Consider the following 71,342-nt stretch of genomic DNA (forward strand, 5'->3'; position numbering starts at 1 on the left):
GTTATGAACAATTGCCTGCTTATTTAAAAAAGTGCTTTGTTTATTGCTCTTTTTTCCCAAAGGACTATGAATTCCTTGGGGTTGTATTAATTTATTTTTGGATGGCACATGGACTTCTCCAATCAACAAATGAAAATGAAGTTCTAGAAGATATTGGATTGCGCTATTTTCAAGAGTTGGGATCTAGAAATTTTTTGCAAGATTTTGGGGATTTCTTTTTTGACTTTAATTGTAAAATGCACGATCTATTACATGATCTTGCATTATCATTGGCACAAAATGAATTTTCAGCAATAACCTCAACCACCACACACATCTCAAAGAGTGTCCGACATTTGTTGTTTTCCAGCCCTGCTTCATTTTCCCAAAGTCCTTCCACCCTCTTACAAGGTTTAGACCATGTGCGAACTGCTTTATTCTGGGAAAATAGCCTTAATAGCCACTCAGCCTTGGATTTATGTTTGTCAAGATTTCAATATCTGCGAATGTTGGTATTGGAAGATTCCAAATTAGAGATATCGTCAAAAAGGATTGGGTCTTTGAAGCATTTGAGGTTTTTGTTTCTACCTGAAAAATATGTAAATAAAAAGGTCTCCGATTCTATTTGCAAGTTACAGAATTTACAATTTTTATCACTTTGTACTGAGGAGTTCGGCAGTGATCTAAGGTACTTGATCAACCTTAGATTTCTATTTTTTTCCACAAAGCAGAAGTGTTTGGCAAAGAATGGACTAGGCTGCTTGACTTCTCTTAGAAGTTTGTGGATTTATGAATGTGAAAATTTAGAATACTTGTGTGAAGATATGCAAGGCCTCAAACATCTTCGAACACTATCTATTCGCTTTTGCAAAAGCCTAATCTCTTTGCCTCAAAATTTGAAATACCTCACTGCATTAGAGCGGAAGATGTGAACGTGGAAAAGGTGAAGATTGGTCCAAGATTGCTCATATCCCTAACATTATTCTTGACGGTTCTGAGATCAGTTCAACAGGCAATTAGGTACATATAAATATCCTTTCCCTTTATCTAAAATTGTTGTTAATGATAGTCTATGCTTAAACTGAAATTTTCCTCTTTTTTTCTTTTTATTTATAGGCATTTGCAAGTTCAGTAATTCAAAATTTTAGATTAAAATCAAGGATTTTTCTTGTTTTTGCATCTAATTCGAGGAAATGATGATAATTTGATTTACATTTGGGATTGCAGGTCCGTGGGAGTTTGTGAGGTACTGTCTAATTCAACTTTTGTTATACCTATGTTGAACGAAATTATTATATTCAATAACAATATCTAGTTTTGACAATAAATATTTAAATGCCTGTTGTGCATGAAATCATTTGGTTTTTCAACTTTTGTGGCAGATATCATGGGATCTCAGCTGAAAATGCCAACTGCTGAATGAAACAATATTTGTATTTGATGTAGTAAATGGCCAACAATATTTGTGTTTTAATGATTGTGAAACTTCTTATTTTATTATTTGTATCTCTAAACTCTTGTCACTTTTATTTTTATATTGTAAATAGTTCCATGTCTGAGGTTAGACACTTTGTCCCTTTATTATTGGATACCCTTTTATCTTATTTTTACTTGTGAAAGGCTTTAGCTTGGTTTTCACTACAAGTAAGGCGTACAGTTGAGGCTTCATATGTCAACTATTATGGGTGTTGCCCTACAAGATTTTCCATAGCTTCTTCAAGGATCTGCCACTTTATGGTATGCTACGTGGGTGCTAATGAACTAGAACAAATCCAGAAGTAGAAATTTTCATTTATTTTAGATTTTTTCATTTTCATTTATCAATTGCTTTGGCAGTTTTGCAGAGTTACTAATGAACTAATCTTGGATAATTACATCTGACATGCTGATACAAGAAAAACAGCAACAATAGTAAAACGCAGCGTAGGGATTAAGTGGTGGGCAAAAGAAATAACAGAACAGTTGAGATTGTTAAGTCGATTTGTTGTATCTGGACACGTGGCAAGTATAGCGAAGATCCGCGGATGATCAGCGAGCCTCATGGAAGAATCGAGAATTAGTTAGATAAATAAGATGTAATTGGTGAGATGTACTCATTCGATTCTAATGAAAAGTGTGATTCTTCTTCTTTTCTCTGCTCTTAATCTCGATCTCTTTCTTGATAAAATTCTTCTATCGGTGGTATCGAGCTCATCGTTCCTTGGCTATGGCGGAGGAACCCGTTCGGGAATTAGAGAGAAGAGTGATGGCTTTAATGCAAGAGTTTGAAGCAAGGCAGAAAATTTAAGAAAAGAGGTGAGCAACGCAATCAAAAGGCAATGGATGATATTAAGGCCTTGCTGGCTGGTCTTAGTTTGCAGAATATGGAGTTGGCAAGTGGAAAAGGATCAGATGGAAGCGCTAGCAGTCAAAATGTGTCTAGCCATAAGATTAGACAATCTTGGGGAAATTCTACTAAATTGGAGTTTCCTCGGTTCAGTGGCGAAGGACTGGAGGGATGGCTACTAAGGGTGGATTATTTCTTTGAGGTTGCAAATGTTGCCGCAGATGATAGGGTTAAGATGGCTGCTCTGCATTTAGAAGGTAAAGCCCTTCAATGGCATCAAGGGTTCATTAAGGTGAGAGGATCTATAGCTTACCTTGATTGGAGTGCCTATGTGGGAGCTATAACTGCCAGATTTGGTAGTAATGCATTTGAGGATCCATTAGCAGATTTGAGGAACCTTAAACAGGTTAGTTCTCTACAAGATTATCTTGATGCTTTTGATGAGATATATCCTAAAGCTGGCATCCGGGAAGACCAAGCGTTGAGTTTTTTTCTTTCGGGCCTGGTAGATGAACTACAAATGCCAGTAAGAATGTTTAAACCTTCTACTTTGGCTGAGGCCTATTCATTAGCAAGATTGCAAGAGATCACAGTAGCTGCCATTCAAAATAAACCTAAACCTTCAGTTAAACCTGCCAGCTACAATTACCTACCTCTTTCTCGTATTACCACCCAAATCCAAACCCATAAACCCACAATAACAACAACTTCTAGTTCTAGAGAACAATCAGGACTGTTACCACTACCTTCCTTACCTAAACCACCTGCTGTACCTGCCAAAAACTCAAAAATTACTGATAAAGACATGGATGAAAGAAGGGCAAAGGGGTTGTGCTTTTGGTGTGAGGAAAAATATACACCTGCTCATAAATGTAAGAAAAAACAAGCATATGTGATGCAATTAATTACAGAAGAGAATGAAGAAGTTTAGGAAAATTAGGAAAAGGGAGTTGAGGGTGAAATGGCATCAGATATGCAATTATCTCTCAATGCCATGTGGGGAACACAGGGAACTCAGATTATGAGAATAAAAGGGGAGTGTGGGAAAAGAATGTTGCATGTTCTAGTGGATACAGGAAGTACTCATAACTTTTTGAGTACGAAAATGGCTTCTAAGCTTAAGTGTGAATTGCAAAAAGCTGCTGGAATATCAGTTGAAGTAGCTAATGGGCAACAACTTCAATGTGAGGGCTTCTGTAAGAATTTTACATGGAGCATGCAGGGTTTAGAATTTCATGCAGAAGTATATGTTCTTGCTTTGGATAACTATGACCTAATCTTGGGGGCTCAGTGGCTTTCCACTTTAGGGAGATATTATGGAATTTTAGGACTATGATGATGACTTTTAAAGGGAATCTATGCTTTGTGTGTTGCAGGGAGAAACTAAAAAGAAACTTTCAAAAGAGCTTAATAGCTTGATGACTTGCCTTAATGATGATGGATTATTTCACGTGGACGGACGTGAAGCTACTGCTTATCTGTATTCAGTAGCAAGTCAGCAGGAGCAAGTCGAGTTAGAGCAGCAACAGAAATCTTGGCCTGATTTAAATAATCTCTTATTGACTTATAATGATTTGTTTCAGGAGCCAAAGACCTTGCCCCCAAAACGTGTTCATGATCACAGAATTGTTCTCAAAGCAGGATCTTCACCAATTAACATCAGACCATATAAATATGCAGCTGAACAGAAAGATGCAATTGAAGACATGATTGCAGAGATGTTAAAAGCTGGGGTGATAAGGAACAGTACTAGCCCTTATGCAAGTCCAGTTGTGCTTGTAAAGAAAAAAAACAACACCTGGAGATTATGTGTTGATTATAGAGCACTTAACCATGCTACTGTGAAAGACAAATTTCCTATACCTGTGATAGAAGAGTTGCTTGATGAACTGGGGCATGCCACTATATTTTCTAAAATCGACTTGCGTTCTGGATATTGGCAAATCAGGATGCATGAGGAAGATATTCCTAAGACAGCTTTCAAGACGCACGAGGGACATTATGAATTCCTAGTTATGCCTTTTGGCTTAACTAATGCCCCTGCAACCTTCCAAAGTCTCATGAATTCAGTTTTTAAGCGATTTTTGAGGAAATTTGTTTTAGTTTTTTTTGATGATATTCTAATATATAGTGAGAACAAAGAGCAGCACCTCCTTCATTTGCAACAAATCCTGCAAGCTATGAGGGATCACCAATTCTTAGCCAGAAGAAGTAAGTGTTTTTTTGGCTTTCTATCAGTGGAGTATTTGGGACATGTTATCTCAGCAAAAGGGGTTCAAACTGATCCATCTAAAATTGAAGTGGTGAGACAATGGCCTAGACCTACCACTCCAAAGCAATTAAGGAGCTTTCTAGGGCTCACAGGGTATTACAGACGTTTTGTCAAAGGCTATGGAGTTCTTGCTAGGCCTTTAACTGAATTACTCAAGACGAATGGGTTCCATTGGTCAAACGAAGCTCAACAGGCCTTTGAATCTCTTAAATTAGCTGTAACTTCTGCTCCTGTTCTCACATTACCAGATTTCTCTCAAGAGTTTGTCATTGAAACAGATGCTTCAAATATTGGTATTGGGGCCGTATTAATGCAATCTGGACATCCGGTAGCTTTTATCAGTAAGGCTTTATCCCTCAAGCATCAATCTCTTTCTACATATGAGAGAGAACTACTTGCAATCTTATTTCTTTGTCAAAAAATGGAATCATTACTTGCAAACAAAGCATTTTACTATCTTAACTGACCATCACAGCCTAAAATACCTTTTGGATCAGAAACTTACAACCCCCATTCAGCAAGCTTGGATGGCGAAGCTTATGCATTTTGATTATGATATCAAATATAAGAAGGGTTCTGACAATGCAGTAGCTGATGCTCTGTCAAGATCACCACTACTAGAATTGAATGTATTATCTTCTACACTGCTTCCTTCATCATTATATGGGCAGATTGCAGAAACTTGGGGTAGTGATTCTAATTGCCAACATCTTATAAATGATAAGAAACTTGATTCTACTTCTCATCCATCTTTTCAGTGGCATAATCAACAATTGAGGAGAAAAGGGAAATTAGTGGTGGGTCATAATCCTGAATTAAAGCAACAACTATTGGCTGTGTTCCATGCTTCTGCTACTGGAGGGCACTCGGGTGTAACTGCTACTTTAAAAAAAATATCTTCTCTTGTTTATTGGCCTGGGTTACATCGAGATGTGAGACAATATGTTAGGGATTGTTTTGTCTGTCAGAGATACAAACCAGAGTTGACTGCGACACCAGGTTTACTACAGCCCTTGCCTGTTCCTACCACATTATTCTCTGACGTAACCATGGATTTTATTGAATGCCTTCCTCTATCTCGTGGTATGACAGTCATTATGGTTGTCGTAGACAGATTATCCAAATTTGCCCACTTTATTGGCCTCCATCACCCTTTTACTGCTAAAACAGTAGCTATGGCTTTCCTAGATTCTGTATTCAAGATGCACGGGCTGCCTCAAACAATTGTGAGTGATAGGGATTCAATTTTTTTGAGTGCATTTTGGAAGGAATTATTTGCTCTTCAAGGGGTTCAATTAAAACTATCCACTGCATATCACCCACAAACGGATGGGCAGTCTGAAGTGGTAAATAGATGCCTTCAGAGTTACCTCAGGTGTATGACAGGAGATTTGCCGCACTCGTGGGCTCAGTGGTTACCCTTGGCTCAATTTTGGTACAATACTTCACATCACTCCACTATTCGTATGTCTCCATTTGAGGCCCTTTATGGAATTCCACCTCCTATACACCTACCTTATTTTCCAGGTGATTCAAAAATTGCTGCAGTAGACATTTTTTTAAGGGATCGAGAAAGTGCTTTATCTATTCTAAAGTTTCACTTGGATAAAGCTAGGCATCTAATGAAAACTCAAGCTGATAAGGGTCGAGTAAATAGAGAATTTGCAGTGGGAGATTGGGTATTTCTTAAATTGCAGCCTTATAGACAACTTTCTATTCGGAAGAGACATCATAAGTTCCAACCAAAGTATTTTGGGCCATTCCAGATCACTGATCGCATTGGTGCAGTTGCCTACCGTCTCAATCTTCCTTCTGATGCCCAGATCCACAATGTCTTCCATGTTTCTCAACTTAAACGTGCATCGGCACCTGTGACTGCTAGTCCTACCTTACCACCTGTGTCTCACATCCAAGATGCTTATCCACAAGCTATTTTGGATCGTCGCATGGTGAAGAGGCATAATGCAGCTGCCACTCAACTCTTAATCCATTGGCGAGGTCTTTCCCCTGCTGATGCTTCGTGGGAATATGCTGATGAGTTACAGGCAAGGTTTCCTACATTCCTTGAGGACAAGGAATCTGATGGGAGGGGTAGTTGATACAAGAAAAACAGCAACAATAGTAAAACGCAGCGTAGGGATTTAGTGGTGGGAAAAAGAAATAACGAGCAGTTGAGATTGTTAAGGTGGCTGTTGTATCTGACACGTGGCAAGTATAGCGAAGATCCGGCGGATGATCAGGCGAGCCTCATGGAAGAATCTGAGAATTAGTTAGATAAATAAGATGTAATTGGTGAGATGTACTCATTCTGATTCTAATGAAAAGTGTGATTCTTCTTCTTTTTCTCTGCTCTTAATCTGTCGATCTCTTTCTTCAGTAAAATTCTTCTATCACATGCTCATCTAACCAACCGTAAAGTGGAACCATGCAACTGAAGTCACTCAAATCAGAATATGGATTCAGCTAGATTCATATTTCAAATCATCAAAAGCTGTGTGTTATCCACTTCTTCTTTCCTTTCAAATTTCTTTTTCATTTCCCCTGGTTACATATAGGGTAAATGATTATTATTGAGGTGTTCAACTGAGGCTTTAATTAATGTCTTAAAGGCACTGCTGCTTTTTGTTCGTGGAATTGCCTGAATGACTTCACAAATACTCATTTCAGAAACTAAAAGTTTGTAACTTGCCTATATTCTTGTCTTTACTGCAGAGAACAAATATTGATATTGTTCTAAGCAGAGTGAAGGATTTGTATCCACAACAGACAGAGATTGCCTGCTCAAGCTTACTCTTCAAACTGTAGGTAAGCCAAAACCTATTTACTTGATATGAACATTTTCTGAACCCACTGTTTACTCTTGTGTTGAGCAGCCAATATAAGATGTATATGCACGACTGATGTGACTCATTTACTCAAATGAATGACTTATATTGACAATATCGGGCATGTTGATTTGTTAAAAACCTAGTAGTTCTCACTGTTTTCAAACCAATATCAAAGGCTAAACTTCTCATTAAAATTTCAAGTCCACCAAAATTCCCTGTTTGCCATTAAGTTTAAGTCAAAGGTAGATTATTTTTGCTATCCTATTTCCAGTAAACTTCAATTAACGAACAGAAGTAGAATTCAATCATTTATTTACTATTTGATGGTTATATTTTGATGCACTTCAGGTGGAAATAATAGAGGAAACGCAGAGTTTTAACTTTCCTTGAAAGTACAATTATCTTCATGTTAAAGTTTGATTTACTCAAATTCCTTTTTTTTTTTTCACTCTTTTATGTTTTTATTTTCCTAAAATTACCTTGGATGTTCTGCGAGAATTTATTTTCTTTTTGGACCTTTTCTTCTTTCATCATATGGGCTTTTATTTCTTTGCTTTGGTTTTTGCCAGATTTGCTAATTAACTTCTTTTCTCTAGTTTCAGCCTTGGACTTGGAACATAATTTAATAACATGTTTATTTGTAAGCCTACACAGGATTCAGGTGGAGGATCATCTTATTCCTTTTATAATATGATCTTTTCTCTTTCTTTTTAAGTAAATATTTTTAAGCTACTTTATCATTTGTTTCTGAGCACTTTCTGCAGAATAAGATGACTGGCCAAAAATCATAAATCTGAGCTGCGTGAAGAATAACATAAGATAACAAATCTCAAGGCAACAGATGTTTTCGAAGCAACTTTCCCTTCTGAAAGTTTGAGTCGCTCCCACTTTTTTTCATCTCCTGGTGCTAATCGTCTATATAAACGAGCTTGGCGGGACACTTGCAATATTTCAGCCAGGAAGTGTTCCGCCCAACAACCCCTTGCTTCAATTTCCGCTGCTGTTGGTATGGGAATAATATTCATTTTCGCGCCTTCAAACTTGAAAGCAGCATGCAAAAGCCACAGCTTCAGCTTGTTTTGTTCCAGGCGAGTGTGCTCTTTTCGAAGAGGTAAACAAATCTCAAGGCTACAGACGTGCGTTATGGCAGTGTTTTTTTTTTTTCTTTTTTTTTCTTTTTTTTTTTTTTGATACAATTGGCTCTTACAGAGGCTTGAATTCAATACCTCACAGCCCTGAAGATGACTTTAGTAACAATGAGCTAAAGTTCATTGGTGATGTTATGGGAGTATTTTAATTTGTTTCATTGTGAACTCTATTGATATATTCATGATCAGACATCTTAATTCTTGTTGCTAAAGCCCCACCATATCCTATGTACACATTCAAGACAGTAGCAACTCAGAATATAAAGTTCTTTCAACTCCGTGAAATCCCTGCAGCTGCTTGAAGCAGTGTTCATCTGCTGAAAATTTAGAATATTTGTTTGAAGATATGCAAGACCTCAAACATCTTCGAACACTATTTATTGTCAATCATAAAAGCTTAATCAGAGGCTCCTGCTATTGACATTTGTCAAAACCTCAATTTGATGATGGAGGAAGGGAAAGATGATCAAGGCTCAGTTAGATTCAGGCTTCAGCCTTCAAAAGCTGCTACTTGGAGGATTGCCAAAATTGGTGGAGTTTCCAGAATGGCTTCTTCAAGCATCCACCAACGCCCTGCAATGCTTAAAAATAGGAAGTTGTCAAAAGCTTAAAGAATTGCCTGCGTGCCTACAAAGCATAGCGTCTCTTCAACAACTTGTTATTCAAGATTGTTATGAATTGAGCAGAAGATGTGAACATGGAAAAGGTGAATATTGGTCCAAGATTGCTCACATCCCTCAAATTGTTCTTTACTGTTCTGACATCAATTCAACGCACTACAAACAGTTAGGTACTTATCAATTATCTTTTTCCTTCATCTAAAATTGTTGTTTAAAATGAAATTTTCCTCTTTTTTTTTTCATTTTGATTTATAAGCGTTTTGAAAGTTCAGGAATTAAGCATTTTAGATTGAAATCAAGGATTTTTCTTTTATGTGCATCTAGTTCAAGGAAAAGATGATAATTTGATTTACATTTGGGATTGCAGGTCCATGGGAGTTTGTGAGGTACTGTCTAATTCAACTTTTGTTATGCCTATACATTGAATGAAATTATTTATGATAATAAATTATTTAAATGCCAGTTGTGCATGAGAACCTTCGTCTACTCATTTGGTTTTTAACTTTTGTGAACCTTCTTATTATATTATTAGTATTTCTAAACTCGTCACTTTTATTTTGATATAGTTCTATATCTGATATTAGAACCTCTGTCCTTCTATCACTCAATACTCTCGTCTTATTTTTACTTGTGAAAAGCTTTAGCTTGGTTTTCAATACAAGTAAGGCTTCCAGTTGAGGCTTCAGATATCGATCACTATAGGAGTTGTACTACTGGATTCTCCACAATGTCTTCAAGGATCTGCCACTTTATGGTATGCTACATGGGTACTAATGAACTAGAACAAACCTAGAATTAGAAATTTTCATTTTTATAGATTTTTTCATTTTCATTTTCATTTTTCAATTGTTTTAGCAACTTCTCTTTACAATTTTGCAGAGTTACCAATGAACTAGTCTTGGATAAATACATCTGACATGCTTATCTAACCAACAGTAAAGTGGAACCATTCGGCTGAAATCACTCAAATCAGAGTATAGATTCAGCCACATTCATCTTTCAAATCATCAAAAGCTTTATGTTATCCACTTCTTTTTTTCCTTCCTAATTTCATTTTTTCCCTTGGGTACATATAGTGGTAAATGATCATTATTGAGGCGTTCATTATAGGCAATACTGGTTCACAGGCTTTGATTAATGTCTTCAACGCTCTGCTGCTTTTTTTAATGGAATTTCCTGAGTGACTTCACAAATACGTTCAACCTCATTTCAGATTCTTGTTTTACTGCAGAGAACAAATGTTGAATATTGTTCTAAACAAAATGAAAGATGCATATAGGAAACAGACAAAGATTGCCTGCTAAAGTTTACTTTTCAAACTAAAGGTAAGCCAAATGTATTTACTTGACATGAACATTTTCTGATTCCACTATTTACTCTTGTGCTTGAGCAGCCAAATAAGATCGATATGCACCACTCATTTTGTGACTCATTTACTCAGATGAACGACATATATTTAGAAATTGACAATTTCAGGCCTGTTGTATGTTGATTTGTTAAAGCTCTAGTCAGTTCTATCACTGTTTTCAACCAATATCAAAGGCTAGACTTGTCATATAATTTTCAAGTCCACTAAAATTCTCTGTTTGCCATTAAGTTATAAGTCAAAAGTTAGTCCACTTATATAGATTCTTTTTGTTATCATAATAATTTGATGCATCTCACTAGGGCTTCAGGCGGAAGTAATAGAGGAAATACAGAATTTAACTTCTTTTAGGAGTACAGTTATCTTCATGTTATAGTTTGCTCTAGATCAAATGCCTTTTTTCCCCCTATTTCATGTTTTTATTTTCCTAAAATTTCCTTTTATTTTTGGACCTTCTCTTCTTTTATCTTAGGGTTTTAGTTCTTTGCACTCACAAATTTTCTTTGGTTTTTGCCAGATTTGCTAATTAACTTCAATTCTCTAGTTTCCGGCTTGGATTTTAATAACATGTTTATTTCCATGCCTACACAGAATTCAGGTAGGGGATCATCTTATTCCCTTTTATATTCTTGATCTTTTCTCTTTCCTTTTAAGTAAAATTTGTAATGCTTCTTTATCTTTTGTTTCTGACCACTTTCTGCAGAATATGATGACTGGCCCAAAATCTTAAATCTGAGCTGCATGAAATATGGAATTATTGAGAAACAGCAAGGCAGCTGATGTTTTGGGAGTTTTTTTTTTTTTTTTTTTGGGAGGGTTTAATTGGCTCTGACTGGAGCTTGAATTCAAGACCTCACAGAGTTAAAGCTCATTAGTCATGTTATGGGAGTATTTTAATTCGTATCATTGTGAACTTTGTTGATATATTCATGATCAGACATCTTAATTCTTGTTTCTAAAACCCACCTGATGCTGTGAACATATTCAAGCATATTTATTTTATTTTTATTGGAAGAAGTCAATAGCAATTCAGAATATATGGTTCTTTCAACTCCATGAAAAACCAGCAGCAGCTTGAATCAGTGTTCATCAGCAGAAAATTATAGTATCTAGCTCAAAATTTTCTAGATTTGTCACTCTTCAGTACTGACACTAGTTCAGAGAGCTCAAATTTTAAAATCAAATGGAAAATGCTACACGCGATTTCCAGTTTCAAACAAACAAAGAACTGGAATGCAAAAATCAAGTCATATCTTAGAGGAGGATTGTGAAGTAAGCAAGAAATGAATCAATAACTATCTCTCATGATTTATTTTCTTCATATGAGCAAAATAAATCACTTGTGTATATATATATATACATATATTCTTCTAATTTTAACACATGAGTCTTGCTTACTGCCAGAGATAACAGAATTTCATCTACTTGCAATGTCATCTTAGCAAAGTGAAGAACTAAACATCCCAATTACCGAAGGGGTAAAAGTGTAAAGATATTAATAGAAGAGTTGGCAAGATTTTAAAGAGTATGATGGAAATTCATTCAAAGAGAAGCTGTAGTTGATTGTTGACATATGTTTCCAACAGAAATTTCAAAGTTCGAAACCTCAGTATTGCAGACCTAATATGCAACAGAACCTCATAGAGAGATATTTCTAATTGAGCAACATCTTTCATTAACCCTCCATCTATTCTGCCTCGAACTCAAAGAGTTTATAATCTGCCATTGCTCATAAACACTTTAGACATGGCAAGCAGACAGATTAAATCCTGAACCAACATTTACAGACTCCCCTCTTTCACCTCTGGGCAGCAATATTTAGAAAAGGTTTCCATAAGATGAGTCATTTACCAGAATCATGATCAATAGTTTCAGTATGCAGGTAACTGAGATGACAAACTTCCATCAAGTTTTCTTTATTTCTTGAAGCATTTCAACTACCTTCTTCATTTTTGGCCGCTTCGCTGGTGTGCTGTCTGTGCAGAGTAATGCCACCTTCAGAGCTGCCAGCATTTCTCTCCTCCAACCAAAGGAAACGGTGCTGAGCTTTGCATCAAGTATCTGCTCTGGAGTCTCTCCTCTTGCTGGAGCTCCATGCACCCACTTAACCAAATCTACCCCTTCACCAAAGTCCTCATCAACTGGTAGTCGAGTTGTTAGGATCTCTAGCAATACTACCCCATAGCTATAGACATTTCCTGGTGCAGTAACTTGCATTGTATATGCATATTCTGGATGAACAAAAACAGAATAAACATGAGAGACAAAAAGGATTTCATTTAACATGTTAGCACTTAATACTGTGCATCAGAATGAATGGGTGACTTGATCCAGCTAACCAAATATGAGAGGTAGTAATAACTTAGAATTTTGGCAAGAAAAACTGCATAGGCTGGTTGTGAAACACTTCAAACTGTTGCAGGCCTTAGCTAATAATTTATCTATCATAAGTCATAACCTGCTAAGTTTTGTTCATATCATGTTGTTCACTATGAATTCTTACACGCAGGGAAGATGAATTGAAGCTGTTATTGGTAAATGGAATAATATACAGGCAAAAACAAAGGAAAATGAATAGACATTGATGAAACTACTAGGTCACAATATAATTAAAGTTTCAAACATACAGAAAATAAATAAATAAGAATAGACACTCATGAAGCTACTAGTTTGTGCATGATCGAGTTCCAAAATATAGAATCAAAACAACATACCTGGGGGAATATAGCCAAAGGAGCCTGCAACTGCACTGATACTTGCAGTGCCTTTGGATGGATCTAAGAGCTTTGATATCTCAATCTCCCCAACCAAGGGCCTGAAGTCAGCATCTAAAAGAACATTTCCTGAAGAAATGTCAAGATGGATGATTGCCACATGATGAAGAAAAGCCAATCCTTCTGCTACTCCAATGGCAATGGATAGTCTTGTAGGCCAGTCAGGTTCATACTCAGATTGCTTGCTACACTCATGAACAAGCTGAGCCAATGTCCCATTTGGTAAATAATGATGCAGCAAAAGAGCAACATCTTCATAAATTACATATCCAATAGGTCGCACTAAATTCTCATGACAGAGCTTGCTCAGTCTTTCAAGCTCCCTAATCATCCTGTTCTGGTGATGAATAATGGTTCTGTCCATCGATTTCAGCCTCCTTACTGATAATATCATCCCAGAAGGCATGACTGCTTTGTAAACTGTGCTGAAAGTTCCATTCATGAGCTTATTTGAATCCTTTAGAGTTGCTTTAACAAGGGCATCCAAATCTATTGCTTGTCTGAGATTTTCAACAAAGACATGGCCTGCTATTATTGTTGGCTGGTCATTGGCTACATCATCAACAACCCCTGCAGTTTTGGCAGCTTTTTCTTGTCTCTCCCTCATCATAAACAGAAGGACAACTACAGTTACTGAGACAAATACTGCCAAACCAGAACCAATAACAGCTAGTATGATTCTGTAAGAAACCTTGTGATGGTAATTCTCATGGCCAGAAGCATAAGAATTTCCGCATGATAAGCTCAATGGTTCTCCACAGAGCCCTTTGTTCCCCAAAAAACTTGAATTTGGACTCTTTTGAAATAGTACAAAAGTGGGCATTGGGCCACTTAGCAGATTATTTGAGAAATTAACCTCTATCAAGCTCAACATGCCTTTGAATGATTGCGGAATAGTACCACAAAGCTGATTATTAGATACATCCAAAGAAACCAACTTGTCAAGTTTCCCTAATTCAGGAGGCAGTGATCCATGGAGATGATTATAGCTCAAATTCAAGGCTATCTGTAAGTTCCGGATGCGACCGATCTCTGAAGGGATACTTCCAGTCAAATAGTTACTGCCCATTTGCAATTCCAGCAGTTTCATGCAATTTCCAATCTCATGGGGTATCTCACCCTTTATTGAATTCTGACCCAACAGCAAGTACTGCAGTCTTGACATGTTGCAAATTTCACTCGGTATGGTGCCATTTAATCTATTGTTGCTAAGATCTAGCTTGGTAAGACTCCTGCACCCAAGAATTGGTTTTGGGATATCTCCAAACAAACTGTTACCTGAAAGAATCAATTCCTGCAAATTTACAAGCTGTCCAAGGTCAGGAGGAATAACTCCACTAAATCCATTTGACGCCAGATTTAGAAGTGTGAGATTAGAGCACTGAGCAAACTCTGAGATAATATCACCAGATAGATGATTGTCGTCTGCTTCGAAATATGTAAGGCTACTAACATTCCCAATTGCCTTAGGAATAACTCCTTCAAGATAATTGTTCCCAATACGGATATTAGAAAGGCTTTTGCAGTTTCCGACTAGCTCAGGAAGTCCTCCACTCAATCTATTCTGGGTAAGAACTAAAACTTCCAACTTTCCCATAGCAAAAATGTTACTAGGTATTTGCCCTTTAAGCTGGTTGGAATGAAGGTTCAACAACTTCAACTCAGAGACCGAACCTAGATTATCAGGAATTTCACCACCCAATTCATTCTCATAGGCAGTGAAAACTCTCAGGCTTGTCAAATTACCCACCCAAGAAGGAATGGAACCATTGAAGCTATTACTAGAAATTTGAAATTCTGCTAACCTTTCTAGACCCTGAAGCTCATGAGGTATCTCTCCTAAAAGCAAGTTATTGGAAAGGTTCAGCGACTTAAGGCTTCTAAGACTACCCAACTCCCCGGGAATCAAACCTTCAAACTTATTCAAAGACAAATCAAGAAACTCAAGCTGAGATAAATTGCCAAAAGCCGAAGGAATTGGACCATGAAAGTTATTGCCAGAAAGATCAAGCTGCTTCAAAGCTTTGAGCTCAGAGATCAAAGACACATTACCTCGAAGGTCAAGCCTTGAAAGAGCAAGCCTTTCAACCAATGAATGATTCAAATTGCAACCAATGCCACGCCAGTTGCAGAAATCTGTGCCGTTGTCACCCCACCCAGGAACCTCAAGCTCTTTACCAATGGCTAACAATGTAGTTTGAACATTGACCTGCGCAACCACTATCTGGGACTTCGATAGAAACCCAACTAGCAACAGATAAAACAAACATAAAAATGCCATAGCGTGCTTCAACTCAAGAACTCAAAAGTTCTTCACACCCCAGCTAAGGAACATTACTATGTACAAAAATCCCACTTCTCCACAATAATATATTTTTTCTTTAGATCAAAGAATCACAGTTTTAAAATACCCCCCACTTCAGTGAAGACTCGGGAACTTAAGCGAAAAGCAACTGAGAATGTTTCGGTTTCACCAAGAACAAGCCCAAAAATGCGAACCCCAAATCAGTTTTCAACATTTTAAGGGAAAACCATTTGAGATTTAGTGGAATCAAAGCAATGTAAAGCAAACAAATCCCTCAAATTTAGGGGCTGAGGGAAATGCGGAAATCAAAGAAATGTGATAAAAAAAACCGGAGACCCACATATAAAAGAAAGCCAAAACAAGGAGAAGAAAACAAAAAGAAGCAGAACAAGAGGCCTACATTATACAACATGGGCTGTGAATGCACCCCCCTAATTTATCAGAGCCAAACAAAACAAGAAGAAAAAGACTCTGGAGGCAGACCCTATGCGAGTGGAAAGAAAGTGTATATTAAAGAATCAAGAAAAGAGAGTAGATGGTACTAAGTATTTCTTGTTACAGGTGGTGTGAGAGAGAGAGAGAGGAGGAATTGTTCTTCTCTCTCACGTAAGGCTATATTTTCACGAGAAAAGAGAGTGATGAGTGAATGAAGGCTGCATAAAATCTCTCCTCTACTGGAGACTGCAACTGTCATGGGGTTTTTGATACTTCCAAGGACAGACAGACGCTACGCTATGTTGCTTTGCTTAGTATATTTCTCAATGGTGTACCCCCATGTTTTTTGGACGGTGATGATAATGCCTATGCTCTGCTTGCAATATGTTTCTTTTTAACTTCTCCACATCAATAGTTCCAAGTTTTTTTTTTTTTAAATATTAATTAGTATATAATATATTAATTTACTTTAATTCAAATTAAAAAAAAATAAAACAAAAATAAACATAAAATAGTTATTCTTCTAACAATATAAACTAAAATCTTTCTCTTGAAAATGAAATGAAGTTGAATAGATACATGTTTGTCTTTTGCTTCACTACTTACTTTTTTTTAACTGAAAATGTATCTTTAATTTATAAGTTAATTTAGAAATATGTAATTAATTATTTAGTAGAATTATTTAAAATTTTTTAAATAATTTATTAAAATATTTTAAAAAATATCATTACGAGTTATGATTGTTAATATTATAATAGTATTCATATATTTAAAATTATTAGCTAATATAGCCTTTTACTTAATCAAGTGCAGTTTAAAAATAATAAGTAAAGTTTTTTTTATGAATCTTCATTACTTTTAATTTATTTTAAATAATTTTTTTAACTTATAAGTTAAACTAAACGCTAATATACTTAATATTTTTTACTTATAAATATGTTTGATTGATTTAAAAGTCGAATTAAATACTCTTTGTATCTCTTATCATCAAAATTAATATTTTATCGTTACATAAAAATAAGTTTTTTTTTACCTGTCTTAAATTATAGGTATTTTTTATTTTAAAATATTGATTTATTTATTTATTCACTAATATACTCTATTTAATATGCATTAAAAAAATAAAATTTATTAAATTTAAAACTAATTTAATAATATGAATTGTTTAACTTTTAATAAAACAATATAAACGGAGGGTGTATTAAAAAAGAGTAAATAAAATTTATTTTGTTAATTATATTAATTAAATTTTCTTAAATTATGTGAAAATAAAAATAAATTTATCCTTGGAGCACGGAGAGATTTTTTGTTTTTTAGTGTTAAGGTTTGAATATTAATTATGAAATTTGATAGTCATTGATTCAGTATTAGCATAAGTTTATTTTATTTAATGGAAATAATGAATTTTATAATAGAATGTAAAAATGCTAAAATAAAACAATGGAACGTTTTATTTAGAGTTTTGCAATTTTAAGTTGAAATTGGACATGAGATGCATTTGATTATTATCAATTAATTGTAATTAAATAATATTAAATTCTAATTTTAATTAAATTTAAATAAATAAAATATTAACTATTCAAAAGTAATATGAAAATGGTATTATATGAGTTCAACTTGTAGAAATGTTGTTCAACTGAATTTATTAATTAATTAGTTGATATATTTAAATTGTTTGAAATGAATGAATAATGAGAAGAGGTAAGAAGTAGATAAGAAGGAATATTTTTAATTAGGTATCTGCAACACAAATACATCTTGTTAATATTTTTTATTTAAAAAAAATGTCAAAAAGAAAATTAAAGAAAAAAAGTTCAAGTCTCTCTCTCTATATATATATATATATATATCTTCAAATTATTTGACAAGGAAACAAATTTGTCTATTCACAGCATAAAACTAGGATTCCCCTCCACCAATGTGGGGCGCTATGAGATGTGCATGAGGTGTATCATTGTATACATGCACATTCCAATCCTTCAATAATAATAATAATAATAATAATAATAATAATAAATTTATTAAAATATTCTTTTATATCTATTTTATTATTTATAAAAGATTAATTTTTTTTAAGATTTTATGATGTTAGAATTTATGGGTGACCCTTTTAATAATGACTTCTCAAAAATTGAGCTTGAATTCTTTCTTAAAATTATAGTGAACTTTTATTACTATATTGATGCGTTATTAAATCTAAATTAAATCGATTAATTAGCTTTTAAATTAATAAAGAAGTGATTCAATTGATATGGTAATTGATCTGATAAATTGATATAATCTGATTGATTCAGCCGATTCAATTATTTAATAAAATTTTCTTCTTTTTTAATATTGGAATAGAGAAAAAAATTCATTACCCCATAAAGAGTTTTTAAAATTAAAATTAATTAACCTATGTTTTTACATTTCAATATATTTATCTTTTCATATATACTTAATATTTCATAAATATTAAAAAAAAATTATTCATTTATAGAAATTTAATGTATTACGTTACTTAATATTTTTATATAAAATTTAAAAATATTATTAAGATTTATTAAATATAACTTAATAAATATTAAAATTTTATTTTAAATAATTAAAATTTAATAAATTTTATTTATTTATATTAATAAGTATTTTATTTAATTAATTTTTAATTAATTTATATATATTAAATTAATTTTTAATGACTCACTAATTCAACTATTAATTCATTTTATTTAGCTCCTTTTTCTGTTTAACATCTAAACTGAATTTAATAATATTGACTGCATCAAACACTTATTATTATTATTATTATTATTATTATTATTATACGTAAAAAAAAATTAACATTTGTAACTTTCCATCCAAGCCCAACAAAATCTCAATAAGGTTGTTAAAATGCGAAAGTTATTGAGGCATTTGTCCCATTAGAATTTACAAGGATGCCCTACACCAATTAAGTGGTCTAAATAACAAAATAACCAAATTGATTAGATACAATTAATTGCTTGCAATTGGGGGCAAATTGCTATTTGTTGGTCTAAATCAGTCACCTTCGCTTCCATATCATCTTCTCATTATGCCATGTAAAGAAGGAAAATATATTTTCAAAGTGCAATTTTAGTTGTTTAGTTATATCATGATTCTGTTTGTTTCACGAAAAATAATTTATATATAAAAATTTTTTTATGAAAATATTTTATTTTTTAGTTATTATGTTAAATTAATAGTATATATTTATTTCATATATGTATAAGTGTTTTCTAGATTTTAATAAGATTATCAAAGTTTTAAAAATGAAAAAAAATTTTCTTTCTAGAAAAGGGAAGTCATTTTTCTTAAAAATAATTTAATTTTTCATCTAATAAAAAAAATTTATTATTGACTAATTTTTTAGAGCGTTTTAAATACTAAAAAAATATAAAAAAAAATATTTTTCATGGAACCAATGGAGTCTTCATATTGATTTTTTTTTTCCATAACAAGGATTGCTTAACACGATAATTTGGTTAATATTTCTTGTCATCATGGTCTTTTTCACATATTTAATAAAATCAGAAGAAAAAAAAAATATTTTACAAAATTATATTAGTTTTAACTTAGGTCTGACCATCAAGCTTAATCTAGTAGTTATTGAAATTATATACAAAATTAATCAATAGTTCCATAAAATCAATTTGGTCCAAAATTAAGGTGGAGTGACATGGCTTTATTGCTCTTTTTACGAATTTAATCTGTAATTAGGTTGAAAATGATGGTCTAATTTGATTAATAATTGAAATTCTTTAAAAAAAATATTTCGTACAAATAATTTTTATTATCGAATCTAAAAATAAATTGAATTTTTTTTTCCGTTAATATTACGGTCATGTTTTGTAACAACTTTTAAAATAGTGTTTAATATTTTAATCATAGTTAAAATTTATTTATCTTATTCGGTGGCATAATATTTATACTAGTGTTTAAAGGTGAAGGGAGTGATTCATAAAATGTTATTCCTTCTAACTTTTAGAAGTTGAGAAATTATTTTGACTAAAATTAATAATATAATACTACTACTTTTACATTTAACAGTTAATTCAATAATTATTTTTATAGAATATTTTTACTTTAAATTACTATATAAATAACTAATCATTGATAGTTAATATTTAACAGCACCGAGTAAAATAACTAATAGCAATTAAAACAACTAATATTACCGAACAGAGAGTACATGAGCTTTACTTACATATTTCAATTGCACTTTAATTAAAAAAAATTACCAATATTATAAGATTAGACTAAAACTGACAAAATTAGAATATTTGATAAAGATTGAAATTTTCATAAGTAGTTAATTTCATTAAAAAATTAAACTCAAAGTTACTTTTTAAGAAAAATATTAAATCAGGTGAGTAGATAACTCAAATATCTCATATCAATCAGAGATAAGGTAAGAAATTTAAATATAAAATTTTAAGTAATTCTCTTTTTAAATTGGTCTGTGGGGTTGAATTGAATTTTTTTATTTTTTTTATATATGGTATTAGAGTTAATATTTATCTTAAATCACCCCTAAATATTTATATATATAAATTTTTATTTTAATATTAATTCACTCATTTATATTAAATATTAATATTTAAATATAAGAGAGTATATTGGCCCGCATCAATTTAAGGTAAAGCCAACAGGCTAGATCTATTGTTTGGTCGGTTAATTTTTCCCCACACAAGATTCCAAGCACATCTTGGGAAAGGCAATCCCTTGGATGAAGGCGAGATGAAAAATCTAACCATACATCGCTTCTTTAGCGTCACTGTAGTATTTGGAAAGACAATCACAGGGTGACAGCACTACTAAAATGAAAATGTGACAACCCATTAGGATTTAAACAAGTAGTACCTTGGTAAAGCCCCATGATCTTGATGTGGTATGATTGTGGCATCTCTTATCACTGTCTGTCACTCTTATAAAATACTGAATTTTAAATTTTTTCAAATTTCTCATCGGAAAGTACAATTTGTCCTCTAGTTGTTCCTCTGTGTTACCATTCTTCAATTAATTAATGGCAACATTGATTTGTACGTTGATTTATAATAATAGTATAATTAAGAGATAGTCTCACTAATGGTTATGATGGTGGGAGAAAATTAATAAGGTTGAACTAATTAATTTTTTCGCATTATTTAAAAAGACGTGAGAATTACAATAAAATTTTAAGCTCATTTATTTTATTTAAAATATTTTATTTATTATACTTAGAGCATTTAAAAAAAATAATCAATAAAAAATATTTTTTAATAAAAAAAATTAATTATCTTATAATTTTTAAATTTTAATAATTTTATTGAAATATAAAATACTTATATATTCATATACAAGTACATACTAATTAGTTTAATATTATAATTAAATAATAAAAAATATTTTCATATGTTTTTTATGAAAAATATTTTTCATAAATAAGTTATTTTTTGTGAGACAGCATTAAATTTTAAATTTATTTGTTTGTTAATATAATAAAATGTAGGCTAAATGATTAAAAAAAATTAAAACCTGTATAAGGTTTTTATATTTTAGCCAAATATTTTAATTTTACCAATTTAATCTCAAATTTTGACATTAATTTCAATTTTAGTAAATAACCTAATTAGATTACTTAAGTGACAAAAATAATTCAAATATTTACATTTATTACTAATATTAGCCAATCCTTTTATTTTCATATCAATTTTAGCAGTTATTGTTAAATTAATAAAAATATTATTTTAATTAATTTCTCCATCATTTTAAAAATTATAATTACATTTATTTTGATTTTATTTATTTGTTCATATTTTATTTTTAAATATTTGATTATTTTATTTTTAAATATTTATTTTTTTCTTAAATTTGAAATAAAATGACAGAAAAAATGTGAATTAAAAATATAAGTAGAAAGAAAGAAAAAAATTTAAAATTCAAATAATAATATTAAATATATTATCCATTTATTATTTTTTATCAACATGAAAGTTATTAAAAATAATAAAAATACTAAAATTATTGAATATATTAATAAAATTAAAATGAGTAGCTAAAATTGATAATAAACAAAAAAAAAATTGAATTATTTTTACCAGTTCAATTATTTTTAATTAAATTTATTGTTAAAATTAAAGACATTAAGAAAGGTTATGATTAAATTGATATAATTAAAAGTTTTTACTAAAATTAATAATTTACATAAGGGTTTGTTTTTTTTTTTGTCGTTTAACTTAAAAATTATAAAAAAATAAAAATGATATTTTTCTTATATGCATACAAAAATAAACTTATTTTTCTTTCTCATTTGTTTCAAATTAAAGGTTATTTTTTATTTCAAAATAGTAATTTATTTACTAATTTACCAATATACCCCAATTTAATATGTATTAAAAAATAAAATTCATCAGTTTTAAGAATAATTTAGTAATATAAGTTATTTTATTTTTAATAAAGTAATATGAGTGTATGGTATATTAAGAAAAATTAAACAAAATTTATTACTTTAACTATATTAATTATATTTTCTTAAATTATATGAAAATAGAAGTAAACATTTTTTTATGAGATGGATAGAGTAACTCATACTTAATTATGTTCAATTTAATTTTGTATAAAAAATTGTTGAAAAACCCTATAGGTATGTTTGGATTTAGTGTATGGACTTTTTTAAAATAAGGTAAACTAAGTTAAGTGAAGATAAGATATCAAAACCTCCTCATTTCATTAATTTTGTGACTTAAAAAATGTAGAACCTTTAAAGGTTTTAAAACTTTCAAAGACTTTATATTTTTTAAAATAACTCAACGCTTTAAAATTCATACTTTAAAAACTTCCTCCAAACATAATGTTAATCGTTGATGGCATTCTAACCTAATATTTTTTTCATCCACTTTTATATATTATTTTATACATAATTATATGTCATTTTGAGAATATCAATAAGTATTTTTTTTGTCAATTTTACCCTTATCTCTACTAAACACAATAACTATTTATATAATTTTATAAAATCTATCTTAACACCTCTCTCTCTCTTTCTCTCTCTCTCTCTTAGACGGTTTTTAGTTTGGTTATTTACTTTAACTTTTAACTTAAAATTTATTTTTTAACTTAGAAATTAATTTAAAAATAAGTAGTTAACTGTTTGATAAAATTATTTAATTTTAAGTAGTTTAAGTGTTTAATTACAATATACTTAAAAATAATTTAATTAGTCAAAATAACGAAAAAGGATATTTAATTAAGTGATGTAGTTATTAAAATGAGAATAGCGTTGATATTTCTAAAAGTTATTAGGGTAACATATTTTTTTACTTGATTAAAGAATAATTTTAAAATAAGTAGATAAGTCATAAATATGAGATACTTATGACTTTTTACTTATTCTAAGTATTTTTTTAACTTATAATTCAAACCAAATAATAATCTATTTCTACTAAAAAAATACTAATCTACTTATATTTTTCTACTTATAAGTAAATTTGATTGACTTATAAGCTAAATTAAATGCTCTCTTAATTAGGTGAGATGAAAGAGTAATTTAGTTATATTAAAAAAATTGTTATAATTTAGGTAATTTAATTATTTCCTTAATCATTGTAAAAAATTATAAAAGTTAAATAAAAGTGGATGGAAGGAATAGTTAAAGAATGAAGTGTGATTTTTGACATACTTTAGAGACTAACTTATAATTTATCTAATTTAAAAATGATTTGCCTAGAGTTTGATCCCACTGGAATTTAGTGTTTGATATAGCACATTGGTGAATCTAGAAATTTACGTATTTTTTAGTCTTACAAACAAGATTAGGGAGATATTAGAGGCCATTGCTTCTGTTAGTCTACCTATGCATGGTGAATCAATCTCATTCTAAAATTTTGGTTGGGTGACAGTTTCCACCCTTAAGCTGAGTCAAGCTTAGTACGGATGGAAGTGTAGTTTGTTTTTTGAGCAAACTTCTGCTACAATCTACAGATGCGATCAACGATGCAAATGGGTGTCTGTTGGGTGGTTTCGTGTGTAACTTGAGGGGCTTGTGATGTGTTTAGGAATGAGTTATGGGAGTGTTGCACAATCTAAAGCTTGCCTGGGATCTTAATTCATGGTTCTATCATTTTAGATATTCGTTTCTTGTTGCCTAGAAAAATTTTAAAAGAAAAACTTTTAAATATATATGTTGGTGGAATTATAATGTATTAAAATATAATTAAAATATTAAAATTAAATTAACGAGATTAATCAAATTGAAGCATAAATATTTCGATCTCTTTAAAGATATTCAAGCCCTCTATGGTAGATAATATACCTATAAATTAATGCAGCAGATCTCACACGTTGACTTGTTCCCTTTATAATACAACAGTTAAACAATTTTATCGTGTGATTTAAACTAATTTTGTACCAGTGATTTAATTTAAAGCTCCACCAAATGTAGTTTTTTTTTTTTTACTTTTAAACTTTCTTTAATTTTTTTCTTAGTGTGTTTATGTTGTTATATTGTAAATAAAAGAAGAGAGCATATATCTATCTATAGGAAAACTTAGTTCATAACTTAAATTTAATTTATAACTCAAGTTACTTCAATTAATGGTTAACTAAATAATCTTAAGTTGTTCTAATTAATAAGTTTAACAATTTATTTTATTTAATATTAAAATGTTATAACAATATATATATATATATATATATATATATATATATATATATATAAAAGAAATTAAAAGAGAGACTTGAACCTAATTTTGTTAAATGAATAATATATCTTTAATTATTGGATAAATTAAATTAGATATAAAAAAATACTGACTCAACAATGATATCCTACCAAAAAAGTTACTATTAAATTATCAATTGTTAGGATTATAAACATAACAAATGAATTTATGACAAATTATAGCATAAATATATATAATTTATCTCACACTCATAAATCGTTAATATATAATATATTAAAGATGCATTAGGAAAATCTCATAATTTGTCTCCAAAAAAAAAAATATAATTAAAAGATTTTCAAGCAAAAAAAAAAAATATCAATCCCACTTAACAACTCTAATTAACTAAAGGAAGTACCCTCAATTCTCATATACCCTTTTTTATTTTCATTTCTCAAAACATCAAATCAAGTCTGAGCCCTCTAACCAAACATATCAATAATTTACAATAGAAAAATCATTATTTCAAAAAAAAAAAAAACAATAGAAAAATCATTTACTCTCTCTCTGACTCAAAATACTCACCTCTCTCTCTAAAAAAAGTTTCTGCTCTGGTGTTTCTGTTTAGGTTATTTTTTTTAAAAAGTATTTTCTTGGCTGGTGCTTTAGTTTCTTAGCCACCTTTTACTCTCCATAAATGGAGTTTTAGTTTCCCTCTCTATAGATGGGAATTTTGCTTGATGTTTTAGGGGTTTAAATGAGGCTACTTGCATATTGCAATAGGCCTCTCTTACAGATTATGTAGAAGTTTCAAGAAACAGATTAGCTAGCAGTTGGAGGAGTAGTTCAGAAATGAGTCACTTATCTTCCAGGGCAAATATGAATGGCTTGTTTGTCAAGTCCTGTTCTTAGTTGGCCCGACAAGTTATCGTTCTTTTGCTGCAATTTCTTCTTCGTTTTCATGCAACTTTGTTGGCGTTGAGCAAGAGAGATCTTATTTTTAGTGGGTGCTGCCTGTAATGATAATGTTGTTGTTCTTCTTTACTTGTTGATATTAATCAGCAGTGTCCTCTTAGTGGCCAGTAGAAGTAGATGGTGATGAAGAGTGATCGACTGCTAATAAAAATGCATTCAGATGACCTAAATGTATCCCTAGAGTTTCTAACTTTTAGGGCTTGAATTTTAGAGAAATCTTACAATAAATTTTTATAAACTTCTCCTTTATATCTTTCATTTCATTTAATGAAATTATTGTTACAAAAACACACATCAATAATTGATCAAAATATTGGTTTCAAATTCAAGCCTTGTTGTTGTACTTTGTGAATTATTGAAGAACTCATGTCTCCTCCAGCCTCTTTGAAAGTACTACAATCCCATATCCTAAAAAATAAATTAAAATAAAAAAAAATGAATGAAATATTACATATGGTTTTGTGGGATCCTAATTAAATGGTTAAGGGTTGTGGCATCTCCCAGACAAATTAGGGACAAGATGTGTCTGTGACAGTACCTCTAGACCATGCTGACCACCACCACCACCTCCTCCTCCTCCTATAACTATATAGTATTGTTATATAGCAAAGATAAAGAATAAGAATGTTGCCATTTTAAAATTCTTACTATATTGACATTCCCTCTTTAAAATTAATTAAAATCTTACTTCTATATACACTTTTAGCTGAGAAAAAAAAAAAGAAAAAGAAAAAGCATAGACAACATCATAAATGCTTGCAACTTTTTGGTCATGAGTCATGAGTCTGCTAATGCATAGAACAATGAGACTCTTTATGAAACTTTATCATTTGGATTAAATATTTAAGAGAGACCATAGTTTAAGGCAGAAATTTTTGCAGGAATTTAGGTTTTTTTTTTTAACGTACAAATGAAATACAACTATATTATGTGTATTAATTGCCATGTTAGCACTTTTACCTCAATTAAGAAGTATAATTATTACAAGAAATTTTTACTTATACTCGATTTATGATAGATTTAAAATATAAATATATGAGATTGATATATTTAATTGATAGATCCCATTATACACCTTTGGATCCACAATAAACTGAATCTAAATGAAAAAAACATCATTTTCTATCACACTAGTTACTTCCAGATCCCTTAATACTTTATCCATTCTTGCATGTGTTGAGCAACAATTTGGTGGGTATCCAAAATTTCCCTCATGCATCCAACCTGTTTTATTTTTTTTTTAATTTAATGAAATTACAATAAACTGAATAATAATTGATAAATTATACGGCGATAGATGATCTTCTCCAATTTTTTGTCATAAAGATGAATAATTTTATAATAAGTTCATTGTTTTTACAGTTTCTAGTTGTGCTTGTCAGCTCTGATTTCCTGTTTATTTCAGGTCTTGAACTTCTTGCTTTATAATTTTGTTCTAGGTTTTCTTGATTTCTTAATCTTAATAATATTTTATTTATAAAAAAATAACATTTTCTTATTTCTTATGCCTTAAAAGTAGAGGGAAGTTAATTAAATTATTTTCTTATTCTTATTGGCCCCTCATGAATTCTTCAATTTTAAAAAAATAAAAAATTATATATATATATATATATACACATATACATGTAAAGCTATCTCATTATGTAATTCATCTAATAAAAAAAATCGGATAGATGATTTATGTGACGTAGAGATATGATATTAACATATGATTTTGTAAACCATTAGGCAAAGATGGCATCTAATGTCAAAGGAAAATCAATAGCTTTCATGATAGCATCATTAGTGGCATCAAAACATTGATTCCAGGGAAAAAGAAAAGGGGTTATGAGAATGCCTACTTGTAAAGCTAAACCCTCCAACTATTAATATGATAAAACTATATATAAAGGAGGCCTAAAATGCTAGACCCATCCATTCTTCTAACAATAATAATGTTTTTGGCACTAACATATAAAGATAATTTTCTTTGTTCTTACTTCGTTGGCTTTTGTTTTTAGTCAAATATTACGGTTAAATATAGTATTTTCCCCTACTTTTCTAAAATTTTATTTTGAAAAAGGAAAAAAAAAAAAAAGCTTTGGATACTTTTGCATTTTGCAATACTATGATGGTTTCTTGACCTAATGAAAAGAAAATATAATTTTTATTTTTTTTAAACAATATAAATCAATACTTATTATGTAAAAAAATGAATTTTTTTTAATAGGTATTAGAGGAGTGAAAACTCAAATCCGATTCTATTAAATAGGTAATACGACTTTAACGATTACACCAAATTAAATAATAAAAAAAAATATTAATAATATTCATCACTCAAAAAAATTTTATGATTCTGGGAACTCATTATATACACTACCAAAAAAATAGGCATATGGATTTATCAATAATTTATTGCTAATCCATTGCTGATGATATATATTAACGATGGGTCCGTCGTTAAAGTATATTAGCGATGAAATTTTCAATGACAATGTTAGGTCCCAATCAGAAGCCAAGAAATTTGATAAAGAAATAGGAAGTTTGTATTTTCATTCATGTCATGTTCTTAAATAAGAAAATAGAATAATTCTTCACAATGACTAAATTCTTCCATCGAACTAGAATTCATTTATAAGCCAAATTTCCAATTTATAAGGTTGTAGCTTAAGATAAACAAATGGCTCATGAAAATAGGATCGTGGTCACTAATAATCGAATCAAACAATCGTAATATGTTACTAATCTATCAATGGCATGTGCATGGGTGATGGTGTGAGGGAGCTACTTTTGTTGATTATCATGACCATAAATTAAAAAAAAAATAATTAAAAAATAGGAAAAAGCAAATGAAATTTCACTGTAGAATCTATATTGATTGTGATTGGGCTCTCCCTTTACCAGACATGCATCATGAACTTTGTATCATGGACTGTCTCTCCTGCTTTGGGCATCAAGGGTCCCCTCTCCTTCTCTCACAATATCCTTCTTATCAATTTTTTTTTTTCTAAATCCTATATTAACATCACTATATAGCCAATCAACTATCATTTAATCCATTAAATCATTATTGAATTAAAAAAATTTAAAAAATTAATTAATTTGAATTTATATTTGATATGAGTAATATATATATATATATATATATATATATATATGAGAAAGAATATTAAGATTTAGGATTGAAAAAAATTTGTGCTCCTTGAAAATTTGACAAAATTATTATAATTTTGTTAAAAGGTTTATGTTGTCCCTATCATTTTTGTGTATTCTCTTAAAAAGAAAAACAAAAAATGTTAAACTTGTGCATGGTGTGGTGCTGTGATCAGTGATGAAGGCACTTTGAACCCTTGAAATTTTGAAAATTTCAAAGGTCTAATGATAATTTCCTAAAAAAATTAATAAATTTTTATATTTATATTAAATTTTAATGAGTACGAGACTTTAACGGTTTTAAAATTTTTTAAGGGTTTATTAGTAATTTTTTTAAAAAATTTTGAATTATTTATTAAAAAAATTGTACTAACAATGAAATATAAATATTCTTACTTAAAAAAAATTCTAATCGTTATTGCCTCTTAGCCTCGTGTTCTCCATTAATTTTATTTTACTGTTTTTCTCATCTAATAAATCTATAAACACCAATTTTTGTTCTTTAAAATTTAAATTATTAAATAATATCATTAAAGGAAAGTCTAATATAATTCTTTCATTATTTTTTATCAATTTAAAAAATTAAAAGTTTTCTTCTTGCAATATAATTGCTATTTTGAAATTTTTTTCTTGCTAAATTTTTTTTTTCATAATATTAGAAGTTAAATCATGTCATTCATTTTATTTAATTTATAATTTTAATTGATTTTTTTTTATTTTTTTTTAAAATAGATTTAAAATAAATTGGACAAACTTTTTAATATTAGGCCATCAATATATTTTAAGTTTAGTAATTCAAAAAATTAATCATTTATTATATTTTAGCAATTTCATTCAATTTTTAACAAATCAATTTTTTTAAAAAAATTAAAGTATTTATTTTTGTCACTGTATTCATTAATTTTTTTTATTTTATAATTATAAAATAGTTCTATCAATTAACTATTATAAAATTATCATTATTAGCCAATCAATATATTTAATTAACACTTAAACAAGTAATTTATTAAGAAATTATATATTTAGACTAAGCCCCATAATCTAAATCTCTGCCTCTATCACTAACTGTAATACTACTTTTTAATATTTTAATATGTAGAGTCTGACCTTTAAAATATCACATTATTTATGAAAAAAGTATGTATATAAATATATAATTTAACTTGATATAATTAGGGGTATGTACTATTCTTGTTATGTGTGTTCTCTAAAAACAATAAAATTGATAAATATAAGTATGGCAACAACTAAGAAAAAGGTGACTCATTATCTTTGTATTCCTTTCTTGTTCATATGACAAATATGCATTTTAACATTTTTTTATTTAACTTTTATCAATTTTGATATTTAATCAAAGAAATCCTAAATTAAAATAGCGTAAATTATTTTGAGTGTTCTAATTGAAAATCTCATTAAAATTTTAATATTTATTCTTGAATATTAGTAAAAGAGAATTGCACTAATTGGTTTGGTGATATTCAAACTCTGAGATTCATTCCCAAGTGGCTTCACATTTGCGTCCACTAGATTAAGATATCAGTTAAATAAGTTGAGGTGGCCCATGGGCTAGCCTGGACCATTTTATGAAGATTGTGAGTCAGGCCAGTCAAGTCTAGCTCAGGGGCAATGCTTGAACTTGAGCCTGTTGGATTTTGCAATTGCATTGGTGGGGAAACACAGAATACAAGGAAAAGTATGCAAACATTTAAAATTTGTTTTAAAAAAATCATTTTTTTAAATATACAAGAGTATAAAAAAATAATTTAAAATTAAATTTAATAAATTTTAATAATAAAAATATTAAATTAATAAAATAAATTTTTTAAATTATTTTTTAATAATATTTAAAATAACACTTTTATTTAAAAAAATAATTTTAATCCTACAACTCAACTTTAATGTTAAGCACGCACTTATAAATTTGCTTTATTATTTAACCTTTAGATACTCTCTTGTTAAAAGCCTGCAGTAGGGGATTATAGGCATACGGGTTTTCATGAATATTTAATTTAATGGTTTCTTTAGAAAAAAAATTATTTATAAAAAAAAAATTTAAAAAATTTTAAAATATACAAAATTTGTATAAAAAATTTCAAAAATCTCAAGTTTATTTTATATATATATATTTTTTTGAAAAATTATTAAAAAAAAAAAGAGACAAAAAAAAGGAGAGAATGTTTACAAAGGAGAGGGAGGGAGAATGTTGTTGCAGAAGGACATCCTATGAATCTGGAGTTGGAGAGACAGGGGCGGAACTACATTGATAGTTGAAGGGGTCATGACCCTCCATACTTTGCAAAATTTATATTTATACCCTTATATTTTATATAAATTTTGTTAAAAATATATCTTTGCCCCAACCTTGCAAAATTTCTATTTATACCCATATAATTTCTATCATTTTTAGAAATATATACTTAGCTTCCTTAAATTTTGAAAATGTTGTTGTCACCATTGAAATCTTTCAAATTTTTTAATCATTATATTTACTTGTAATCCTTTCAAATTTGAAAATTTTCAATTGACTCTTGAAATTTTTATATATAAACCATCCAACAATTTGCCCTATTTATTTTTTGTGATTTAATATTGCCTAATTTCAAATATAAAAGAAAAATGAATTAAAACAATTAAAAAAAAGAGTGTATTTCATAAATTCATACCAATAATGGAACAAGGAGTACGATAATGGGAACACTAGCAGAGTAGAGTAGAAGCCTAGATCAATTTTGGGCCTTCTTGGGCCTGGGCTTCATGGGCTTCAAGAACTGAGCCTGCAACCTAACCATCTCTCTCAATACCACAATCAATCTTTCTTCAATCTCCGGCCCATTCTCCTCCATCGCCCCCAACCACCTTGCCACCGCCTCCAAAGTGCTCACGCAACCACCGCACGGCTCCTTCCGCAATACCAACTCCGAGTCATATATGCTCCCTCCTTCCCTACCCTCATCAAATCCATCCAAACACACTCTCGTAGAGAATTTGCTTAAATATCCTTCGCTTGCGCTCACCATCTCCTTCGCATGCTTCCATGTCGCATCAAACACGATTAAAACCACAGGAACATTGTTGGTATTTCGGAATTCGTTAACGGATTTTTTGAGGTCCGATAAGGTTATGGCCGGCGAAGAATGGGTAGGAGGGAAGAGGTAAAATGTAGCCGGAGAGGGGTGGTTGTCGGTGAGGAGAGGGTGGAGGTTAGGGGTTAGGCGGCGGGATATGAGAGAGGTGGCGTTGAGTAGGGATTTGGTGAGTACAGGTGTAGTATTGAGCTTGTGGCGGGATTCGTGTGGGTGTTGAATTATTATGATTTGTGTCGCAGTTGGAATTGGTGAGGTGGGGATTACGTGGCAGAGACAGACTGGGAGTGGCCGATTGCAGTTACTGCAGCTTGAACGACGGCGATGCGACGGCGCAGACGTCTCTGGTTGTGGTTCCAATTCCATTTTTGGCGGCTGTGGCGGTGATATTTGCTTGTATTAATTGTAAAAATGGTTAGAGAAACATTAAACGGGGCGTCGTTCATGCGACCTTTTCGCAAATAAATGGCATATAGCTTACCGTTTACATATTAAAACGACGTCGTTTTTACTGAGTTTTGGAGGTATATAAGGAAATGATGGTGAGTTGGTAGGAGAAAAAAGCTTGACGGGAAAGAGAAGGAAGATGACGAGTGCAAACTTGGAAGTAAGAGTAAGCGAAGTGAACGTTTCTCAATTCGATCATACTCCATTTTACTGGTATTTGTTTCGATAAATCAGAACTAAAATTTACGCAATTTCATACCTTGATTATGAGCGTTCGACCAGCACCATGTGTTTTTTTTTTTTTTTTTTTTTTTTGATTCCTATGCCTATCGATTTAGGTTTGAGTTAAAATCTATCAAGGTTTAAAATTTAGGGTTTTTGGTACGCAATCGATTCTTGCTAGTGACTTTTAGAAACTTAGCCAACAAATGGTTTCAGATGTGCTTCATAGATTTAGAATTTTCTTTCTATATTTGCCAGAATTTTTTTTTGAAATGTGTTTGTGGCTATGGTTTTACACTATAAGTGATGAGAATTAGTGTTTTATGGATCTTTATTAGGACTATAAGATCTTCCTTTTATGTGTGCTCTATACTGTGTTTGGAGGGAAGTTTTTGAAGGTAAACTATGGGTTTTAAAATGATAAGTTTGCTTTTGAGCAAGGTTTATTAAGGAAAGTAAGGCAAAACCATCACTTTTTCAATCCACCAACCAAATTCGTGGGTTGGGCAGGTTTTAATTAATTACATTTCATCACCTTATATTACTTTAAAAAACCTCCTTACGCCTCATCCAAATTTCTGTGAAAGAAAGTTTCCCTGTTTTTTCAATTTTTTTTGCTTTGTTTTAAGAGTTGAAGCTGTATGAGTTTATGATTAACAGGCTCAAAAATAGTGAGACCGAAAAATTCGTGATAGCCTTTTTATTTTTGCATTGGTGTCTGCCCCATGCCTTGCAGCATTTATTTGAATTTTCCTGAATGTTTGGAAAACTTGGTACTCTATTTTTTCAATCAGGAGGAGGAAGGTATTCTTTGTAATTTGTGCTTGTTTGCTGGTTTTGTTCTCATGTTCTTATGTTTATTGCAGTGAGGAGAATGTATACTTCCTTTGCAAGAAACTGTGCCAGAAAGGAATAGCAGATGCTGAGGGATCTGATCTCTTTGTTGCTTTCATTTCCAATGAAAATAAACAGGCATGCATATTATGGTTTTCCTTATGAATGTACACTATATTGTTCCTTTAACTATACTGGAGTTCCACAAATTCTTCTGAAATGACTAACATTCGATACTGTTGGCATTGATTGGATCTTTGGAGTTTACTTTGTTTAACATTTTCTTATAGCCTGCTTGCTATGCAACCTGAGGTTTTGGTTTTACACCCTATAATGAATTTATTTTGTTGAAGTGTTAGTGAACTGTGCACATTGTCATATTCCTTAAATGCATAAGAATGTGTGTGTGGAGCTGAGCTTCTTTTTGGTGAATTGAGTATTGTTTTTTGTTTTTTCTTCTTTAATTGGTAGTTGTAGTGCTACTTGCTGGGGTTAATGTGTCATTTCCCATAACTTAGTGCTGATTTTCAAATGAAAATTGTTGTAGGTTCCTCTGTGGCATCAAAAGGCCAGTAAGAGAGCAGATGGGATTGTCCTTTGGGATTATCATGTCATTTGCATTCAGGTAATAGATAACTCTTCAATATAAAATTACTGGGTAGTTTGGTAAATTATATCTTCGTGGAGTAATGGGGTGATTGAGTATGTTTGTTTTTGGTCATTAATGGCTATTTTCTTTAACAACTGCTTCCCTAAAACAAAATGTATTGACTATGCAGAGAAAAGGGGATGGTGACTCTCCTTATGTAGTGTGGGATTTAGACTCGAGTCTTCCCTTTCCCTCTCCATTGGCTGTGTACATTTCTGAGACTATCCGGCCATCATTTCAGCTCTTTTCTGACTACCAGAGGTAATATTAATTACTTGGTGTGAAATTGGACTTCTTTGATCATCATTGGTATATAATCACAAGTATTTTTTTCCAAAAATTTCTCTTGGAGATTGCATAAACCCAAATGGCCAAGTTGTTACATCAAAGCGGACCTCTTATAGGAAATTAGTTAAATAGGACACGTTTCTGGGTCAGATATGTTGCCATGAATTCTTGGCCTTCTTTTGCTTGAGATTGAGAAAAAAGGTTAGAGAGAGAGAGAGAGAGAGAGAGAGAATGGGGGGGAGAGGTGTTCCATTTATCAATAGTATGTTAAGAAATGAAACTTAAGCATACAATCATACATTTTTTTTTTCTTTGGGATGTCAGGTTCTTTAGGATTGTGCATGCTCCATTATTCCTCCGCAACTTTGCATCTGATAGAAGACACATGAAAGAATCTGCTGGGAACTGGATTGCTCAGCCTCCTGCTTATGAACCAATAGTAGCTGAAGGTAAGTTATCTGTAAACAACCAAGACAAAAACTTGTGCCCATTCAATTTGAACATAACAAGTCTGTTTCAGTGTTTAACAAGTCTGTTTCAGTGTTTGTGAGATCCGACACAAAGTTGCTTAAAGCTCCTTAAATATTGTATTCTTTGTTTTGATCTTATAGATATGATGGTTAACGTATCGATTGATTTTCATTTCCAATTTTTCTGATTCTTATCATGGTAATTATATACTTAGACTGAAGAAGTATATTGTACCACTACCAAGCTAATCTTTCGTAGGTAGTTATGCCCAAAGGAGATAATTTGATTCTTAAGCCTATACTCTGATGGTAGTATTTTCAATTAGTCTGAGAGAAAATTTTCCTTAGTTTTCTTGTGTTAAGTCCAACCCCAACTAGTTTGGATGAAGGCTTAGTTGGCTGTATCTTCTGTCATTAAGGGGGAAAAAGATGTCCTATGCTATCGTTCTATAAGATGCATAGGTGGCTGAATTAAGCTGACTCCCATCAGAGTTTTAAATGCAACTAAACTGAAACCTGGTAGAATTTAATATTTAAATTGATTCGGAAGATATTCTCCATATGCAGAAAGAAAGGTGACAGTGGAATGCACATTTGCTAGTTACCTGCATCTGTATGACATATAAGAGAGATTTAATGGTATTAGTTATAGTTTTGAGATTGCATTTAGCTTTTTAGTAAGAACAACTAAATTCCTTCTAAAGATCATTGATTTGAAATACAGAATTTGGAGGTCCATTGCTCCATGGTTTTACATTAATTTTTTTTTCCTGAATGCAAATTTGCAGATGGGACTGTGAACAACTTGAATGAATACATGGAGATCCATGCATCTAATGAGTTGACAAATGTGGGGGCTGAATCTATCAATTTAGTTTTCAACCAAAAACATGGTGTGGTGATAAGTGAAAGTCGGCTAGAGGAATTCTTTTCCCTAATCTCTTGATTCGCCCGAATGGTATTGCTTCAAATTTTGCAAGAGAATTGAGATTTTATTCCAACACATTGTATAGAGTAAATGTTTCTGCTTAGGTTCTATATTTGGCAGAAATATAAGTTAGAAATTTTGAAATTATAATTGTATGAATTTTATCTAAAGAATGACCATGCTCCTTTTCTTTTTTTCACATTGTGACTCTCTGGTTGGCTCGTGTTTATTCCTGAATGATATATGGAGCAGCACCACACTTCCCCTTTCCATGTTTCTTCTAATATACTCGTTTGCATACAGATATTTCAGAATTATTTATCTGAGTTTACTGAGACGTGAGACCCAAATCTTTTGTCGCATCTTGGTGCAGGACATGGTTAAAATTCAGGTGAAAGCAGTCTCCTTTAGTCCCTTTAACCAACCAAGCCTATCTTCCCGACTCATAGGCCTTGTTCAAATGAACAACTTCTTGAAAATTCTACTTCTTGAGAGCTAAATTACTTAGTTTAGAGTGGCAAAAAAAAATGGTCAAAGTGAACGGCTATTCTCAAAGAAAAGTAAGGAAGTGGGTAATTCAGGGTACAAACTGTGGTTTACCAGAAATGAGAGAAACAAGAACGGAGTGGATATAATCATAGACATGACATTGAAAGATGTTGTAATAGCTATGAAAAGAGTAGGAGATAGAATTATATTAGTAAAGTTAGTACTAGAAGGAGAAACAATAAATGTAGTTAGTGTTTATGCCTCACAAATAGGACTAGATAGTGAGAGTAAACAAAGGTTTTGGGAAGATATGGATGATCTAATGCAAAGCATACCGAATGAAGAGAATGTTTTCATCGATGGAGATTTGAATGGACATGTAGGAAGTGATAGGCAAGGTTATGAGAATGTTTATGGAGGTTTTGGTTTTGGCAGTCGAAATGAGGAGGGAAAAAACATCCTAGATTTTGCTATGCCATACGATCTAATACTAGCAAATACATACTTTATAAAAAGATAGTCATATTTAATGACTTTCAAAAGTGGGCAACATAGAAGCCAAATTGACTTTATCTTAACCAGGAAGACAAATAAAACTCTATGTAAGAATTACAAAGTCATTCCGGGAAAGGCTTTAACAAGTCAACATCGGTTAGTGGTCTTGGATGTCAAATTTAGGAACAAGTTAAGTAAGGTTAAAAGAAATGGTGTAGCTTGAACAAAGTGGTGGGAGTTAAAAGGAGTAAAGCAAGTGAAGTTAAAAAATGAGCTTTTCGAGTCTGAAGCACGGAAGCTAGATATTGAGGCCAATGGTATATGGATACAGATGACATCAAAGATTAGAGAAGTAGCTAGAAAAGTACTTGGAGAGTCTAAAAGACATAAGCCACTCTCAAAAGAGAGATGGTGGTGGAATGAAAAAGTATAAAAGGCAGTGAAGAGAAAGAGGAAATGGTATAAGAAATTACCTAAATGTGATAATAATGAAGCATATGAACAGTACAAGATAGCAAAAAATGGGCAAAAAAGGCAGTTGGTCAAGCAAGAGCGTAGGCATTTGAAAAGTTATATGAGAAACTTAGAATTAAAGAAGGGGATAAAGATATTTATAGATTAGCAAAGAGGAAAGAAAAAAAATGTCAAGATCTCAATCAAGTTAGGTGCATTGAGGATAAATAAGGAAAAATGTTGGTGAAAGATGAGGATATTAAAGAAAGATGGAGAAATTATTTTAATGATCTCTTTAATAATATTCAAAATGGTAATAGCGTGAATATAGACTACAGAGCAATAGAAAAGAATGTGAATTATATTAGAATGATTGGATCTTTAAAAATAAATGAAACACTTAAGAGAATGAAAGTAGGTAAAGCCTGTGGACCCAATGGAATACTAATTGAAGTATGAAAGTGTTTGGGAGATATGGGAGGCATGGTTAACTAAATTATTTAATAAGATTCTAAATTCAAAGAAAATGCCTGATGACTGGAGAAGGAGTATTTTAGTACCTCTTTTTAAAACTAAGGGAGATATACAGAATTGCTTAAATTATAGGGGAATTAAACTCATGAGCCATACTATGAAGTTATGGGAGAGAGTTGTAGAACATCGACTACGTCATGATACTTCTATCTCTCCCAATCAATTTGGCTTCATGCCCAGTCGTTCAACTATGGAAGCGATCTTTCTTATTAGAAGCTTGATGGAGAAATATAAAGATGTGAAGAAAGATCTACACATAGTTTTTATCGATTTGGAGAAGACTTATGATAGTGTTCCAAGAGATGTCTTATGGAGAGTGTTAGAACAAAAGAGGGTATCTATTAGGTACATACAAGTATTGAAAGATATGTATAAAGGAGCAACTACTATTGTGCGCACAGTGGGAGGGGACACAAGAGATTTTCCTATCTCAGTCGGATTACATCAAGGTTCAGTTGTAAGCCCTTGCCTTTTTATATTAGTGTTAGATGAATTGACGAAACATTTACAAGAGAGTATCCCTTGGTACATGATGTTTGCGGACGATATAGTTCATAGATGAGACGTGAGAATGAGTCAATAGAAAGTTAGAGCTTTGGAGAAGTACTATAGAGTCAAAAGGCTTTAAGTTAAGTAGAACGAATATAAAATACATGCATTGCAAGTTCAGTGAAAGCCGAACTGGTGATAGGGAAGGAGTTAGTTTGGATAGAGTGGTACTGTCCCAAAGTAATCACTTTAAATATCTTGACTCAATCCTTCAAGTAGATGGGAGATGTAAGGAGCATGTTAGTCATAGGATTAAAGCCGGATGGTTGAAATAGAGACGTGTCACAGGAGTTTTATGTGATCACAAGATTCTCAATAAGTTGAAAGGAAAATTTTACCGTATAGTCATATGACCAGCCATGTTATATGACAGTGAGTGTTGGGCATTGAAGGAGTCGTATGTGTCTAAGATAAGAGTTACGGAGATGAAAATGTTAAGGCGGATGAGTGGTCATACTAGACTAGATAAAGTCCGTAATGAGAGTATTATAGAAAAGGTAGGAGCGGTACCAATTGAGGATAAGTTGAGAGAAGGGAGATTAAGGTGATTTGATTATGTGAAGTGTAGACATACGAAGGCTCCAGTTAGACAAGTAGAACACATTAGGTTAAATGATAAAAAGAAAAGAAATGATAGACCTAAACTAACTTAGAGATGAGTAGTACAATATGATCTAGAAGCATTACACATTTTTGAGAATTTAACCCAAAATTGTTTAAAGTAGAGAAAAAAAATCCATATAACCGATCTTAAATTTTTTGGGATAAAAACTTAGTTGAGTTGAGTTATATTGTTTCACATAACACATTCACCTCTCCTACAATTGAGTTCCGTCCCACTTACCGATGCTGTAGGGGTCCCCTCACCCGTTGCCCTAGTCCTTCAATTCTGCGCCATGGTCCTTCTTCTTCTTCTTCTTCTTCCTTTGGGGTTCTTTTTATTTTTTTATTTTTCCCTCTACTGGAGTTATTTTTTTATTTTTCCCTCTACTTGAGGGAAAAGAAAAGGGTGCAAAACCCCGTTATATCTATTAATTAAATCAATCTTAAATAGAAAATATGTAAAGCCTTTTACATCAATTCTTGAAATAAATAGTAGAAAATTCTGAATCGCAAGTGCTCTATGGTGAAGTAAGCAACTGAAATCAACAATTTCAGGTAGCCAGAGCTGTCGTCTTCAGACCCACCGTACCCAATATCAAATAATGTGTGATGTCAAAGTAAAAATGAAAATCATTCAAGTTTCATCTTCACTGTCTGAAAGTAGGCAATCTTGAATTTGCTGCCTGCAAGAAGAAAATTCGGTTTATAAATATAAGTGTTAAAAGTTTCAAAGAGGCATAAAACATTAGTTGCCAGAGCAGAAAAATAAACAGAATTAAGCCAAAAATAAATTGCATATGAGCCTAGAGACTCCAGAATTGCAGCAGGCCAAAGCATTGTAGCCTTGAACTGAGTGTATCCAACATAGAAGTAACTTGTTATCCAAGTTATCCCCATATGAAACATATAAAGTAATAATTAGAGCAAAGATAAACAAAAGAATTTTCACCTTAGCATACTGGAATTGTCACAGCTGCCATGCTTCACCCGGGCAACCATTTGTTGGGGTAAAGACAAATAGAAATGTTCCATTGATGAGGAATCCTTGGGGAGTATCTGAAAACGGCAACTTGAACAACAGGCACCACCAAATCTTGAACTTTGGCAACTTTCGGGTTTGTTCGAACTCGATAAATCAGAATTACTGAGAGGACTATTGCAAAGAGGACAGAATGACTCCGAGGACATAGATTCCATGGGCTTGAGATTGTATCTCTTCTGACGCCTTCGAGTAGCCAAAGGAACAGTACAATCACTGATTTCAGGAATTCTATTAAAATGGAATGGAGTAAGCTTTCCAGCTGTTCGTACAATCGTACACTCTCGAGAAGGATTTTCTTCCTGCAACCCAAAAGATTTAACATTGATAACTAACATTCTCTTACAATAAAGAGCTAGCACTGCACTCATACTAAAAGGCCACAAAAGAGACTTGTCAAGAAAGAACACATAATTTCAAGTTATCTAAACTGATCATAGACTTGTTTTCCTTTTTGAAAGAAGACTAATCTTCACGCAGATGAAAGCAACCTTAACAACAAAACCCCTTTTTTTCTCCTTGTCAAAGGAAGTGGGCGGCGGGTGATCAAAAAAACAATGACACTAGTTCTCATCAACTAAAATGCTTATTGAACTCTACTACTCACTAGCAATTAGTACTCCCAAATGGCCCTAAGGCACTCTAAGAAATATTGAAGTTATGAGAAGAAAACTTCATACCTGCAAAAGAGTTACAAATGAAGACACCAAACCATTGATTCCAGCGGGAGGGCTATTAGGTAACTGCAAGGTCTTTAGACTGCCCTGCCAAGATGAGAACAGAACCTTCATTTAGCAGTAGACTAGATTTATTCAAATTCGTTAAAAATGAATACAGAATGCTATACCACAAAAGATAATTTCGTATGGAGAAAACTGAAAAAAGCATGAGGCACAAACCCATCAATGCGGCATAGCAAGTTCAACTCCTGTGCTGTACAGTCACGAAGCGGAAGAACTACTGGTATATCCCATCTGGCATCAACATACTGAATATCAGCTGACAAAGAATATCCTTGGCCCTGTTAGAAGAAAAAACAACAAAGACGGCTAAAGAGACCTTATTTGCATCAAAAGTAATCTTAATGGCTGTAACCAATAATCTATGATATTAAAAAAATAATGAAAAATTTGAACTGAATGAGAAGTTAGAAAACCTGGCATATTTATGGTTTTTGTGACAGACCAGCAATGCCAGAATAAACTTATTCTTTATTTCTGCTGTGATTATAATGAGAAAAGCAGAATGCCACATATCTTTTATAAAGTAAGATATGTGGCCCTACATTAATTCTACTCAACTCAACTCAACTCAACCTTTATCCCAAAAATTTGGAGTCGGCTATATGGATTTGCTTTCTACACTCTAAACGATTTTGGGTTAAATCCTCATAAATGTGTAATGCTTCTAGGTCATGTTGTACTACTCTCCTCCAAGTCAATTTAGGTCTATCCCTTTTTTTCTTTCTATCCTCTAACCTAATGTGCTCTACTTGTCTAACTGGAGCCTCCGTATGTCTACGCTTCATATGATCAAACCACCTTAATCTCCCTTCTCTCAACTTATTCTCAATGGGCACCACTCCTACCTTTTCTCTAATACTCTCATTACGGACTTTATCTAGTTTAATATGGCCACTCATCCATCTTAACATTCTCATCTCTGCAACTCTTATCTTAGACGCATACGACTCCTTCAGTGCCCAACAATCACTACCATATAACATGGTCGGTCGTATGGCTGTACGGTAAAATTTTTTTTTTAACTTATTGGGAATCTTGCGATCACATAAAACTCCCGTGGCACGTCTCCACTTCAACCATCCAGCTTTAATCTTATGACTAACATCCTCCTCACATCCCCCATCTACTTGAAGGACTGAACCGAGATATTTAAAGTAATTACTTTGGGACAGTACCACTCCATCCAAACTAACTCCTTCCCTATCACCAGTTTGGCCTTCACTGAACTTGCAATGCATGTATTCTGTCTTCATTCTACTTAACTTAAAGCCCTTTGACTCTAGAGTACTTCTCCAAAGCTCTAACTTTCTACTGACTCCTTCTCACGTCTCATCTATCAGAACAATATCATCCGCAAACATCATGCACCAAGGAATACTTTCTTGTATATGTTTCGTCAATTCATCTAAAACTAATGTAAAAAGGTAAGAGCTTATAGCTGATCCTTAGTGTAATCCAACTGAGATCGAAAAATCTCTTGTATCCCCTCCCACTGTGCGCACAATAGTAGTTGCTCCTTCATACATATCTTTCAACACTTGTATGTACCTAATAGATACCCTCTTTTGTTCTAACACTTTTCATAAGACATCTCTTGGAACACTATCATAAGCCTTCTCCAAATCAATAAAAATCATGTGTAGATCTTTCTTCACATCTCTATATTTCTCCATCAAGCTTCTAATGAGAAAGATCGCTTCCATAGTTGAATGATAGGGCATGAAGCCAAATTAATTGAGAGAGATAGAAGTATCATGACGTAGTCGATGCTCCACAACTCTCTTCCACAACTTCATAGTGTGGCTCATGAGTTTAATTCCCCTATAATTTGAGCAACTCTGTATGTCTCCCTTATTTTTAAAAATAGGTACTAAAATACTATTCTATTCATCAGGCATTTTCTTTGAGTTTCGAATCTTATTAAATAATTTAGTTAACCATGCCACTCCCATATCTCCCAAACACTTCCACACTTCAATTGGTATTCCATCGGGTCCACAGGCTTTATGATGAAGACATCAGGGAGGACTTACTTGATGCACTTATGTTCAAGGGGGCTATCACAAGATCACGGGCCAAGGCATTGCAAGCACTAGTGAAGGAACATCATTTGGCCAAGGACTCGCCAAGCCCTAAAGGATGCGCCACTTGCCTAATTACATTGAACATACGAGAAGAAGGAACAAGCATGGCCAAATGCTTGGGAGACCCATTGGAGCATGGCTTAGGTGGCATGCCATGTGGCGAATGATCTGGCAACCAAGAAGGATGTGGCAGCTTGTGTGGAAGGTGACGTGGCATGTGGGACCTCTTCTTCTACAAGTCTACCAACCATTAGAAGATACAGCTTTGCCCAATATGCAAGAGCTATTGTTGTTGGTTATTGTCCACCTCTTTTACACTTTTGGTAAAAGCTAATTAACTAAATCAGACTACAAGACGAACATTTTTTGGAGATTGTGATCTGATTTGGGAGGCTTCTTTTGCAATTTTGGTAAAAGCTAATTAACCAAATCAGACTACAAGACAAAGAACATTTTTAGGAGATTGTGATCTGATTTGGGAGGGCTTCTTTTTATGGTATTGTAATTTAAACATTTATAGAAAGGCTAAGGAAATTATCCAAGCCAAGCATGGTTCATTGGGTAGTAGCCATGCTTGGCAGAAACTCACCTCTAAAAGGGGAGTCTCTCTCATTTTGCTGGAGATTTTTGAGATTGTATTTTCTTCCTCCATTGTAGAGAAGCTTCAAGCTCTCAAACTGAAACTCTTGTGAGGTTATGTTCTTTGCTAAGTTTCACCTAGAACTTAGACTTATTACAAGTTGTCACTTGTAATATCTTAGGCTTATACTTGAGAAACTCTAGCACAGGTTGCTATTGTGTTTCAAGTGCCATTGACATCTTGTATTTTCTGTTTTTTTTTTCAAGGTTAATGAAAGTCCTCTTTGTTCTAAAGTACTGTCTATCTTGTTAGAAGTTGAGTTGTTTGTGTATGTGCTGGAGTGTTTGTGCTTGGGTGAAGGACGGTCCATCTTCCATGGCTGAATGAGTGGTGCTCTCCTTTACAACATTCAGCCAAGGCCTGCATCACTTTACCCACTTTCATTCTCTTAAGTGCTTCCTTTACTTCTAAAGATCTAATCCTTCTAGTATAATTCACATTCTTTTCTATTGTTCTATAGTCTATATTCACGTTATTACCATTTTGACTATTATTAAAAAGATCATTAAAATAATTTCTCCATCTTTCTTTAATATCCTCATCTTTCACCAACACTTTTCCTTCTTTATCCTTAATGCACCTAACTTGATTGAGATCTTGACATTTCCTTTCTCTCCTCCTTGCTAATCTATAAATATCTTTCTCCCCTTCTTCAGTTCCAAGTTTCTCATATAACTTTTCAAAGGCAGGTGCTCTCGTTTGACTAACTGTCTTTTTCGCCCCTTTCTTTGCTATCTTGTACTGTTCATATGCCTCATTATTATCACATTTAGGTAATTTCTTATACCATTCCCTTTTTCTCTTCACTGCCTTTTGTACTTCCTCATTCCACCACCATCTCTCTTTTAAGGGTGGTCCATGTCCTTTAGACTCTCCAAGTATTTTTCTAGCTACTTCTCTAATCTTTGATGCCATCTGTATCCACATATCATTAGCCTCCATATCCAGCTTCCATGCTTCGGACTCGAGAATCTCATTTTTGAACTTCACTTGCTTTACTCCTTTGAACTCCCACCACTTTATTCGAGCTACACTATTTCTTCTGACCTTACTTGAATCGTTCCTAAACTTAACATTCAAAACTACTAACCAATGTTGACTTATTAAAGCCTCTCCTAGAATGACCTTGCAATCCTTGCATAGAGCTCTATTTGTCTTCCTGGTTAAGAGGAAGTCGATTTGGCTTCTATGTTGTCCACTTTTGAAAGTCACTAAATGTGACTCTTTTTATAAAATAGGTATTTGTTAGTATTAGGTCGTATGCCATAGCAAAATCCAGAATGCTTTTTCTCTCCTCATTTCGACTGTCAAAACCAAAACCTCCATGAACATTCTCATATCCTTGCCTATCACTTCCTACATGTCCATTCAAATCTCCATCAATGAAAACATTATCTTCATTCGGTATACTTTGCATTAAATCATCCATATCTTCCCAAAATCTTTGTTTACTCTCACTATCTAGTCCTATTTGTGGGGCATAAGCACTAACTACATTTATTGTTTCTCCTTCTAGTACTAGCTTTATTAGTATAATTCTATCTTCTACTCTTTTCACTGCTATTACAGCGTCTTTCAATGTCCTGTCTATGATTATGCCCACTCCGTTCTTGTTTCTCTCCTTTCCGGCAAACCACAATTTGTACCCTGAATTACCCACTTCCTTGCGTTTCTCTCCTACCCATTTAGTCTCCTGAATGCAAGCAATATTCACCCTTCTCCTTTCCAAGGTATCCACAAGTTTCATTAATTTTCCTGTAAGTGATTCAACATTCCAAGTACTAACTCTGATCCTCCTCCTATCCTATTCTTTCCTAATTGGTCTCCTTCTATGATATCTTCTATTATTTTCTATATCTATCTTGTGTTCTGTTCCACTATCTGTTCTACCATCTGGCCCTACATTAATTCTATTTGAAAATATTTCTCACAGTACAGCTGGAATGTGTTTGTTGAAATAAATTTCTTTCCAGCTTATTTTTATTCTTCAAAGTTGTATAGTTTGATGAAAATAAAATTCAAAGTTATGTTTACAAGTGATTGCAGGGCAGTGAAAATGGGACTTCAGAAAAATGATATTATTCAACTATAATAGAAGCTTTTACTTGGTTATCACAATAGCAAGTTCCACTAGTTATGTCCCTGTTACTTTTATGGGTCTCCTCTCTTCTGCAACATATGTTTTGTCTGGGTGATAAAATCACATAAAGGGAAGCTTGAGAAGAAAGCTTATTTAAATTTGTTTCAGGAACACCTCTATCTCACCCCCAAAGTTAAACATCTGAGAAGTATAGCATCATACATAACCCAATAATGCAAAAACATAACTACTGTCAAGTGAACCAAAAATCTTTCTTCAAAGAGGCTATAGCACTGCCTTTTATCCATCTTTCCATCTTCAAGTTATGGTTTGCTTTCCAGTTTATAAAGAAAGATTGGCATTAGTTATGTCACTATTACTCTATTGTTCATGTAAACGACAAGTTTTGCTCTAAACTCATGTCACCTCAAAAGAACTAGGTCAAGAGTGCCTCTCTTCATAGCATTTATAGTTATACGATTTTTTTTCTATAAGTGCATCTCTCAATCATATACTGCAAACATAAAATAAATTTTGTTTTATATAGCTTACTATGTTACCACTGGAATATATATATATATATATATATATATATATATATATATATACACACACACACTTCAACAAAGAGGCTTCAACTTGAAGGCTTTGAAAGACAAACCTTCACTGTTGCTGCAAGGACATGGCAAGCAATCCTTGATGTGCAAGATCCTAAAATAAGCCTGTTGTATCCATTTTCAGAAGCAACCTACAAAAAGGGGGGAAATTTTCCTTGATGAATGGATTCTTATTCTCCTCATTCTATGCTTGCAATTGAAATATAGACATCTAGGCAAAACCTTTTGCAAGGCCAACATCCGCAGGTGTAGCAGAAGGTCTTCTTTCCCTGTCGCATCATTCACAGCATCTAGTAATTTTGTCAATCTGTCCTTCCCTTCAATTGAATCTGAAGTATATATATTTTCAATTGGAAACACATGCAATTGCTTCATAGGTGGGGTTAGCTTTGAGACAACCAATTTCATCTCTCTAATTGCATCATCCACTTTCTCAGAAGCATCTGGGTAGACAGCACTTTCATCAATAAATGCTACTCCAACACCAAACACCGGTAATGATCTGTCCTTACTCGCATCAAAATTTTTCTGCGCTCTATGCTGCATTTCATGTACAAACTGTAGGGCCACGCTGAAACACAACTAGAAGTGCTCAGAAAATAAAATTGAACATTACAAACAAGGCAAAATAAAAGGAGCATCCCACGGTGAATTTCCAAATAAAACAGCTTTAATAATTTTGTTTATAAAGAAATAATCTTTGGATCATCATATATATATATATATATATATATATATATATATATATATATTCCAATACAATGATAGAGGATCAAGCTATATATGCAACCATAAACTCATTTCTTCAATCGAATTGTTATTAATGGCAAAAATATAATTAAGCATTTAAAAAAACGTGTTCTTGTGAATATTATTCTAAAGTTGCTTCAAATTAACAAAAAAATATTGCAAATTCCTGAATCATCCGCAGTAAATTTTGTATGCAGAGAACACAATACATCTCTTACACAAAAGCAAAACATAATCATCAGCTAGAAATAAAATCAAACACAAAGACACAAAACGCTAAGAAGAGAAACCTGGAGGCAGGGCCGCCAGAGAAAGCGACAAGGACATTATCAGAAGGGGTAATCATAGAATAAGAAGTAACAGAAAGTCTAAACTTCCCATAAAGATTGCGCCGAAAACAACCGTAACAGAAGTGCGCATCATCAGCACCAGCACCAGCACCAGCAGAGGCACTAGAAATGGGCTGGTTGGCCTTGCACTTGACACACAGATTCTGCTGTCCATTAGTACTAGTACTTAACTTCCGATCAGTTAAAGACGGCGAGTCTTCTGCATACTCCTCGTCGTTCTTGTAGCAATTAGACTGGCAGCTTGAAGAATTGCAAGCCATGGCTGATAAGTATTGGGAGCTGGTTCTGTGAAATCACACAATTGGCCGTTTCATTCTCGGATTTAGGTATTGCATCGTTCGGCTCAGCGCAGCAGACAAGCACAGGGTATTAGCAAAGGTTTGGGCAAATCACGCCAAATCTTTATTTTATGGGCTGAGATGGGCTGCTCTCACTGCTTGCATATAAAAACCCAAGTATGTCTAGGTAAGTATATTGTGTTGCCCAGCCCATGTCCAGCATGTTAAGTATTTACATATGTTTCTTTTTTTTTTTTTTTTTCCCTTAAACGAGAAGTTATAATATATTCTCAAGGTAGTACACTTCATATTTATAAAATTTTAATTATTTCTCAAAACAAAAAAAAGTAAACGCTTGGCTTTGTTTAGTCCAGTGATTAAAGACATGTTATTTACATTGTAGAGCCAGATTCGAGTTCTTACTCTCTTAATTCTCCTACTACAGGCATGCAGTTTCAATTCTAATTCAGATTCTGTTAGAAACTGAAACTGTATTGAAATTTCGATAAAATTCCAGTTTGAATCTTTATTATTTTGATTATAATTCAGTTTGATTCGATTTTCGATTGTTTAGTTTCAGTTCAGTTTGGTACGATTCTAATTCAGTTCTTGATTTTTGAAATAATTTTATGTAATTATTTCTATAAAAAGTCATACTTGAATTAACATTTAAATTTTGAAATATGTCATTAATACAAATATATCATGTGATATATCATTTAATTATTTTTAAATTATATAATCTTTAACTATAAACTATATATATAATTTAAAATTAAGCATATTATATAATATAGTAAATATACCTTTTATTAACTATGTGATAATATTTAAGTATAACATATAAATATAATTATAAATTATGAATTAAGTATATAGATAATACAATAATTCATTTATAATTAAGAATTATAAGGCGATTTAATGCATTTATAAGTGAAATTATTAAGAAAAGATGGAGAAATGAAAGATAATATTAAGTTTGTATATAGTCCATAATTATATGTATGCATATAATATTAATTGCATGTAAATATATAATTATATTAAAAGTATATAATATATCTAAAAAAATCATAATATATATATATATATATATAATTAATTCTCGATTTAATTTTAATTTGGTACGATTCTTAATAAAAATAAAAATCAAATCAAAACATCAAAGTAAGTTCGGTTCGATTTAATTCTAAATAATTTGATACTATTTGGTTTGAAGAATGAAGGAACTTCAAAAGATTTTAGATGATGGCGATTCTGGTATGAAGATAGGCTATGTTTGATTATTATGTGCTTGAGAGGATGTCCAATTTATTTGTGGGTATCTTGTTCCTATGGTCAACCTAGTGATCCTAAGAGAGATTCTCAAATGCAGGAGTAGGTAGTGAACTTTGGTTGCATTTGTGAAAAGGCTTTTTTTGTTGTATTTTGTTCCATCTTTATGAGAATTTATTATTTTATGTTGCATGAATTTTGAATATGTCTACTTGAATTGTGATCCAATCAGAAAGTTTCATATTACTAATGAGGACAATGTTCCCTACCATTATAAATATTGCATTGTTTGCCATTGCGGTAGATTTATGAGATATTTGATAAATAAACCGGGATTAAGATTTAAGAGTTTTGAGTGACTATATCTCACTCTTTTTCATTACAATGAAATTCTTTCTCTCGTCTTACTCGTAAATATAAATCTTACCATCAAATCATGTTAATCTTACCGTCAAACCACGTAAATCTTATGTAATTATGTGCAATGAAAAATTTTGTCAATAGTGAATATATGGGAGTTTCCCTACAGGTCCACTTTGCCAATGCAATAAATCTACTAGCAAAGGCTCTTATATCTCTTTTTTGGTTTGGAGCTTCACTTGATATCTTCAACATGTTAAATTCACATCATTTACTATGACTTCATTACTTATTTATTTCCTCAACAACACTTGCCTGATATGATTATTTATGTTATGGTAGGTGTCCACAACACAACCTGTGCCACATCAGATTTTTTTTTTCTTTTACCAAAATACTAGTTTCATTCCAGAATAATAAATTAAAGCATGTTCAAAACTCCAAACAAATATATTTTTAGCACAATTAATACACTTAATGTCTACTTAATTTAAAGAAAAGAGACCAGATCTGCAATCAGTGGGCCACCTAAAATAAGCTGAATGGAAATGCAGATTAGACAATACCACTAGAAAGCCAGAAGGGTGGTGTGTTGTTCACTATGTTGTCATTTTGCCCTTCCCTTTAAAAAAAAAAAATCACTTTAGGTAAATTATATAGAAAGTTCGCCGATTTAAGATAACATAATAATAAGATATCTAAATTTTAATTTATAGTACAAAATCATTCATTTTTAATTTAAGTAACATAAAACTTTCTTATGAATTTTAATAGTTGATTTTTAAAATATTTATATTGATGTGACATTTATTAAATTAAAAAATTATATTTCATATATTAATAGTTTGAAGTAAATAAGTTTTAGGTTATTAAAATGTCAATATATACAATTTTAATTGTCATAATTTTAAGTAGATAGAAAACATAATTAAATTTTTTTCTGATAAGTATTAAATTAACAGAGAGAAAATATAATTTTTAATATAACAAATGTATCATCAATAAAAATGACTTAAAATTTGGCTACTAAATATCGTAGGAGGGCTTTCTATTACTTAAATTAAAGACTAAGGAGTTTTGTATTACAAATTAAAATTTATATATCTTATTGTTTCATATCACTATACTGAGGTTATGCAATTTACGCCTTCACTTTTAGTGTATTTTCTGTGGAGCTTTCTTCCTGTTATTAGAGATTGGTGCTCTTGAAATGTTAGTAGAGCAGGTAGGCCTTGCAGAGACTTGAAGACAATGTGTCTTGTGATACTTCATATTATTTATTATGTATTGGGCTATCAGGTTTTGTTTCAATTCCATGATGAGCCATGCAAATTTTACTTTGATGAAATATTTTATTGCCATGTATAATAATTATGATATTTTCTGAAAAAAAAAAAAAAGAAAAGAGATGGGTGCTTGCTATGTTGCACAGAATTAGAAACGCGCATATGGAGAAAGTGAAAATGGACACAAGGAAATAGCATTTTAAAATATATAGGAAAAAAAATTTGCAAATTAAACTCAAATTCAAAACCATTAACCTAATATAAAAACTGTGCAAAAGCGATATTGTGAATCAAGGGAATGCTCTACCTCGCATGGAATGGGAAATTGGGAACTTCGGAAAGCAGGAAGGTAAAAGGAGGCAGATTCACTCACCTATGGTCCTGTTGCTCTCGTTGCCAGTAGCAGGTAAGTGCTCCACTGCTCCTCCTCCTCCTCTTCTTTTTCTCTGATGCAGCACGCAATAGATAGTTAACCTATTTCTTTTGTTAAAATTAAAGACACGTTTCCAGAGAGGAAAAGCATTTTTGATTCTCCATATTTGCGAAAACGGCTCGAAAACACCTCATCTGCGTATCCTCGCATTTCTACCTCGAAACGTTTCGAACACAGAGAAACTCCACCCCATGCTCTTTCTGTGCATCATAGGGCGTTTGACGCTGGCAATATTAGAAATGGATATATGAGTGTGGGAACAAATGTACTTATTGATTCTTGAAAAGCACATGTGACATATTCATGAAATCATCAGAATATTGAAATTTGGAGCACTGAAGTATTTAATACCCAAAAATTACTGTATATTTTTTTTCTTTGTGAACTCTTCAAATTCCGAAGCAAACCAAGCTAACGATCCATTCTTGAATTGTCGTCCTCTTGGCATGCGAATGTGCAGGTTCTTCTGTCCATCCAGAAACCTGAAGCAAAGCAAAATGCTAGAAGCGAGTTTTCTTTCTCCATTTCTTAAAAGGGTAAATTTCTAAATTTTAATCACTATTATGATTTAGTTTATATAATTTAAAAATTAAATTATTTAGTTTTTTATGTTTTTGTTAAAATTAGACATCTTTTTGCCCGATACTGCTATTAGTGTAAATAAAAAGACAAATTTACCATTTAAATTTATTATTTGATCCCTTTGCTTCCATCAATATTATAATTTAGTCCTATATTTTTAAAATTGAACAATTTAATTATTGAATTTGATAATTGTTGAAATTATTAGAATTTTTTTTTATTAATTTTATTTTTATTAAAATTATTTCTTGAATTCTTTTTATAGAATAGAAAGAATTAATATATTTAATAATAATTAATTTTAATTAGAGGAAAATATAAATAGGAGATTAAATTATTCAATTTTTAAAATATAAAAATTAAATTGTAATATTAGTTAAATCCTAATGATCAAATAATAAATTTTTTTAATTAAATAAAGAGTATATATTTATTTTTTTATTTAAATTAATAATAATATTAGATGAAAAAACTTTTAATTTTAATAAAAATATAATTAAAAAATTAAATTATTTATTTTTTAAAATATAAAAATTAAATTATAATATCTATCAAAATATAAGAATCAAAATGGTAAATTTCCCCTCTCAAAATATTCATCTCCCATTCGGCTTAAGAAAATTGGTAACAGAAGGAAAAAGCATACGTACATAATTGACAGCCTCGTATGAAAGGTGCAAGATTCTAGCTGGAACAGAAAAACCAAGCTTGTTTGCTGCCTTTTCTATACCGTGGGCTTGCTTTCTAGTTATGATTTCATTTTCTTTGTAATGGGCATCAATCACAAGCAAAAGGAGATTACAAGGACAGCAGTTCACTTGGCATTGACAAATAAGATTCATGGTCCCATTTGAGTCAGAAGCAAAAACAAAATATCGAATTCCTTGTCAATGGAGAGAGAAACTTAAACTTCAGAATCTATTCGAAGGCAAAATGGGCACCAAGAACAAGAGAAATCTAGTCATTCTCCCAGTTCTCTCTATCATCATCCGTATTACTCTTCAGTTCGATGTGGTAACTTCAACCAATCAGAATTTAAGAAAATCCATCCTAAAACCTCAAGGGATAGAGAAGTGCACATACTTCAGTTTCTCTCTCCCAAAACCTGAAAACAAAACCCAACCTCAGAAAAAAAATTCCAATCATAGTTTCCTTGATTACCCATTTTGCTACGTGTACTTCCCTGTCTCCACTAACCATAATAATCAACTGTTTCAGTTCTCAATGTGCCTCTTCACCTACTATTCACAAACAAAAATATAAGCGCACAGCCTTCCGCTTCTTAAAAAAAGAAGAGTCAGAAGAAGAAGAAGAAACTCTTCTGCACAAACAAAAACCTGCACAGAATCAGAAGTAAATTATACCCTTTTGCCTCTAATTTCTGTTTTCTCATCCTCTCTAATTCAGAAACTGAGAGGAGAAACAGAGGACGCTGTATCTTTGAGTTGCTTGCTGTGAGATTTTACCAACAATGGCTTCTGTAGTATCTTCACCATTTACCTTACCATCTTCAAAAACTGACCAGCTATCTTCTCTATGTCAAAAGCACTATTTTCTCCACTCATTTCTTCCCAAGAAAACCATACAGGACAACTTCAAATCCGCCTTGAAAGTAAAATGTGCTGCAATTGGCAATGGCCTTTTCACACAAACCACCCCAGAAGTTCGCCGAGTAGTGTCCGAAAATAACCAGAACCTCCCAACAGTGAAAATTGTCTACTCAGTCCTTGAAGCCCAGCACCAATCTTCACTGAGTTCACTCACTGCTGCAGTTCAATCTCTAAACAAGAACTCCAATTTTGCCTCTTATGAGGTGGTTGGTTACTTGGTGGAGGAGCTTCGCGATGAATCCACATACATAACTTTCTGCAGGGACCTTGAAGATGCAAACATTTTTATTGGGTCTTTGATTTTTGTTGAGGAACTAGTATTGAAGGTTAAGACTGCTGTGGAGAAAGAGAGGGATAGGCTTGATGCAGTTTTGGTGTTCCCTTCAATGCCTGAAGTAATGAGGCTTAACAAATTGGGTTCTTTTAGTATGTCACAGCTTGGCCAATCAAAGAGTCCATTACATATATTTTATTCAAAAAGCTTTTCATCTTAGCATATTATATGGTGCATTACAGTAAAATATATGCCATGTCAACAATATTGGGAGTTCTTACTTCTTACATGGGCCCTTTCAAGTTTAGCTGCAATTGATAATTAAAAGATTACTAAATTACAGAAAAATTTTGAACTTTTTTGTTACTAACCCTTAATTTAGTTATAAATAACTTGCCTCCTTTTACCTTTGCCTTTGATTGCTCCTCCTACTCTGCTTTGTGAAACTGTTTAATGAAACTAAAGATATGCCTGATGTGATGATAGTTTTTGGAGCTTACGAATACTAGGTGATTTAATGACCATGTTATGACAAGTTTATACATTAATGCAGGCTGAGAAGAAGTTAGCACTCACTGTATTCAGTTTTCCCCCAGACAAGGGGATTGTTGGGACAGCAGCCTGCCTTAATGTCTTCTCCTCCATCTTCTCAGTTCTAAAGGACCTCCAAAGAGATGGTTACAACGTTGAGGGCCTTCCAGAAACTTCAGAAGCCTTAATTGAAGACGTAATTCATGATAAAGAGGCTCAATTCAGCAGTCCGAACCTCAACATTGCTTACAAAATGGGTGTTCGGGAATACCAAAACCTTACTCCCTATGCCACTGCATTGGAAGAAAACTGGGGAAAACCTCCTGGCAATTTGAATTCTGATGGAGAGAATCTCTTGGTGATGGAAAACAGTATGGTAATGTCTTCATTGGAGTCCAACCCACTTTTGGTTATGAGGGTGATCCTATGCGGCTGCTATTCTCCAAATCTGCTAGCCCACATCATAGTTTTGCAGCTTATTACTCTTTTGTAGAGAAAATTTTCAAAGCTGATGCAGTACTTCATTTTGGAACTCATGGTTCACTTGAATTCATGCCAGGAAAGCAGGTGGGAATGAGTGATGTCTGTTATCCTGACAGTCTTATTGGGAATATCCCCAATGTCTACTATTATGCAGCTAATAACCCATCTGAAGCCACAATAGCAAAACGTCGAAGCTATGCAAACACTATTAGCTATTTGACACCTTCAGCCGAGAATGCTGGGCTTTACAAGGGCCTCAAGCATTTGAGTGAGCTCATCTCTTCATGCCAGTCCCTTAAAGACACAGGGCGTGGACAACAAATTGTGAGCTCCATTATTAGTACTGCGAAGCAATGTAATCTTGACAAGGATGTTGAACTTCCTGATGATGCGGAGGAGATCCCTGCAAAGGAGCGAGATCTTGTGGTTGGAAAGGTATACTGCAAGATAATGGAGATTGAGTCCCGGCTTTTGCCATGTGGGCTTCATATCATTGGGGACCCTCCATCTGCCATGGAAGCAGTTGCAACTCTAGTCAATATTGCTGCACTGGATCGTCCTGAAGATGGGATTTCCTCACTCCCAACTATTTTAGCTGAAACTGTTGGACGAGACATAGAGGAAGTTTATAGAGGGAGTGACAAAGGAATCTTGATAGATGTAGAGCTTCTTCGGCAAATAACTGAGGCATCATGTGGTGCCATCTCTGCCTTTGTAGAGCAAACAACAAATAAGAAAGGTCAAGTTGTAGATGTTGCTGATAGACTTAGCTCAATCCTTGGGTTTTGCGTCAATGAACCATGGATTCAATACTTGTCAAACACCAAATTTTATCGAGCAGATAGAGAGAAGCTGAGAACATTGTTCCAGTTTCTAGGAAAGTGTTTGAAACTGGTGGTTGCTGATAATGAGTTGGGAAGTCTGAAACAAGCTTTGGAGGGCAAATATGTGGAGCCAGGTCCTGGTGGTGACCCAATCAGAAACCCAAAGGTGTTACCAACAGGGAAGAATATCCATGCACTGGACCCACAGGCCATTCCTACAACAGCAGCGATGCTGAGTGCAAAAGTTGTGGTGGATACACTAATTGAGAGGCAGAAGGCTGACAATGGTGGAAAGTATCCTGAGACAATTGCACTTGTATTGTGGGGAACTGATAACATCAAGGCATATGGTGAGTCCCTGGCTCAGGTCTTGTGGATGATTGGTGTAAGGCCAGTTGCTGATACCTTCGGTAGGGTTAACCGGGTGGAACCAGTAAGTCTTGAAGAGCTTGGAAGGCCTAGGATTGATGTTGTTGTCAATTGCTCAGGAGTTTCAGAGATCTTTTCATCAACCAGGTATAAAATCTTCCCATGTTCTGTTTATGTTTCTAAGAGAAGCTGGAATCAGTTGACAATCTTGTGCCTAGAGTTGAATTATCAATTAATCATGCTATCTTCTTGTTGATGGCTTTTGCCTCAAAATTACACTGATACACGTTACGTTTCCAATGTTCTACTTCGCCACAGATGAATCTCCTGGATCGTGCAGTGAAAATGGTGGCTGAACTTGATGAGCCAGCTGACCAAAACTATGTCAGGAAGCATGCTTTAGAACAAGCTGAAGCCCTTGGTATTGATATTTGAGAAGCTGCAACGCGAGTATTCTCTAATGCCTCTGGATCCTACTCCTCAAACATAAACCTTGCAGTGGAGAATTCTTCTTGGAATGATGAAAATCAACTTCAAGACATGTACTTGAGCAGGAAGTCCTTCGCCTTTGATTGTGATGCTCCAGGTGCAGGCATGATGGAGAAAAGAAAAGCGTTTGAGATGGCTCTGAGCACAGCAGATGCCACATTCCAAAACCTTGATTCCTCAGAAATTTCCCTCACTGATGTGAGCCACTACTTTGACTCAGACCCAACAAACCTAGTGCAGAACTTGAGGGAGGATAAAAAGAAGCCTAGTGCTTACATAGCAGATACAACAACAGCTAATGCACAGGTTAGCAATTGTGCAATGCCTAGGATATTAGATCAAGATCACCTTTGTTGGTGCTAACCAATTTCAAATTTATCTCCACCAGGTTCGCACACCTGCTGAGACCGTACGGCTTGATGCACGAACCAAATTGCTAAACCCCAAGTGGTATGAAGGAATGATGTCTAGTGGATATGAGGGTGTTCGCGAAATTGAGAAGAGACTTACAAATACAGTTGGATGGAGTGCAACTTCAGGCCAAGTCGACCACTGGGTGCATGAAGAAGCTAACTCGACTTTCATTCGAGATGAGGAGATGTTGAACAGACTCATGAGCACTAATCCAAATTCATTTAGGAAGTTAGTGCAGACATTCTTAGAGGCCAATGGCCGTGGGTATTGGGAAACTTCACGAGAAAATATTGAGAAGTTGAGGCAGCTCTACTCAGAAGTTGAGGACAAGATTGAAGGCATTGATAGGTAAGTAGGAAGCTGGCTGTTTGATAATAGAGTGCAAATATTGATTCCCCGTTGTTGATTTAGCTGATGAACCGGAGCTGCTCTGTTGAGATGTAATTTCCTGGAACACTTGAGATGTAAAATCTGTTCACAAAAATCAGGCGGTAATTCAATCTCCCTTTCTAGGGATTTGCCTTGTGTTAAAAGGAAAATCGTTTTACTCGGTTCCTGAAAATGGCACAAACTGATGACAAGGATGCCAATCCAAATCAACCATATGAAATATTACCTAGCTTAAGTCTTTTCATCTAAGTCTCCACTACGCTTTTCATCCCCACCATTCTTGAAACAGAAACAAGAAAAGGAAATATCTCCTCAAAAGAATCCTTACTAAGAACATGCACGACACAATCAGGAGACTAAATTATTATATTATATATTACTAAAATACACAATATTATTACTGTTCTTAAAGAATAGTAAAATTATAATTTTACCCTTTTTTATAACTTTACTACATATTGAAAGAATGCATACTTTTACTATACTTAAGAATAGTAAAAAGACTAACTTGCCCCTCTTGATTTCTGCCATTAGCTTTTCCATCATATTTTTTGCTGATCATCGATGACTTGGCGATGATTTCACCCACATATTAGGCAATTATTCTACTCGCATATGGCACGTGTCCATAATAACAGAAGCTTCGAAGTTTGCAGCAAACATTCAACAAGTTTTATAATAGCATCATCCATATAATATTTATTCTTTTAATAATAAAATACATAATAAGATATAAATCTTTATGCCATTCTATTAGCTAAAATAATGTAATAAATAATAGTCATAAAAATATTTTTATATGCTTAGTTTGAAGAAAAAATTTGTTATTTTTAAAGCATATATTATTTATTTATTATTATAGGAAATATAATGTAAATTTTATAAAAATATGATATCTTATTATACCAAAAGAATATAATATCTTAAATTAAGTAAAATAAAAAAAAATTCATTTAGATTCGTTTACAATTAAAATATATTTGAAATGATTATTTGCTATTTCTTTGATTAAATATGGGAAACAAGGTCTTCAATGAATTTTTTTTTTAAATATTTAGTTGTTATTTATTTTTTTCTATTGATAGGAAATAAAAATAAATCTTATAAAAATATGATGTAACACCCCCGTTTGCATAGCCTGGTATATTTCACTGTTCCAGTGATCGGTGTCAGTCCGGACAATTATTGGGATTAGAGCCACACCTAAGACAATTTGAGAAGCCATAAATACAAATAATTAGTAATGTTTAATTAGTTAACTATAAATAAGAAAAACAGAACATAAGAGGTTAAACGAGCCGAGAGTCACAGCGATGAGTGACCTCCTAACGATCAGCTAAGTCATTTTAAACTCAAATTTCAACCGTAAAGTGACTGCGGTCCTTAGGACCCTTATAAACACAATGGAAAAGAAAACCACGAAAAGAATCTAAGCCAAAAATTAGGTCAGGGAGCCGGAAGAAATATTGGATTATTTGCAAATCGGGATGAACCGGCGAGGGGTAATTTGGTCAATTGACCCCGAGAGCTGACTCCTGACCTAACTGTCAAATAAAATCGGAGAAAAGAAAATTTCGGAATCGAGAATAAAATTAAAGAACTAATAGAAAAATAAATAGAAAAAAAAAAAAGGAAAGAGGTTGGAAAAGTCAAAGTTGATGACATCACTAATGATGTCATAAACAAATTTGTTAAATATTTATTAAATTTGATATTTATGGTCTTCCAAAGCAAAAACGTGTAAAGGAAAAACAAAGAAAAAAATTTAGGATTTTCTTCTTCCCCTCTCTCTTGGCCACCCACTTGTTTCCTTAAATCCCCCATGGAAGCTTTCTCTTTAAGCTTACATTAAGCTCAAATTTTCCTTACCCAACCATAATAACTCTCATAAGGACTTCTTTAAAGCTTGTTATTACTACTTAAGAAGGAGATTTCAAGAAGAAAGAAGAGCAAAGGTTAGGGTTTTGAAGCTTTAAGTGAGGTTAGTATATCAAACTCTTTATTTTTCCATTTAAATGCATGTTTAGGTAATTAAGTGAGCTTAGAACTTGATTTAAATGAAACAAATATGGGAGAGGGACCAAACTGAAATTTGGGCAGCTTGATAGGAGTATGAATTACATGAAATTGATGCATTAGAAGGAGTTTAAAAGCTTTGATTAGTTGAATGGTTAAGGTTAAGTGCACTAGTTATGGTTAAATGCAAGAGTTAGTGAGTTTAGGGTTTCAATGCAAGGGTTTATGAACCAAAAATTGGAGAAATGCATAAATGGCATATTTGACCTATTGTGAAATGAAATAATGATCAATTAGGACCAAATAAATTGTATGGGAATGGTGGAAAATTTAGCTAAATTCGTAGGTCAATGGTCATGCTGGCAGCATGACCAAACCCACTTTGAAGGACCAAAACTCAAATTTTACAAGTCCAATTGATATGCCACCAATTGGAGATGAAAATAGACATAAAAGAGCACAATTTTCATTAAGGAACCATGACCAAAAACTGACCAAAACTTGGTGAAACAATTGACCAAAGTGAATTGATTGCAGGCTGCCCTGCACCAAAACTGACCAAATGAACAGTAACTGTTCATTTGGTCATAACTCGAGCTAGGTAGGTCAAATTGACCTGAAATTTTACCAGCAATTAGATATGATATAGACCTAAAACTTTCATAAAAAACACCAACCCAAATTAGGCCATTAACTCATTCAAATCATTGAGCAAAGTTAAATTTACTGTACTGAGATTCTGCAGAATTTTCATTGAGCAGCAATGTTTGGATGGCTATAACTCTCTCTAGAAAACTCGGATTTAGGCGATTCTTGAACCGATGGAAACTTAAGACATAGTAAAACATTTCATATGAAGAAAGTGAGACCAAATTATGAACTTAACTTGATCAAATTATTAACCAAAGTTGGACCAAAAATCTGCCAGCACCAAAATCTCAGTATGAACAGTACACGTGAACAGTAAACTTATTTTGGCCATAACTTGAGCTACAAAACTCCGATTGAGGTGATCCAAAAATGAGAATAAACTTAAGACAATAAGGAACATTTTCTATGAAGGAAGTTTTGTCAAATTCCAACAGTAGATCGACCAATGGAATAGTACAACTTCGGAGCACAAAACCGAAAATTGGCAATTTTGCCAAAATGACCTATGCTTTGAAAAAGTGACCAAAACCAACAAGTTTAATGAACAAAATGTGGTATGTGGGTGAAGTTGGAGTTCCCATACCTATTAATCCTTAGAAAGTCAATTATTTGACTTAAATAGTGCAGTGAATAGTAACCCAAAACACAAAATTTCGAGAACGTCGAATTTAACACGTTAGAAATAGGTAAATGCGAAGTTAAAATTTATTTTGGGATTTATGTTAAGTTCTAGTACTGAAACATTGTAAAATTTTGTGTTTCAGTTGAAAAGAATATCGGGAAGGAACCCGAGGAAACGAGTCGAGGTTAAGGGACGACTCGCTTGAGATTTGTGCACAATAAACCCTATTTAAGCATTTTATCTTTGAAATATTGATTTATTACGCATTATGAATTCATGAACTTTTGTGTTGCCACCTTGTGATCAAATTGTAACTTTGGAAATGGATTTGATGTTTGTATGCAATATTTGAATGAAATGTTTGAAACGAATTTTTGATTCACACTTAGCATGACAGTTACTTATTATTCCTCCTCCATTTATGGGGTTGAGATCGTTTATTTTCCTCCCTCTCTGGCTTGCCAGTTGAGGTTGTAGATCGGATGAGTACTCATTAGCTAGCTAGCCACCTCCCTCATTGGTTTCGATTAATGGGGTTGAGATTGCTTTGTCGTGGTGTACAACACGGCATTAATCGGAAATTTTGTGTCATGGCTTAAGTTGTGCACGATTTTGGCAACACTGTGTTTATGTAATTGTTTGACTAAACTGTTGTTTAATATATTATTTGACAAAATGAGTTGTTATGAGCTTTGATATTTGTGAAATGTGATTGTGAAGTATTCAAATTATGTTTCATCAATAAATGATTTATGTATCGCATTTTAAATCTTTATTGTGCACCACTGAGTATGTTTATACTCAGCGATAGTTTAATTTACTGTCACAGATAAAAGCAAGGAGAAAGCAGCAGAGTGAGCTGCGGGATTGACAAGATCTTTTTTGATCCCTTGTTGTACGGGTATTGTTTTATACCCTTATGGTTATTTTGATGTAAATACTGTAATGTCATAAGTATCAATGTAAATTGAGCAGTTGTAAATAAACTATAATAATATTATTTTAGATCTTCTTCTGTAAATTTGATATTTGTACATATGGATTTTCTGCCTTATGTTTTGTGAATGGAATTATTGAACATACTGAGTTGACAAATTTGACTTGGATTATGAAACTGTTTTGGAATGGATTTACTTGAGTTGAATTGTGAATTATTGGAGGTTAGGAGTTGTAAAATAGTTTTGGAAGTGCTTTTACAGGTATTTGAAGAACTAGTTTCTCAAAATACAGAGGGAACTCTGTCAAAATTTTTATAAAATTTGCCACAAAATTTGAATGGACAAAAATTTTTACTAGTATTTAAACTTTGAATAAATGGTTTTTAATTCTTACTAAAATGCTCACCACTTCCAAATGTAAGAAAATTGTTTTAAAATCCCTTGTAGGGTACTTAATGAGTTATCGGTAGGTGAAGTTCGGTAGTTCATTAAGTATTCTACGGGAGCATGTTATGCCTTACGGAGGGGTAAGGTGTGACATATGATGTCCTAAATTAAGTAAAATAATCAAACAAAAATCATTAAAATTAACTTACCATTAAAATTTAATAGAGATGGTGCATGATTTTAACTATTATTGCATAATAGTGTTAGGTTTTTAAGTGGATTAATAAGTTTGCTTTTTTCTAGCCAGTATTGTTATTATTTTTCGTTTCTAATTAGATTCTTTAATTAAATATTTTTATTATCATTTATTGAATATATTATAATAAGTAAATAATAAATATTATATTATTAATATTTATTAATCTTAAACTAAACTATATGTATAACTAATATAAAATATAGTGAATTATTAAAATTTTATTTCAACTAGAATTATTAAATAATTATAGTAATTATTAATAGATAATAATTTATTTTTAAGATGTAAGTATAATATTTTATATTATTATAAAATAAAATAGTAAGATTTTGATCCAAATTATTATTCTTTTGTTACAATATTGCATTAAAATTTTATTTCAATTGAATTGATTAAATCATTTTAATAATCATTGATAAACGATAATTTTATTTATAAGATTAACTATAATATTTTATATAATAATAAAATAAAATTAGACATGTTTTCAATATAAATATTTTTCTATTTATTATCGAATTAATATGATAAATATATAAAAACATAACACCCGCAGCATCGCGCGGGCTTTTAATGCTTATCCATATATGCATATATCAACAGTTCAACAACCAGCGGCAGCGCCGGCAGGTCAAGCGAAAACGACGAATATTTAATACAAAAAACGACCAATTCAAACCAGACCAAGAACTTGGCCATTTCAAACTGATTCCCACTGAACCCATATAAATTTCAAAATCCTAACCCAAGAGACTCAGGATTTTGAAATAGCTATTTACCAAGAAGAAAATGGCCTCCCCTGTCAGAAGGCAATTGCAATTGCAGGGTAGTCCAAGGCCTGCACCGCTTATGTAAGCATGAACTCATCAAAGATCAAGAAACAACTGCTTCCCAATCGTCAGAAAAGCAATCCTGTTGTAATTTATCTGAAACCACCTGATATCATTCACGTTGCACCTGAGGAGTTCATGGGCCTCGTTCAGTCTAAAGCCAGTATTCCACTCGTACTTTCTTCAGATAACAAAAGATTTTATAATTGGAGGGAATACCCAATCAGTAAATGAATCATACAAGGTAAATCTACAAAGAATTCTTTTTTAATAGAAAAAAATACAATTACAAATGGGATAAAAAGAAAAAAAAGAGCCCTCCCCCTCAAGAAAAATTGAAAAAGAAAAATAAAACAGAATTTTGTATGAGAATTACAAAATGGTACAGTTTCTGTCTTTACATTGGTTCGCGTTAAGTATCAAAAAGATCTTTCCTTCAAACTAACTCCATTAGGAGAGGGTCACCTTCTGCCATTATTCTTACCAGCTTTATGAAATCTTGTTCACTTGACACATTCCACGGGTGAACAGCAGGCGCTTGAGCAGAATAAATGGTTGAATTAATTGATGGTGGCTTCTGTTTATATACCATTGTACTAAGCACAGAGTCAAAATTCTGAGGCGAATCCATTGAAACAAAGAACATTGGTATGGCAATTTTGTGATGGATTTCCAGATCACCCACAAGACTGACAAGATCTACAAAGTCAGCTACATAGTGGTGAGGAATGTAGAATATCTCAGAACTGCAAATTGTGACACTCTGATCACTCTTCATAGCGTCCTTATAATTTACTTGGAAGTGAACAGGCATTGAACCAACAACATTTTTTACCATTTCAGCTTGTTTGCCATACCAATCAGAGTTTCCATTAAAAGACACGGTACTCCAGGATTGTGATACCTATACCAAAAAAAAAAGTGTTTTTGAGAGTGTGACAAGAGAGGAGGAGAAGCCAAATGTATTGTCCAATACTAGCAATAAGGTATCATTAATAATCACTGAATCTAATATACTGTTTATAAAACCAAAGCATTGCCTGTCTTAGTACTATTCCTAAAATATGCATGTTCAAAAGCAACAAGATTCAATTAGAAATGAATTTCCAAGATCTAGATTCATGTTCAAAAGCAAATAGGTTTATAAAGAATTTTTTTTTTCTTCTTCTTAAGATAAACAAGAGGGAACTGGAAGGGGTGAAAAGGTTACCTTATCAGTAATCCATAGCTTAGTCTTGTCTGCTTGAAGCAAATTCCAATAATTGAGGACAGTATCATCCTTAAGGAATAGAAAGCCTTCTGCACTACTAAACCGATGAAATATCTTGGGCAGATGCCTGTAATCAGTAAATAAAGAAGTTAAAATCAATTTAAGTTGAAAGACATGGGATATCTGTTATATAGGGTGCATAGTTAAACTTTACTGTACATCAATTCCGTGATTATTAACAATAAATGCATCCCTAGAAACCAAGATTTGACAACTGCCAAATGTAGCTTCTAAGAGAAGTTAAATATAATAACTGCAACAACCCGAATTTGACAAGACCCCAGACCAAATTTTGTCAAAATTATGCATCTGAGAGAGACGAGAAAAGGTAAAAAATTCATCCATAAAGGAAAGCACAAGTATGGAGAAAAGTACAATAACATGTGCAATTTTTGTTAGAGTTTGAAATCTTAATACCACACCAGTAAATTGGTGGGGAAATAACATCATTGTGAGAGTTGGGCCTTTTAAATCTACAAACAACCCTCACCCTCCACAAGTCCATGGGGAGTAGCTGACCACCTCTTACTCAGCAATAGCTTCCTAATTAGCTACAGTAAGATACCATGACTCCCATGATTTTTATGCCAACCTTAAACCAAGCTAGATTTAACTAGAGACATTGGGTCAAGTCAGAAGTTGTCTTCCAAATAAAAAGATTTCACCACGAACTAATATAAATACTTGTTTAAACTATTACTATCAAACATATTTCTTCCAGAATCCAATTCCCCTTTTAGATCTATGCATATGTCAAATTCAAAAAGCTCTCACTTGGACATCAGTTCAGTAACTACAATATGGATGATAGACAGTGATATCATTTTTCCTGAGAACGAGGTTAACATATCAAGTTTGCTGCTGATGGCAAAATACCTAACAAATAAAGCAACTAGGGGGCAGGTGGTGATTAGACTCATCAATTAATGATGCCTAAGGCCATATATTCCCAGTCAAATAATCAGAATATGGCAAAAAAAAAAAAAAAATTCCAGGATTTTTAAATTGGCCAAGCTGTGATAAAATGATAACTCAAAACCAAAACTTTGAAAAGAGACTGCCATTTTTGGCATTAACTTCATTGTCCTAACGCTTACAGATCAGAAGGAACAAGGAAACATATATATTCAGCATACTAATCTGAATAAGCAAACAATATTTTGTCATCTGCACTCAATAAATTTCAAGAATGTTGGCTATGATAACTTATGTGACCTATAGTCTAAGTAGACCAACAGGAAAGGATTCCCAAGTGAGCCACAGACTTAGGATTAAACTGTGTTGAGATGTTCTAATTGGCAGCATTTATAGCAATCCAATATAAAGTTGTTTGATAAAAAAATGCAGGTATTTGTGAGGCAATGAACTTCATATCGTTCGTCAACGCGAATTGCAAATGGACTCTAAAGCATACAGAGAGCAAATCTTAAAGAAACTTCCAAAAAGTGGAGAAAAAGGGGAGAGGGTGCATGAGGTTTGCCACATTGCAAACCCTAGAAGGGTTAGATGCACACAACCTTTTCCCTTGCAGTGCAAGGAGGCTGTTTCTGTGCTATGAAATTGTGACCTGCAGGAGCAACCTCACCATCACACCAACAAGAAAAGTTTAGATTTTAAAGTTAATTCAAGAAAACACAATTACTTATGTTCTCAGAAAATGTTAACAAAATTTAAACCCCTAACTGATGATTGGAATTCAGAGGTTGGAATGGCTTCACTGCATGCATGCACAAAAACGAGCAATAAACAAAAGCATATACTTTATGTAATGGCAACAACCATAAAAGTTCATGCTTTAATATTCAAATGTACAGAACTTCAACATGAAGAATCTAGATATCAATCTAAACAAGCTCTCATGATCTTAGAGACAATTCCATGATTTACAAAGACATCTAAAACTAATACAACCAAGGAAAACCAGCCGCAACAATATTCTCTTAGTTAACCCATTGGCCACACATGTTTTACCTTTAGAATCTCTCATAGTCTGAAGACACCTAAAACTAATACAACCAATGAAAACCAGCTGCAACAAGATTCTCTCAGTTAACCAATTCGACACACATGTTTTACCCTTAGAATTTCTTATACTTTGAATTTCTTATCAATACAGTTGTAAGTGACCAAATATCTAAGCCTAAACTGAAATTTATCTGAATTTGAAAGATTAATCTGGGGATAGCCTAATTCAACAGAAGATAAATAAAATGAAAGTAAATATTACAAGTGCTTTGGCAGAAATATTGAATGCCATCGTATGATGCCAAAATAAGCAACTTTATGTCATCATTACATCTAAACTTACTTGTATAATTGATCCAAATTGCCTTCTTCAACAACAAGATCCTCATTCTTCTGCTGTGAAAAAATAACCACAGTTTTGAATATCCTCCCATAAAGCAATCTCCATTCCAAAGCAGTCCGTTCCACAGGCCCAGCGCAAAACATAATAAGCACAATATTCGCAAAATTCTTCCTCCACCGAATCAAGTTGCCAATCTCATAACTCACTGTCCCTGTTTCCTCTACTCCCAGATGCACAGATGGCAGCTTTCGAGGGATAAACTCCCTTCTATCCCCATGGCCAATACTTGCCCGTGGTCTATCCAATTCCAATGACATTAATCTAGGCTGCTGATACCCAACAGCAATCAAGTCCTGAAGCCAAGCAGCAGTAAACTTCACATCTTGCTCAGTCCAAAAGCCCTCCTCTGCCATGGCATAACTCAGCTCCAAAATCTTTTCAAACAACCTATGCTTAGTTGACCTCCACAAAACCAAAAACTTAATTAACCTCCCTACATTTACATGTAGATCTTTCTCTTCTGAAAAAGGGTATCCCTCAATCCTATCATATCTATGTACAGTAGGTGGATAAACCACAACATAGCCACCGATCTCCCACAATAGCCTTTGTCCCCAATAGCCCCTTAACACATCAGAGGCCATTGTACTTACTGATACAGGAAGCATCAAACCCCAAAAAGCCGATGAATGGTATATTGTATTAAACGAATTCACTGGTACCATTATCCCCTGAGGCAATGCTACTTTAGGGGCATGCTCATCAAATCTAATATCAAAAGCTTCCAAACCAGATTTCCTAGTAAAATAAAACACAGAATCAACATCTGGCAATCCATTCGAAATCCCTTGTTGTATAAATTGTTTCCCACCAAAAACCTCAGTGTAGAACTCTTCGTGTTCAATTTCACCCACATTCTCCAATGGCAACCCTCTAGGCCAAACCGACCTCTGCCCAAAATGAATGTAAGGATTCAACACAGTCCTATTCACATTCTCATGACTGTACTGCAATATAGTCTCTTGCCTAGCTCCCTCTCCAATTAATTCCACATCAAAATGCTTCCCTAAATCATCTCCGATCACCTCCCCACGATCATCAGCGTCGAAGATCTTCTTGGCCCCATGCTGGATAGCAAATAAATACCCAACGCTTTTCCTCACATACGAATCATATGGCACAAAATCCACAACCCTAAACCCCAAACTCGCTTGCTGCTCCAAAGACAAGTATATGGCGCCCTTTAACGCCCAACCACTCGGGGTCTTCGAATTCCCAATAGCCAGCAATTGCCAGCCCTTGATTTTAACAAGTTTCTTAAGCGAATCGGAGGGATAATCAGAGACCGAAACAACGATCCATTTCTCAGTTCGAAAACTGGCATAGATGGAAGCCCTATCGGCAATAGGAGGGATGTGATTCCAGTTGATATGGGGAAATGGGAGGGTTTTCTCAATGGGTTGAGACTTGGACTGAAGATAGAGAAAGGCAGCAGTGTCACCAGTACTCCGAAGGAAGAAGACAGCGGCGACAGTGGCGATGAGGAAAAAACAGATTATGATCTTGTAAAGGTTTTCAGAGAACCAGGTGGAGAAATCAAGGGATTTGGAAGGCGAAAAACGGTAATTCTGGTGGTGGTGGTGGTTGTTGTTGTTGTTGTGATTTGGATGGAGGGTGGTAGGGAGGGGTCTTGGAGATTTGGGTGATTTGGGGGCTGCCGTACGGTCCTGGACCAACATTTGTGACCCCAAAAGAAAATTGCTGAAAATTGCTCACACTAAAACACACACGCTTCTCTCTCTCTCTCTCTCTCTCTCTCTCTCAGTGACTGAGCAAATTGTGAGCTCAGTAAGCACCTGGAAAAACTGAAAGCTAGAATTTCTGAATCTCCTCCAAGCTTGACCCCTCCTAAAGACTCAGTCTTTCATTTCTATGTAAATAAAAAACGTATATTTTCTATTAGTTTTTGTCAGTTTCTCTCTCTAAAGTTTAAATCTTTTTTTTTTTCTTCTCTCTCTAAAAACCCACTTGCTTGCTGTGAGCTGTGCTTGGTGGTGGGCAAGAAGTTGGTTGCCGACAGGAATTGTTGGGTGCGGGGTTTCTTAGGCCTCAATGTAATGTAAGGTAACGTACCCGCTAATCGTTTGGTGGGGTGGAGGAGGAAGGGTCACAATCACTGCCGTCAACGTCAGCTGTTCTCTTCATTCATTAAATTATACATATTTTATGCATTTTTTATTTTATATCACGGGTGGGTAATTGATTAATTGGTGCTATTTGGCCATTTGCAGGTAGGCTGCAGCTTTGCTCATCTGTCATTGGGATAGCCACCATTAATGCCAAAGAATTAAGGAATTGAAGAAGAAGAAGCTGAAAATTTTTGAAAATTTTGCACACGTTTCTTCTTTAGTAACAGTATATGCCCACATGAGAAGCAACCTCCAAGCGCAATACTTTAACTTTATGGTAGCTTAGTAGTTAGTAGTCGCTAGTCGTAGTGTTGGCATTAGTAGATCTTGTGCTTCATGTCTAAGCTTTCATCCATGGCAGACTCCTTTATTTATTTTCATTCTTGGAGGTTTTTCCTTGCTTTTGGAGGTGAACCAAATATGCTAAGATTTTTTTTCTTTTTTGAAGTTACGAAAAGATTTTGTGAACCTAAATTAAGACATTTTTTTTAATACTTTGATTATGTACTCTATTAATGATGATAATTTTATAATAACTGACTAGTATAATTATTTTATAACTATAAAAATAAAAATATATAATGAATATAGTAATAAAAATAGACATTTTAATTTTTTAAAAATTGTTATTAATTTAAAAATATAATAAATATTTAATTATAAATTATTAAACTTAAACATATTGATGATTTAAAATTAAAAAATTTATTCAATTTATCACAAATGTAATATTAAAACAATAATAAAAATAAATTCAATTAAACTTATAAAATAAATATAATAAATAACATTATTATAACTTCTACTATTATGAAAAAAAAAAATTCTACTCTCAATACGAAGAATTTTCAGTAAAAAAAATTAAGAATAACATAAAATTATGGAAAGAAAATTATTAAAATTTTAAATTACTGAAAAAAAATGATGAGAGCACTATGATAACTTCCCTTGAATGATTTTATCTAATCATTTAAGTTAAAAAGAATAAAAGTTGGTAATTTTAGATTTGTTGAAACAGAAAATAATAAAATAAAATTAATGAAAAGGAAGACGCAATGATATTTTTTTTTTTTAGAAAAGGCTTTTTATTTGATAGGGTGATAAAAAATTTGAATTTTTTTTTATAAAATTAGTAATAAATTCTTAAAAGCTTTTAAGTGCCTTGTCGTAGAAAATAATTTTTTATTTTTTATTTTTTAAAAAAATTATTAATTTTATTTTTTATAAAAAATAAGGAAAGACATAAAAAATATATTAATTGATAAATAATAAAAAATGATTTTTTTTAATTTAAAAATTAAAAAAATATTTATATCTTTTATAATTAAAAAAAATACATCATGGTAAAACATATTTAAATGCTTATTTTCTTTTTAAAATTTTTTAATATATATCATTTATTTATTTTATAATAATAATATAATTATTTTTTATCATTATAACTAAATATTTTTTAAATAATTATTTAATTTTAAATATTAAAAAGTTATTGTATAATTTTAATTATAAAAAAAATCATAGTTTTACATAAAAAATAGTTAGAAAACAAAGTTTTTATTAAAAAGTAAAATAGTGAAAAATAATTTAAAATTATTTTTTAAAATTTGAAAAACTGATTTTTTAATTCTTTATTATGAAAACTAGTACATATGAATAAGAAACTTTAATTTTTAATTTTCTTAAAAAAAATTTTCAGAAAACTACCCTAATTTTTCATAAGTGAACAAATCCTTAATTTTTCAAGAAACTACCACTACACCCTCAAAAATTCTAAAATTTCAGGAGCCCAATCCCCCTTGGTCCTATGTAAATCCATATTTGCTGCCGAGCATCATCGCACCATGCACCATGCATGAAGCTACTTTCCACTGAACATCGTCAATCCCTTCTTGGCAACGATGGCCCTAAGACGAAGCGGAAGAAGAAATTGTTAGTCTCTCACTTCCAATCCAATGACCACACCAACAATTACCGTCTCCTCTGATGGTGCCCAAGAATTAGCTCTCTATCATCAACAGAGGTGGCAGTGGACAATAACATAGCAGAGTTAACAACATCTAATTCTGCAAAGGGTGTTGATTGCGAAGAAGATGAACCTCGCAAGGGAGTCCATGACCAAATCAAAGGCGAGAATTTTTGAACACCATTGTCTATTAGAGACTGGAAGCTTAGAATTGATCAGATCAAATTAAATTGAATATATTTACTTTGATTTGGTTCATTTCAATAGAAAATTATTAAATGGGGAGTACCAACTCATCAAGTTGAGATAGTGCTTCAAGCCAATAACACAAAATCACATAAGTAATCTTATTAATTAATAAAAAATTAACAAAATAAATGCAATTATCTACATAAGTAAGTTGGATTTAGTTTCTCATAAAATAATTTTTAATATTTTATTTTTTTATTTAATTAAATTCAAAATGAAATCAATAATTTGCATACCCCAATTTGCAGTAATAGCCTAATAAGATAAGTTTCCTTTTGGCTTAGATTTTGTCAATATTTGCAAAATATTGTTGATTTATCATGTAAACAATATCTGCCAAATTCTTTTATTCTCTTCAACTGGGGGAATTAATTACCAGGGAATGATTCACTGGAAAGCAATGGATTCCTCCTTTCCTTCCATTTGGCACTAAAAAAATCCCCTAAATATTAAAAAAAATATATATATATATTTTTCAGTTTTAGCACAAAATATTATAAGAGTAAGTAATTTATAAATTAAATGGAAACGTTACCGTGTTATTTCTTATCCCTACAAGTATTCTTCTCCAAATTGGACTTTAAAATTAGAAAATATTACATTTTATTTAAGAGAGGTATGATGCACATTTCATTTTTATGTCAAATTAATCAATTTTATCAAGTTTATTATCAATTTAATCATAAAAATTATTTAAACGTATAATAAAATTTTGGTAACCAATATAAGAATCAAATTGATCATTTATCCTTAATTTTAATCTTTATCGAGTTTCAAAATTTATTCAATTATCAATTATTAAATATTTAAGAGAGAGGTAAGCCTGTTTAGTGTTTGCAAGTATAATAACTAAGTAAAATAACTAATTTCAATACCATTTTCATCTGATTGTAACATTTTCATCTTAAAAATA

General features: G+C 32.6%; 7 protein-coding genes, 1 long non-coding RNA gene, 1 other non-coding gene and 1 pseudogene across 14 annotated transcripts in view; 6 read left to right on the forward strand and 4 right to left on the reverse strand.

Annotated features, from left to right (window-relative positions):
* Positions 1–911, forward strand: part of LOC131169001 (putative disease resistance protein RGA1) — a 4,321-nt gene extending 3,410 nt beyond the window's left edge. The window contains exon 2 of the mRNA XM_058143246.1: positions 1–911. This exon is cut by the window's left edge and continues 979 nt beyond it. Coding sequence (XP_057999229.1) covers positions 1–911 — 911 coding nt within the window.
* Positions 892–1,865, forward strand: LOC110636913 (uncharacterized). The gene is made up of 4 exons (XR_009147561.1): positions 892–999; positions 1,207–1,225; positions 1,362–1,716; positions 1,816–1,865. It is a non-coding gene; the product is annotated as an uncharacterized LOC110636913 (transcript).
* A 5,104-nt stretch (positions 1,866–6,969) lies between these two features.
* On the forward strand, positions 6,970–10,189 carry LOC110636910 (putative disease resistance protein RGA4). 6 transcript variants are annotated; one of them, XR_009147559.1, is made up of 8 exons: positions 6,970–7,070; positions 7,290–7,382; positions 8,002–8,066; positions 8,170–8,516; positions 9,006–9,343; positions 9,541–9,559; positions 9,812–9,927; positions 10,053–10,189. XR_009147559.1 is itself a non-coding variant. In XM_058143852.1 (4 exons), exons 1-3 carry the CDS (start codon positions 8,458–8,460, stop codon positions 9,600–9,602), a joined length of 459 nt encoding a protein of 152 aa, XP_057999835.1. In that variant the 5' UTR covers positions 8,073–8,457; the 3' UTR covers positions 9,603–9,927; positions 10,053–10,189. The 6 variants fall into 6 exon arrangements, 1 of the variants encoding a protein (XP_057999835.1); XR_009147555.1 differs by having other exon boundaries at positions 9,006–9,259; XR_009147556.1 differs by having other exon boundaries at positions 8,008–8,066; positions 9,006–9,259.
* A 7-nt stretch (positions 10,190–10,196) lies between these two features.
* Positions 10,197–11,556, forward strand: LOC131178625 (uncharacterized). The gene is made up of 3 exons (XR_009147560.1): positions 10,197–10,498; positions 11,057–11,137; positions 11,243–11,556. It is a non-coding gene; the product is annotated as an uncharacterized LOC131178625 (long non-coding RNA).
* Positions 11,557–12,046: 490 nt separating this feature from the next.
* On the reverse strand, positions 12,047–16,395 carry LOC110636915 (leucine-rich repeat receptor-like tyrosine-protein kinase PXC3). Its single transcript, XM_021786807.2, has 2 exons — positions 13,254–16,395; positions 12,047–12,770 (listed from the first exon to the last, which is right to left on the reverse strand). Exons 1-2 carry the CDS (start codon positions 15,592–15,594, stop codon positions 12,445–12,447), a joined length of 2,667 nt encoding a protein of 888 aa, XP_021642499.2. The 5' UTR covers positions 15,595–16,395; the 3' UTR covers positions 12,047–12,444.
* A 15,034-nt stretch (positions 16,396–31,429) lies between these two features.
* Positions 31,430–32,248, reverse strand: LOC110639168 (tRNA-uridine aminocarboxypropyltransferase A). The gene has a single exon (XM_058143854.1). It carries the CDS (start codon positions 32,246–32,248, stop codon positions 31,523–31,525), a length of 726 nt encoding a protein of 241 aa, XP_057999837.1. The 3' UTR covers positions 31,430–31,522.
* Positions 32,249–32,349: 101 nt separating this feature from the next.
* On the forward strand, positions 32,350–35,992 carry LOC110639169 (protein N-terminal glutamine amidohydrolase). Its single transcript, XM_021789998.2, has 6 exons — positions 32,350–32,542; positions 33,418–33,523; positions 33,933–34,010; positions 34,165–34,295; positions 34,647–34,771; positions 35,581–35,992. Exons 1-6 carry the CDS (start codon positions 32,469–32,471, stop codon positions 35,736–35,738), a joined length of 672 nt encoding a protein of 223 aa, XP_021645690.1. The 5' UTR covers positions 32,350–32,468; the 3' UTR covers positions 35,739–35,992.
* Positions 35,993–39,237: 3,245 nt separating this feature from the next.
* On the reverse strand, positions 39,238–47,533 carry LOC110639166 (cytoplasmic tRNA 2-thiolation protein 2). The gene is made up of 7 exons (XM_021789991.2): positions 47,087–47,533; positions 46,269–46,617; positions 46,091–46,177; positions 40,782–40,903; positions 40,563–40,641; positions 39,793–40,184; positions 39,238–39,526 (listed from the first exon to the last, which is right to left on the reverse strand). Exons 1-7 carry the CDS (start codon positions 47,404–47,406, stop codon positions 39,478–39,480), a joined length of 1,398 nt encoding a protein of 465 aa, XP_021645683.2. The 5' UTR covers positions 47,407–47,533; the 3' UTR covers positions 39,238–39,477.
* Positions 47,534–52,641: 5,108 nt separating this feature from the next.
* LOC110639163 (magnesium-chelatase subunit ChlH, chloroplastic-like) lies at positions 52,642–56,875 on the forward strand (annotated as a pseudogene).
* A 5,820-nt stretch (positions 56,876–62,695) lies between these two features.
* On the reverse strand, positions 62,696–68,127 carry LOC110639161 (probable glycosyltransferase STELLO1). Its single transcript, XM_021789988.2, has 3 exons — positions 66,029–68,127; positions 63,661–63,787; positions 62,696–63,354 (listed from the first exon to the last, which is right to left on the reverse strand). Exons 1-3 carry the CDS (start codon positions 67,765–67,767, stop codon positions 62,887–62,889), a joined length of 2,334 nt encoding a protein of 777 aa, XP_021645680.2. The 5' UTR covers positions 67,768–68,127; the 3' UTR covers positions 62,696–62,886.
* Between the last annotated feature and the right edge of the window lie 3,215 nt (positions 68,128–71,342).

The sequence above is a fragment of the Hevea brasiliensis genome, chromosome 3, assembly GCF_030052815.1.
Source record: "Hevea brasiliensis isolate MT/VB/25A 57/8 chromosome 3, ASM3005281v1, whole genome shotgun sequence".
Lineage (NCBI taxonomy): Eukaryota > Viridiplantae > Streptophyta > Magnoliopsida > Malpighiales > Euphorbiaceae > Hevea > Hevea brasiliensis.

Bases quoted from the DNA above. Each gene is read 5' to 3' on its own strand.
- LOC110636910 (XM_058143852.1), top strand. From the start codon at position 8,458: ATGCAAAAGCCACAGCTTCAGCTTGTTTTGTTCCAGGCGAGTGTGCTC. The intron at 8,517-9,005 runs GTAAACAAATCT...TTGATGATGGAG, and splicing joins AGTGTGCTCTTTTCGAAGAG to GAAGGGAAAGATGATCAAGG. The intron at 9,344-9,540 runs GTACTTATCAAT...TTGGGATTGCAG, and splicing joins AACGCACTACAAACAGTTAG to GTCCATGGGAGTTTGTGAGG.
- LOC110636915 (XM_021786807.2), bottom strand. From the start codon at position 15,594: ATGGCATTTTTATGTTTGTTTTATCTGTTGCTAGTTGGGTTTCTATCG. The intron at 12,771-13,253 runs GTATGTTGTTTT...TTGTTCATCCAG, and splicing joins CTTTGGCTATATTCCCCCAG to AATATGCATATACAATGCAA.
- LOC110639168 (XM_058143854.1), bottom strand. From the start codon at position 32,248: ATGGAATTGGAACCACAACCAGAGACGTCTGCGCCGTCGCATCGCCGT.
- LOC110639169 (XM_021789998.2), top strand. From the start codon at position 32,469: ATGACGAGTGCAAACTTGGAAGTAAGAGTAAGCGAAGTGAACGTTTCT. The intron at 33,524-33,932 runs GCATGCATATTA...AAATTGTTGTAG, and splicing joins TTTCCAATGAAAATAAACAG to GTTCCTCTGTGGCATCAAAA. The intron at 34,772-35,580 runs GTAAGTTATCTG...GCAAATTTGCAG, and splicing joins TGAACCAATAGTAGCTGAAG to ATGGGACTGTGAACAACTTG.
- LOC110639166 (XM_021789991.2), bottom strand. From the start codon at position 47,406: ATGGCTTGCAATTCTTCAAGCTGCCAGTCTAATTGCTACAAGAACGAC. The intron at 40,642-40,781 runs GTTTGTGCCTCA...TTGGCAGGGCAG, and splicing joins TTGCTATGCCGCATTGATGG to TCTAAAGACCTTGCAGTTAC. The intron at 40,185-40,562 runs GTATGAAGTTTT...TTTGGGTTGCAG, and splicing joins CATTTGTAACTCTTTTGCAG to GAAGAAAATCCTTCTCGAGA.
- LOC110639161 (XM_021789988.2), bottom strand. From the start codon at position 67,767: ATGTTGGTCCAGGACCGTACGGCAGCCCCCAAATCACCCAAATCTCCA. The intron at 63,788-66,028 runs GTAAGTTTAGAT...TACTGATTACAG, and splicing joins AATTTGGATCAATTATACAA to GCATCTGCCCAAGATATTTC. The intron at 63,355-63,660 runs GTAACCTTTTCA...TTTTTGGTATAG, and splicing joins AGCTATGGATTACTGATAAG to GTATCACAATCCTGGAGTAC.